We start from the raw sequence: 64,077 nt of genomic DNA, 5'->3' as shown, positions 1-64,077 counted from the left end.
CTAACCCTAACCCTAACCCTAACCCTAACCCTAACCCTAACCCTAACCCTAACCCTAACCCTAACCCTAACCCTAACCCTAACCCTACCCTAACCCTAACCCTAACCCTAACCCTAACCCTAACCCTAACCCTAACCCTAACCCTAACCTAACCCTAACCCTAACCCTAACCCTAACCCTAACCCTAACCCTAACCCTAACCCTAACCCTAACCCTAACCCTAACCCTAACCCTAACCCTAACCCTAACCCTAACCCCTAACCCTAACCCTAACCCTAACCCTAACCCTACCCTAACCCTAACCCTAACCCTAACCCTAACCCTAACCCTACCCTAACCCTAACCCTAACCCTAACCCTAACCCTAACCCTAACCCTAACCCTAACCCTAACCCTAACCCTAACCCTAACCCTAACCCTAACCCTAACCCTAACCCTAACCCTAACCCTAACCCTAACCCTAACCCTAACCCTAACCCTAACCCTAACCCTAACCCTAACCCTAACCCTAACCCTAACCCTAACCCTAACCCTAACCCTAACCCTAACCCTAACCCTAACCCTAACCCTAACCCTAACCCTAACCCTAACCCTAACCCTAACCCTAACCCTAACCCTAACCCTAACCCTAACCCTAACCCTAACCCTAACCCTAACCCTAACCCTAACCCTAACCCTAACCCTAACCCTAACCCTAACCCTAACCCTAACCCTAACCCTAACCCTAACCCTAACCCTAACCCTAACCCTAACCCTAACCCTAACCCTAACCCTAACCCTAACCCTAACCCTAACCCTAACCCTAACCCTAACCCTAACCCTAACCCTAACCCTAACCCTAACCCTAACCCTAACCCTAACCCTAACCCTAACCCTAACCCTAACCCTAACCCTAACCCTAACCCTAACCCTAACCCTAACCCTAACCCTAACCCTAACCCTAACCCTAACCCTAACCCTAACCCTAACCCTAACCCTAACCCTAACCCTAACCCTAACCCTAACCCTAACCCTAACCCTAACCCTAACCCTAACCCTAACCCTAACCCTAACCCTAACCCTAACCCTAACCCTAACCCTAACCCTAACCCTAACCCTAACCCTAACCCTAACCCTAACCCTAACCCTAACCCTAACCCTAACCCTAACCCTAACCCTAACCCTAACCCTAACCCTAACCCTAACCCTAACCCTAACCCTAACCCTAACCCTAACCCTAACCCTAACCCTAACCCTAACCCTAACCCTAACCCTAACCCTAACCCTAACCCTAACCCTAACCCTAACCCTAACCCTAACCCTAACCCTAACCCTAACCCTAACCCTAACCCTAACCCTAACCCTAACCCTAACCCTAACCCTAACCCTAACCCTAACCCTAACCCTAACCCTAACCCTAACCCTAACCCTAACCCTAACCCTAACCCTAACCCTAACCCTAACCCTAACCCTAACCCTAACCCTAACCCTAACCCTAACCCTAACCCTAACCCTAACCCTAACCCTAACCCTAACCCTAACCCTAACCCTAACCCTAACCCTAACCCTAACCCTAACCCTAACCCTAACCCTAACCCTAACCCTAACCCTAACCCTAACCCTAACCCTAACCCTAACCCTAACCCTAACCCTAACCCTAACCCTAACCCTAACCCTAACCCTAACCCTAACCCTAACCCTAACCCTAACCCTAACCCTAACCCTAACCCTAACCCTAACCCTAACCCTAACCCTAACCCTAACCCTAACCCTAACCCTAACCCTAACCCTAACCCTAACCCTAACCCTAACCCTAACCCTAACCCTAACCCTAACCCTAACCCTAACCCTAACCCTAACCCTAACCCTAACCCTAACCCTAACCCTAACCCTAACCCTAACCCTAACCCTAACCCTAACCCTAACCCTAACCCTAACCCTAACCCTAACCCTAACCCTAACCCTAACCCTAACCCTAACCCTAACCCTAACCCTAACCCTAACCCTAACCCTAACCCTAACCCTAACCCTAACCCTAACCCTAACCCTAACCCTAACCCTAACCCTAACCCTAACCCTAACCCTAACCCTAACCCTAACCCTAACCCTAACCCTAACCCTAACCCTAACCCTAACCCTAACCCTAACCCTAACCCTAACCCTAACCCTAACCCTAACCCTAACCCTAACCCTAACCCTAACCCTAACCCTAACCCTAACCCTAACCCTAACCCTAACCCTAACCCTAACCCTAACCCTAACCCTAACCCTAACCCTAACCCTAACCCTAACCCTAACCCTAACCCTAACCCTAACCCTAACCCTAACCCTAACCCTAACCCTAACCCTAACCCTAACCCTAACCCTAACCCTAACCCTAACCCTAACCCTAACCCTAACCCTAACCCTAACCCTAACCCTAACCCTAACCCTAACCCTAACCCTAACCCTAACCCTAACCCTAACCCTAACCCTAACCCTAACCCTAACCCTAACCCTAACCCTAACCCTAACCCTAACCCTAACCCTAACCCTAACCCTAACCCTAACCCTAACCCTAACCCTAACCCTAACCCTAACCCTAACCCTAACCCTAACCCTAACCCTAACCCTAACCCTAACCCTAACCCTAACCCTAACCCTAACCCTAACCCTAACCCTAACCCTAACCCTAACCCTAACCCTAACCCTAACCCTAACCCTAACCCTAACCCTAACCCTAACCCTAACCCTAACCCTAACCCTAACCCTAACCCTAACCCTAACCCTAACCCTAACCCTAACCCTAACCCTAACCCTAACCCTAACCCTAACCCTAACCCTAACCCTAACCCTAACCCTAACCCTAACCCTAACCCTAACCCTAACCCTAACCCTAACCCTAACCCTAACCCTAACCCTAACCCTAACCCTAACCCTAACCCTAACCCTAACCCTAACCCTAACCCTAACCCTAACCCTAACCCTAACCCTAACCCTAACCCTAACCCTAACCCTAACCCTAACCCTAACCCTAACCCTAACCCTAACCCTAACCCTAACCCTAACCCTAACCCTAACCCTAACCCTAACCCTAACCCTAACCCTAACCCTAACCCTAACCCTAACCCTAACCCTAACCCTAACCCTAACCCTAACCCTAACCCTAACCCTAACCCTAACCCTAACCCTAACCCTAACCCTAACCCTAACCCTAACCCTAACCCTAACCCTAACCCTAACCCTAACCCTAACCCTAACCCTAACCCTAACCCTAACCCTAACCCTAACCCTAACCCTAACCCTAACCCTAACCCTAACCCTAACCCTAACCCTAACCCTAACCCTAACCCTAACCCTAACCCTAACCCTAACCCTAACCCTAACCCTAACCCTAACCCTAACCCTAACCCTAACCCTAACCCTAACCCTAACCCTAACCCTAACCCTAACCCTAACCCTAACCCTAACCCTAACCCTAACCCTAACCCTAACCCTAACCCTAACCCTAACCCTAACCCTAACCCTAACCCTAACCCTAACCCTAACCCTAACCCTAACCCTAACCCTAACCCTAACCCTAACCCTAACCCTAACCCTAACCCTAACCCTAACCCTAACCCTAACCCTAACCCTAACCCTAACCCTAACCCTAACCCTAACCCTAACCCTAACCCTAACCCTAACCCTAACCCTAACCCTAACCCTAACCCTAACCCTAACCCTAACCCTAACCCTAACCCTAACCCTAACCCTAACCCTAACCCTAACCCTAACCCTAACCCTAACCCTAACCCTAACCCTAACCCTAACCCTAACCCTAACCCTAACCCTAACCCTAACCCTAACCCTAACCCTAACCCTAACCCTAACCCTAACCCTAACCCTAACCCTAACCCTAACCCTAACCCTAACCCTAACCCTAACCCTAACCCTAACCCTAACCCTAACCCTAACCCTAACCCTAACCCTAACCCTAACCCTAACCCTAACCCTAACCCTAACCCTAACCCTAACCCTAACCCTAACCCTAACCCTAACCCTAACCCTAACCCTAACCCTAACCCTAACCCTAACCCTAACCCTAACCCTAACCCTAACCCTAACCCTAACCCTAACCCTAACCCTAACCCTAACCCTAACCCTAACCCTAACCCTAACCCTAACCCTAACCCTAACCCTAACCCTAACCCTAACCCTAACCCTAACCCTAACCCTAACCCTAACCCTAACCCTAACCCTAACCCTAACCCTAACCCTAACCCTAACCCTAACCCTAACCCTAACCCTAACCCTAACCCTAACCCTAACCCTAACCCTAACCCTAACCCTAACCCTAACCCTAACCCTAACCCTAACCCTAACCCTAACCCTAACCCTAACCCTAACCCTAACCCTAACCCTAACCCTAACCCTAACCCTAACCCTAACCCTAACCCTAACCCTAACCCTAACCCTAACCCTAACCCTAACCCTAACCCTAACCCTAACCCTAACCCTAACCCTAACCCTAACCCTAACCCTAACCCTAACCCTAACCCTAACCCTAACCCTAACCCTAACCCTAACCCTAACCCTAACCCTAACCCTAACCCTAACCCTAACCCTAACCCTAACCCTAACCCTAACCCTAACCCTAACCCTAACCCTAACCCTAACCCTAACCCTAACCCTAACCCTAACCCTAACCCTAACCCTAACCCTAACCCTAACCCTAACCCTAACCCTAACCCTAACCCTAACCCTAACCCTAACCCTAACCCTAACCCTAACCCTAACCCTAACCCTAACCCTAACCCTAACCCTAACCCTAACCCTAACCCTAACCCTAACCCTAACCCTAACCCTAACCCTAACCCTAACCCTAACCCTAACCCTAACCCTAACCCTAACCCTAACCCTAACCCTAACCCTAACCCTAACCCTAACCCTAACCCTAACCCTAACCCTAACCCTAACCCTAACCCTAACCCTAACCCTAACCCTAACCCTAACCCTAACCCTAACCCTAACCCTAACCCTAACCCTAACCCTAACCCTAACCCTAACCCTAACCCTAACCCTAACCCTAACCCTAACCCTAACCCTAACCCTAACCCTAACCCTAACCCTAACCCTAACCCTAACCCTAACCCTAACCCTAACCCTAACCCTAACCCTAACCCTAACCCTAACCCTAACCCTAACCCTAACCCTAACCCTAACCCTAACCCTAACCCTAACCCTAACCCTAACCCTAACCCTAACCCTAACCCTAACCCTAACCCTAACCCTAACCCTAACCCTAACCCTAACCCTAACCCTAACCCTAACCCTAACCCTAACCCTAACCCTAACCCTAACCCTAACCCTAACCCTAACCCTAACCCTAACCCTAACCCTAACCCTAACCCTAACCCTAACCCTAACCCTAACCCTAACCCTAACCCTAACCCTAACCCTAACCCTAACCCTAACCCTAACCCTAACCCTAACCCTAACCCTAACCCTAACCCTAACCCTAACCCTAACCCTAACCCTAACCCTAACCCTAACCCTAACCCTAACCCTAACCCTAACCCTAACCCTAACCCTAACCCTAACCCTAACCCTAACCCTAACCCTAACCCTAACCCTAACCCTAACCCTAACCCTAACCCTAACCCTAACCCTAACCCTAACCCTAACCCTAACCCTAACCCTAACCCTAACCCTAACCCTAACCCTAACCCTAACCCTAACCCTAACCCTAACCCTAACCCTAACCCTAACCCTAACCCTAACCCTAACCCTAACCCTAACCCTAACCCTAACCCTAACCCTAACCCTAACCCTAACCCTAACCCTAACCCTAACCCTAACCCTAACCCTAACCCTAACCCTAACCCTAACCCTAACCCTAACCCTAACCCTAACCCTAACCCTAACCCTAACCCTAACCCTAACCCTAACCCTAACCCCAACCCTAACCCTAACCCTAACCCCTAACCCCTAACCCCTAACCCCTAAACCCTAAACCCTAAACCCTAAACCCTAAACCCTAAAATCCTAAACCCTAAACCCTAAAATCCTAAACCCTAAACCCTAAACCCTAAACCCGGCCCTGGCGGCCATAATGGCCGTAACAGCCCTAACCTGAACCTGAACCCTGAAACCCCACTGTAATAACCGCTAAACCCTAGTAACTGTTATGCTGAGGCCAGCACCCCAATGACGCCTAACTGTGATGACCCATGGCTGTTAACCCTGGAAGCTGAAATGGTGACTCGTAACTGCTCTGTGTTGTGTGCAATTATGGTTTTAAGGTATAATCCTGTATTGAGGTTTTAGGTTGTCTGTGTTGTAGTGATTGGTTGGTTGGGGTGTTGGTAATTTTGTGTGTTGTAATTAGTTTCTGGGGTCTGTGTCTTTGTGGTAGAGTGTGTTGTGGTTCCTGTGTTATGCTGGGTACTTCTGGTGTCTTGTGGAACAGATAATTGGGTCTGTGTGGTTATTTCTGGTTGTGTGTTCAGTGCCTATGTGTGTGTCTGGTAGAGTTCCGGTAGGGGGTGTTATTTGTCAGGGGTGTGTATTGGTGATTGTTGTGGTCTACGTCGTTGTTGCAGGTGGCTAGTGATTGTCTTGGGTGGAGGTTCATTTTAGGTTTTGTGTTGTGGTTTGGGTTCCTGAATGGTTTTTTTTGTGTAGTTTTTTTTCTTTCATTTGTTGTGTTTGTAGTGTGTGTTTTTGTGTTTGTATGTTTGTTTTTGTTTTTTTTGTTGTTGACTGTTGTGTCAGGTGTTTGTGTGTGTTTTAGGTCATGGTGGATTAGTTTTTTTATTTGGTATTACTGACAACAAGGAAAAAAAAAAACACTAAAAATAATAAGAGTGGTGCAGCAGTAGGGAATGGCTTTTGGCTCTGGGAGTAAATTTTTTTATTTTCAATTATAACATTTAAGTTTTTTATTTTACTCAAAGAGCCAAAAGCCATTCCCTACTGCTGCTTTTTTTCCTTTAATTACCTCCCATAGAGTTTAAGGGCTACACAGAGCCCTGTCATTAAATCCCACCCACTGGAAATTACACCCCGCCCACAAATAACACACAGGAGGCCTGAATAAAACAGTGAGACACGTGTTTTCATTTAATTTATTATTGTATGAGTAATGCTCCTTTATTATGCCTCTGGTTTTGAGAAACACCAGACATAAAGCGTGCTTTTCCACCCGTCGCATTGCTCTAGGACCGCTCCACCTGCAATGTAACAGAGGCGTGATGTGCACGACTCCTAACGGCCTTCGTTTCCGTTACTATGCCCCATTGAGGTTTTCCCGTTCTAAGGATACGGTAACAAAGTACCCTGACTCCCCACACCTAACCACCCTCACTGCATGTAAACAACATATGTGTTTCCACAACTTATGATACCTACTACCGCAACGTGTCTTTTGCTCCTCATGCAACTACGTTTACTCGACCGGCCTCGCTCCTCTCCCTCCGATACCGGCTTCGTCGTTACCCTTATGCGTCGAGTCATTCCTTACCTAGCTTCGCGGCAACACCTCTACGTGCTCGTACACATCTCTACATGCACACTTTGATCTCGTCCTTGCTCCGAGGCCGAGCGGTAGCACTTAGGCCCGTGCAGTTATTTGCTGTTACTGATACGATCACCGTACTGGACAACATCTCCTACGCTTAAACCCCTTTTTCCCCCAGATAAATCCATTTCTACCGTTCATTCGTCTACTGAGCGGTACCCGTCTCCTCTCGTTGCCGTAATTCACTTCCCCTGCAAGGATAACTTTACCTCCCTAGGTCTGATACTTCACATCCCTACTAATTGGGTCGCCTCTTACTCAATAGTCCTCTAATTATACTAGAACTGTAACGCCTTTAGGGTCCTAGCAAGCGCTTACCAACTGAGCCTCAGACCCTGTTTCCTTAGGCACAAAGCTCGCTCTCCTTATGTAGTCCGCTTACTGCTCTGCTAATATAACTTCTCCTCTACCAATCCACACTGGCTCCGTGATGCGTACTACCGATTGTCTGACAGCATGCCTCCTCGCATCTCTGCGGACCTTAGACTTCAACGCCCCTATGACAGACAAACCAGCATCCTTGTAACATACGCTAACCGCACCAAAGGTACTTCCCTACGCCCTAGGCGTACACAATGACCGTAAACTCGCATCGTTCTCAGGCTGCCCCGCCTAAACGATGGCCGCCTACTCCAACTCCCCGTACCCGAAACCCACCGTATGCGATTTCATCCACACCAAGCCAGACCTATCGTCTCGTACATCCCAACATCACCCCTTCAATGCCGTATACCCAGACAGCACACAAAACCCTATGCCTAGCGGGACAGCCGCCCAAACGTGCCTATTACACATTGCCTGACACACTGGCTGTAGAATGCCTATAAACGCTTCGGGAAACCAACACCGGCCATGGAAGACAAAACCCAGATTCAGAAATCCCCCATCTCTAAGCCTCTTCAAAGACTGCATCTCAGCCCAACAAGAACACCTCCAACAACACCCCACACCACCAAACATCAGACCTGTACTGACACACACATTCAACCCGGCAACCTCACAAAGGTTTCCAACGGACCGCTCATCCGCCCGCCGTGTCTATCGCTCCTTCCTCTCCGCCAAGGCGCTCCGCCACCTGTCACCCTGCTCCTCCGGCGCTCCCTGGGAACTCCGCTCCCAGGCGCCTCAAAAAATTGCCCTGCCTGCCAAAACCCCGTCCCAGAGCCTGACCTCCGCCCAAACGTTGGCGATGAACGTCGCCTCGCAGAGCGGCCGGGACCGGGGAAAAAAAACCCCAGCCGGGGGAGAAAAAAAAAAATCCCCCAGCTGGGGTTTTTTTATTCTAATTTTTTTTTTAATCCTGTGGAAAAAGCTTGCTGTTAGCTACCACCACCAAACCCAACCCTCAAAACACCGTGAACACCCCACGCCGCACAACGTTATCAAAGGAGGTAGATGCAAAGCACTGCAACATACCAGGGACGCACATAGTCCCATACCTACGTTCACCCACACAACCCACAGCCTCAAAAAAGGGCCCTGCCTGCAAAAACCCCATACCGCCAAGCCTCACGACCCTACCGAAGCACGCATTCAACCCGGCAACCTCAGAAAGGCTTCCAACGGACCGCTCATCCGCCCGCCGTGTCTATCGCTCCTTCCTCTCCACCAAGCCGGTCCACCACCTGTCACCCTGCTCCTCCGGCGCTCCCTGGGAACTCCGCTCCCAGGCGCCTCAAAAAATTGCCCTGCCTGCCAAAACCCCGTCCCAGAGCCTGACCTCCGCCCAAACGTTGGCGATGAACATCGCCTCGCAGAGCGGCCGGGACCGGGGAAAAAAAACCCCAGCTGGGGGAGAAAAAAAAAAATCCCCCAGCTGGGGTTTTTTTATTCTAATTTTTTTTTTAATCCTGTGGAAAAAGCTTGCTGTTAGCTACCACCACCAAACCCAACCCTCAAAACACCGTGAACACCCCACACTGCACAACATTATCAAAGACGGTTTATACAAAATATATGTCACTACCCGTGTCCCTGGTTTATTTCAAACTACATTCACCCATAGAACACAGGCAGCCAATATTGACTTCTGCATTCACTCAACCTCACTACGCAAGGATGCGTCAATGTACATCCGATGATACCACACCAGCTCTAATCGATCACACGCAGCAGTGATGTACACGGGCGGATACTTCCGCCACGCCGCAGTGGTAGATTAACTATGGACGTTCGCTCGACTACAACAGGCAAACAGGGTACAACAAGCACTACATATGTGCAACCGTACAAGACAGCGGAGGTAAGTGCCTAGGTACACACACTCAGCCACACGAGTCACACAGGACAGCTATACAGATACACAACGATAAAGAACTGCACGATAGAAACTACATAGATATGTTCCAACAAACAAGAGCTGGAGGAATGTGTGCAGGCGTATACATACACCGATACAACAGTACGTGCATTCAACCGTACAAGTGTCGGAGGAAATTTAGTACCGTGCAGGCACCCAAAGATGATGGTTACCAAAGGGAGGAACGTATATGCCTTCACCTAAAAAAAACCCCCCAACAATCCACACTCGATAGCGTTGTCACCACCACATCGCTCCACAAGGACATACCCCACAACATCCCCCACCTCACGTGCACCTGGCTTCTCCTCTCACCTGCTCCTTACCCGTGCTGGACTTGGACGGTCATCATCCTTTGCGGCCCCTAGAGATAAAAGCACATAGAGTTGCCATTGCAGTTCCTAAAAAAAATCACCAGCTGCGCACCCCTCTTCTCTGCAACCCAATTCACCTCAAACGCTCCTTTGCCACCTTGCCCTGACTCGACACCCCCGGGCAGGGCGGCTCCAAGCCAAGACACCACAACCACAGACGAACCCTACGCGGAACGCCAACAACAACACGCCTCAAAAAACAAGCCGAGTCACTCGGCGACACCGACGACGCACGTACAGAAAACCTCCATCCGGGAAGAGCACGCGCAGAACCCTAGCGTGCTCCTAGCGCCACGCCAGAAAACGACGACACCTTCGTGGGCGGGACAAGCGCTTCCTCTCAAAACTGATGAGATGGATGCGCAAGCAGCCCGCCTTCAAGACCTCAGCCCCTGAAGACGCAAGGAAGAAGTGCCAGTCCCTAAAAGCGACAGCTAGCTAACAGAGCCACTCACGCGGCCGGGAACGGCCCGGCACAAGACCACCGGCCAGAACCACCCAAGACGCCAAAACGATCCACGCCGGAAGCTTGCGACGCCAAAAGAGAAGCGCCCGATGGGCGCCGTGCCCACGACTAGGGCCTCGCCAGGCCCTAGTAACGCTGCCGAGGCACCCGCCTCGATCCTACGGAACAAAGAACGACCGAGACCCGAGGAAGGTCAAACGCACCCAACACCAAACACACAGACGCGCTACACAACGACACGCACAGCCTGGAACCGCCCTGCCCGGGGCACGCTGCCGTCATATTTCAGAGGAACGCGCTCCATTCCCCTTCTCAAAGGGGACCGCTTCCTAGACAACCCTCTCCCCTACGCTCTCTTTAAAACCCCTTCCTGCCACAGCCAACCGTGCCCCCCTCGCTCCCCCAACCCCTTCCCCAGCACCGTTGCCTCAACTTAGCTTTCGAGGGGCCCAGAGTCTCCCTCTTCCCTTCCTTCTGAAGGACAAGCACACGTCACTCCTCCAGTCACCAGCTGCCTCTTTGTCATCTGAAAAATAAAAACAATCACAAGCCCCACACAACAGCCCTGTCAGTCAGCATCCCATCACTCTACAAAGACCTAGGCCGCTGCATCCGTCTACCTCAGATGCGCCCACCTGCTCCGCTCACTTGCTCTGTGGCCCTGCCCGACTCACACTATTGTCCTCCCTTCTGGCCCCTAGGGATACCGGGAGATCATGTTACCACTGCACTTCCAAAGGAAGATCTCCCCAGCCCCACGCCCCTCCTCCCTACGACCCAGCTCACCTCAAACGCACATCCAGTCCCAAGGGCAGCCGCACACAATCTAAAAAACCAAACAGAAATGTTTCAACCCGCTTGCCACACAACACCTTGGTACGGAACCGCCGCCCTGACCGCAATCGCCTCACCTTCTCGGACCTCTCGTCGCCGTGCGTCCTCTCCCCTCTGATGGCCGATTGCGGCACCTGCAAAAATCCAAGCAGAAAGGCACCTGCTGAGAAGCTGCAGAACTGTCAAGCTACCCGCACCAATCCCCGTCTAAGACTCGCACCTTTTCCTCACCAGCTCACCTACCTGGACGCCATCAGATCCAACTGCCACGTTCAAGCTTGACCACCACCTGCAAGACCCAAACAGGGGTTATTCATGACTAACTGCAAAGCCCCAAAGAGACACATCGCTACTTCAGCGCACCTAACATTGCTCACCCCGTGCAGTTCCCCTCCGGTGCCCGGATCCCGCTTGGCCCACCACATGCACCCTCAAATATTATTGCCATGTTGCACTCACAGAGCCATCAGTCACCACTTCCTTCTACATACACCACGCACCAACTCACCTGCTTACAGCGCTATCCTCGGCCCTCCTCCGTCGCCCTGCACGACTCCTCCCTCAGCATCTGCAAAAATATCAAACAAGTCCCCTCAATGAACAGCAATAGCTTAGCCATTCCACAGGCCTTGTTCCCAGGTAGCAAGCCCATCGAGAGCCCAGCTAGGCCTGCTCTGCCATCTAAACACCGTAAACCAAGCATTACGCCCGACCCACATCCAAGCCGGAACGCCCCTGAGATGCTCTCTGCTCCGCTGAAGCAGGAGCTCCCTCTCCCAGACAGCTACCGTCATCCCCGGGAAGGCCACAATACACCGTGGGAATTCTTTTTCTCACCCACAGACAACGGCCGCTCGATCTAAAAGGGCCACACATCTTTTCCCCCAAAGAAGCAAGGCACTTTGACACATAAGCCATAGCCTCTCATCGCTCCTTTGCCACCTTGCCCTGACTCGACACCCCCGGGCAGGGCGGCTCCAAGCCAAGACACCACAACCACAGACAAACCCTACACAGAACGCCAACAACAACACGCCTCAAAAAACAAGCCGAGTCACTCGGCGAGACCGACGACGCACGTACAGAAAACCTCCATCCGGGAAGAGCACGCGCAGAACCCTAGCGTGCTCCTAGCGCCACGCCAGAAAACGACGACACCTTCGTGGGCGGGACAAGCGCTTCCTCTCAAAACTGAAGAGATGGATGCGCAAGCAAGCAGCCCGCCTTCAAGACCTCAGCCCCTGAAGACGCAAGGAAGAAGTGCCAGTCCCTAAAAGCGACAGCTAGCTAACAGAGCCGCTCATGCGGCCGGGAACGGCCCGGCACAAGACCACCGGCCAGAACCACCCGAGACGCCAAAACGATCCACGCCGGAAGCTTGCGACGCCAAAAGAGAAGCGCCCGATGGGCGCCGTGCCCACGACTAGGGCCTCGCCGGGCCCTAGTACCGCTGCCGAGGCACCCGCCTCGATCCTACGGAACAAAGGACAACCGAGACCCGAGGAAGGTCAAACGCACCCAACACCAAACACACAGACGCGCTACACAACGACACGCACAGCCTGGAACCGCCCTGCCCGGGGCACGCTGCCGTCATATTTAGAGGAACCCGCTCCATTCCCCTTCTCAAAGGGGACCGCTTCCTGGACAACCCTCTCCCCTACGCTCTCTTTAAAACCCCTTCCTGCCACAGCCAACCGTGCCCCCCTCGCTCCCCCAACCCCTTCCCCAGCACCATTGCCTCAACTTAGCTTTCAAGGGGCCCAGAGTCTCCCTCTTCCCTTCCTTCTGAAGGACAAGCACACGTCACTCCTCCAGTCACCAGCTGCCTCTTTGTCATCTGAAAAATAAAAACAATCACAAGCCCCACACAGCAGCCCTGTCAGTCAGCATCCCATCACTCTACAAAGACCTAGGCCGCTGCATCCATCTACCTCAGACACACCCACCTGCTCCGCTCACCCGGCTGATCCGTGCCCATTCCGGACGAGGACGAACGCCATCCCCTGCGGCCCCTAGAGATACCACAGGATACACAAAGTTACCGTCGCTCTGCCAAAAAAGGAAGAACGAACCACACCAGCCCCGCGCCCCTCCCCTCTGCGACCCAGCTCACCTCAAACGCGCATCCAGGCCCAAAGGCAGCCGCCGCACAACCTGCAGAACCAGAGACAAACGCTTCCATTGAGTGGCCGTACGACAGACACCTTGCTCTCAAACAGGAGCCTGGCCTTCAACCCCCTCACCTCTCGGACCTCTCGTCGGCACGCGGCGTCTCCCCTCCGAAGCCTGCGGGCGGCACCTGCAAGAACCCAAGCAAAAAAGGACCCGCTCAGGTGCTGCGGGACTCTCAGGACACCCGCACCAACCGCCCCCATCTCAGACACGCACCTTTCCCTCGACAGCTCACCTGCCTGGCCTCCAGCAGATACGGTCGCCACCTTGAGGCTCGCCCACCACCTGCAAGAGCCAAACGCACATTGCTCACAACCACCTGCAACGCGGCACCTCAGGACGAATCGCTACGCTTCAGCCCACCCGTCACCGCTCACCCTGTGCGATTCCCCTCCGGTGCCCAGATCCCGCTCGGCTCCTCGCATGCGCCCAAAGAAAAATTACCACAATGGGCTCGTAGAGCCAACAGCCACATCTTCCCTCTAGCTACACCACACACCAACTCACCTGCTGACAGCGCCGCCCTCCATCACCCTGCACGACTCCTCCCTCGGCACCTGCCAAACCGATGTCAAACAAGTCACCTGCATGCACGGCCACAGCTGAACCATGACACGGGTCTCGATCGCATGTAGGAACACCCCCTTGAGAGCCCAACTAGGGCGGCTCCTAAACATAAGCACAATACATCAAACATTAAGCCCAGCACACAGACAAGCCACAACACCCTTGACATGCTACCTGCTCAGCTCAGACTCCAGCTCCCTCTCCCAGACACCTACGGTTGTTCCCTGGGGGCCCAGCCCACAAAACCCAACAGGATTTACTTCCCTCACCCACCGACAACAGCCACTTGATCCAAGACGGCTGCAAAACTCCTCCCCGCTCAAAGCCTGGGCGCATCCCTAGATGCCAGCACCACCCACCTTGCCCTGACTCTCCATCCCCGGGCAGGGCGGCTCCAAGACACACACAGAACAACGCTACACAGAACGCTACAGGCAATGCACCCTGAAGGATGAGAGGCAGCTCTCGGAGAGAACGACGACACCCAGATGGGACCCCGACGGTGACGTCGGCAGGCCCTACGGCAACACCAGAGAACGCCAACAGCTTCGTGGCCCGGGACAAGAGCTTCCTCTCGCCACCGAGACGACAGACGCGCAACCAGCCCAGCTTCAAGACCTAACCGCCTACGGATGCAAGGAAGAAACGCCAGTCCCCAAAAAACTCACAGCCACAGAGCGGCGCCGCTCACGCAGCCGGGAACGACGCCGCCCAAGACGACCGTCCAAGACGCCAAAACGATCCACGCCTGAAGCTTGCGATGCCAAAAAAGAAGCGCCCGATGGGCGCCGAGCCCACGACTAGGGCCTCGCCGGGCCCTACCAACGCTGCCGAGGCACCTGCCCGGCTCCTAAAGAACAAAGAGAGCAACCGAGACCCGAGGAAGGTCGGAGACACCCAACACAAAACACACACACTGCACAATAACGCACACAGCCTGGAACCGCCCTGCCCGCCACACGTTCCCGTCACGTTGAAGAGGAACCTGCTCCTTTTCCCTGCTCCCAAAGGGGACCGCTTCCTGGACAGCCCGCTCCGCTGCGCCATCCTTAAAACCCCTCCCTCCCGCAACCCCTTCCTCAGCACCGTTGCCTCAACTTAGCTTTCAAGGGGCCCAGAGTCCCGGTCCACCCGTCCTTCAGAAGAACAAGCGCACAGGCAGCCCACTGCATCGGTCCTCCAAGTCCCAGGTGCCTTTTCATCATCTAAACAAAAACAACAAAAATACACACACCGCCCTGGCAGTCAGCATCCCATCACTCAACAAGGACCTCCCCCGCAACGTCCCCCACCTCACGTGCACCCGGCTGCTCCGTGCCCATTCCGGACGAGGACGAACGCCATCCCCTGCGGCCCCTAGAGATACCACAGGACACACAAAGTTACCGTCGCTCTGCCAAAAAAGGAAGAACGAACCACACCAGCCCCGCGCCCCTCCCCTCTGCGACCCAGCTCACCTCAAACGCGCATCCAGGCCCAAAGGCAGCCGGCGCACAACCTGCAGAACCAGAGACAAACGCTTCAATTGAGTGGCCGTACGACACCTTGCTCTCAAACAGCAGCCTGGCCTACAACCCCCTCACCTCTCGGACCTCTCGTCGGCACGCGGCGTCTCCCCTCCGAAGCCTGCGGGCGGCACCTGCAAGAACCCAAGCAAAAAAGGACCCGCTCAGGTGCTGCGGGACTCTCAGGACACCCGCACCAACCGCCCCCATCTCAGACACGCACCTTTCCCTCGACAGCTCACCTGCCTGGCCTCCAGCAGATACGGTCGCCACCTTGAGGCTCGCCCACCACCTGCAAGAGCCAAACGCACGTTGCTCACAACCACCTGCAACGCGGCACCTCAGGACGAATCGCTACGCTTCAGCCCACCCGTCACCGCTCACCCTGTGCGATTCCCCTCCGGTGCCCAGATCCCGCTCGGCTCCTCGCATGCGCCCAAAGAAAAATTACCACAATGGGCTCGTAGAGCCAACAGCCACATCTTCCCTCTAGCTACACCACACACCAACTCACCTGCTGACAGCGCCGCCCTCCATCACCCTGCACGACTCCTCCCTCGGCACCTGCCAAACCGATGTCAAACAAGTCACCTGCATGCACGGCCACAGCTGAACCACGACACGGGTCTCGATCGCATGTAGGAACACCCCCTTGAGAGCCCAACTAGGGCGGCTCCTAAACATAAGCACAATACATCAAACATTAAGCCCAGCACACAGACAAGCCACAACACCCTTGACATGCTACCTGCTCAGCTAAGACTCCAGCTCCCTCTCCCAGACACCTACGGTTGTTCCCTGGGGGCCCAGCCCACAAACCCCAACAGGATTTACTTCCCTCACCCACCGACAACAGCCACTTGATCCAAGACGGCTGCAAAACTCCTCCCCGCTCAAAGCCTGGGCGCATCCCTAGATGCCAGCACCACCCACCTTGCCCTGACTCTCCATCCCCGGGCAGGGCGGCTCCAAGACAAACACAGAACAACGCTACACAGAACGCTACAGGCAATGCACCCCGAAGGATGAGAGGCAGCTCTCGGAGAAAACGACGACACCCAGACGGAAACCCCCGTCCGGCAAGACCGCCTGCGGGACCCCGACGGTGACGTCGGCAGGCCCTACGGCAACACCAGAGAACGCCAACAGCTTCGTGGCCTGGGACAAGAGCTTCCTCTCGCCACCGAGACGACAGACGCGCAACCAGCCCAGCTTCAAGACCTAACCGCCTACGGATGCAAGGAAGAAACGCCACTCCCCAAAAAACTCACAGCCACAGAGCGGCGCCGCTCACGCAGCCGGGAACGACGCCGCCCAAGACGACCGTCCGAGACGCCAAAACGATCCACGCCTGAAGCTTGCGACGCCAAAAGAGAAGCGCCCGATGGGCGCCGAGCCCACGACTAGGGCCTCGCCGGGCCCTACCAACGCTGCCGAGGCACCTGCCCGGCTCCTAAAGAACAAAGAGAGCAACCGAGACCCGAGGAAGGTCGGAGACACCCCACACAAAACACACACACTGCACAATAACGCACACAGCCTGGAACCCCCCTGCCCGGCACACGTTCCCGTCACGTTGAAGAGGAACCTGCTCCTTTTCCCTGCTCCCAAAGGGGACCGCTTCCCAGACAGCCCGCTCCGCTGCGCCATCTTTAAAACCCCTCCCTCCCACAACCCCTTCCTCAGCACCGTTGCCTCAACTTAGCTTTCAAGGGGCCCAGAGTCCCGGTCCACCCATCCTTCAGAAGAACAAGCACACAGGCAGCCCACTGCATCGGTCCTCCAAGTCCCAGGTGCCTTTTCATCATCTAAACAAAAACAACAAAAATACACACACCGCCCCGTCAGTCAGCATCCCACCACTCAACAAGGACCTACCCCGCAACGTCCCCCACCTCACGTGCACCCGGCTGATCCGTGCCCATTCCGGACGAGGACGAACGCCATCCCCTGCGGCCCCTAGAGATACCACAGGACACACAAAGTTACCGTCGCTCTGCCAAAAAAGGAAGAACGAACCACACCAGCCCCGCGCCCCTCCCCTCTGCGACCCAGCTCACCTCAAACGCGCATCCAGGCCCAAAGGCAGCCGGCGCACAACCTGCAGAACCAGAGACAAACGCTTCAATTGGGTGGCCGTATGACACCTTGCTCTCAAACAGCAGCCTGGCCTTCAACCCCCTCACCTCTCGGACCTCTCGTCGGCACGCGGCGTCTCCCCTCCGAAGCCTGCGGGCGGCACCTGCAAGAACCCAAGCAAAAAAGGACCCGCTCAGGTGCTGCGGGACTCTCAGGACACCCGCACCAACCGCCCCCATCTCAGACACGCACCTTTCCCTCGACAGCTCACCTGCCTGGCCTCCAGCAGATACGGTCGCCACCTTGAGGCTCGCCCACCACCTGCAAGAGCCAAACGCGCGATGCTCACAACCACCTGCAACGCGGCACCTCAGGACGAATCGCTACGCTTCAGCCCACCCGTCACCGCTCACCCTGTGCGATTCCCCTCCGGTGCCCAGATCCCGCTCGGCTCCTCGCATGCGCCCAAAGAAAAATTACCACAATGGGCTCGTAGAGCCAACAGCCACACCTTCCCTCTAGCTACACCACACACCAACTCACCTGCTGACAGCGCCGCCCTCCATCACCCTGCACGACTCCTCCCTCGGCACCTGCCAAACCGATGTCAAACAAGTCACCTGCATGCACGGCCACAGCTGAACCATGACACGGGTCTCGATCGCATGTAGGAACACCCCCTTGAGAGCCCAACTAGGGCGGCTCCTAAACATAAGCACAATACATCAAACATTAAGCCCAGCACACAGACAAGCCACAACACCCTTGACATGCTACCTGCTCAGCTCAGACTCCAGCTCCCTCTCCCAGACACCTACGGTTGTTCCCTGGGGGCCCAGCCCACAAAACCCAACAGGATTTACTTCCCTCACCCACCGACAACAGCCACTTGATCCAAGACGGCTGCAAAACTCCTCCCCGCTCAAAGCCTGGGCGCATCCCTAGATGCCAGCACCACCCACCTTGCCCTGACTCTCCATCCCCGGGCAGGGCGGCTCCAAGACACACACAGAACAACGCTACACAGAACGCTACAGGCAATGCACCCTGAAGGATGAGAGGCAGCTCTCGGAGAGAACGACGACACCCAGATGGGACCCCGACGGTGACGTCGGCAGGCCCTACGGCAACACCAGAGAACGCCAACAGCTTCGTGGCCCGGGACAAGAGCTTCCTCTCGCCACCGAGACGACAGACGCGCAACCAGCCCAGCTTCAAGACCTAACCGCCTACGGATGCAAGGAAGAAACGCCAGTCCCCAAAAAACTCACAGCCACAGAGCGGCGCCGCTCACGCAGCCGGGAACGACGCCGCCCAAGACGACCGTCCAAGACGCCAAAACGATCCACGCCTGAAGCTTGCGACGCCAAAAAAGAAGCGCCCGATGGGCGCCGAGCCCACGACTAGGGCCTCGCCGGGCCCTACCAACGCTGCCGAGGCACCTGCCCGGCTCCTAAAGAACAAAGAGAGCAACCGAGACCCGAGGAAGGTCGGAGACACCCAACACAAAACACACACACTGCACAATAACGCACACAGCCTGGAACCGCCCTGCCCGCCACACGTTCCCGTCACGTTGAAGAGGAACCTGCTCCTTTTCCCTGCTCCCAAAGGGGACCGCTTCCTGGACAGCCCGCTCCGCTGCGCCATCCTTAAAACCCCTCCCTCCCGCAACCCCTTCCTCAGCACCGTTGCCTCAACTTAGCTTTCAAGGGGCCCAGAGTCCCGGTCCACCCGTCCTTCAGAAGAACAAGCGCACAGGCAGCCCACTGCATCGGTCCTCCAAGTCCCAGGTGCCTTTTCATCATCTAAACAAAAACAACAAAAATACACACACCGCCCTGGCAGTCAGCATCCCATCACTCAACAAGGACCTCCCCCGCAACGTCCCCCACCTCACGTGCACCCGGCTGCTCCGTGCCCATTCCGGACGAGGACGAACGCCATCCCCTGCGGCCCCTAGAGATACCACAGGACACACAAAGTTACCGTCGCTCTGCCAAAAAAGGAAGAACGAACCACACCAGCCCCGCGCCCCTCCCCTCTGCGACCCAGCTCACCTCAAATGCGCATCCAGGCCCAAAGGCAGCCGGCGCACAACCTGCAGAACCAGAGACAAACACTTCAATTGAGTGGCCGTACGACACCTTGCTCTCAAACAGCAGCCTGGCCTTCAACCCCCTCACCTCTCGGACCTCTCGTCGGCACGCGGCGTCTCCCCTCCGAAGCCTGCGGGCGGCACCTGCAAGAACCCAAGCAAAAAAGGACCCGCTCAGGTGCTGCGGGACTCTCAGGACACCCGCACCAACCGCCCCCATCTCAGACACGCACCTTTCCCTCGACAGCTCACCTGCCTGGCCTCCAGCAGATACGGTCGCCACCTTGAGGCTCGCCCACCACCTGCAAGAGCCAAACGCACATTGCTCACAACCACCTGCAACGCGGCACCTCAGGACGAATCGCTACGCTTCAGCCCACCCGTCACCGCTCACCCTGTGCGATTCCCCTCCGGTGCCCAGATCCCGCTCGGCTCCTCGCATGCGCCCAAAGAAAAATTACCACAATGGGCTCGTAGAGCCAACAGCCACATCTTCCCTCTAGCTACACCACACACCAACTCACCTGCTGACAGCGCCGCCCTCCATCACCCTGCACGACTCCTCCCTCGGCACCTGCCAAACCGATGTCAAACAAGTCACCTGCATGCACGGCCACAGCTGAACCACGACACGGGTCTCGATCGCATGTAGGAACACCCCCTTGAGAGCCCAACTAGGGCGGCTCCTAAACATAAGCACAATACATCAAACATTAAGCCCAGCACACAGACAAGCCACAACACCCTTGACATGCTACCTGCTCAGCTCAGACTCCAGCTCCCTCTCCCAGACACCTACGGTTGTTCCCTGGGGGCCCAGCCCACAAAACCCAACAGGATTTACTTCCCTCACCCACCGACAACAGCCACTTGATCCAAGACGGCTGCAAAACTCCTCCCCGCTCAAAGCCTGGGCGCATCCCTAGATGCCAGCACCACCCACCTTGCCCTGACTCTCCATCCCCGGGCAGGGCGGCTCCAAGACAAACACAGAACAACGCTACACAGAACGCTACAGGCAATGCACCCCGAAGGATGAGAGGCAGCTCTCGGAGAAAACGACGACACCCAGACGGAAACCCCCGTCCGGCAAGACCGCCTGCGGGACCCCGACGGTGACGTCGGCAGGCCCTACGGCAACACCAGAGAACGCCAAAAGCTTCGTGGCCTGGGACAAGAGCTTCCTCTCGCCACCGAGACGACAGACGCGCAACCAGCCCAGCTTCAAGACCTAACCGCCTACGGATGCAAGGAAGAAACGCCACTCCCCAAAAAACTCACAGCCACAGAGCGGCGCCGCTCCCGGCTGCGTGAACGACGCCGCCCAAGACGACCGTCCGAGACGCCAAAACGATCCACGCCTGAAGCTTGCGACGCCAAAAGAGAAGCGCCCGATGGGCGCCGAGCCCACGACTAGGGCCTCGCCGGGCCCTACCAACGCTGCCGAGGCACCTGCCCGGCTCCTAAAGAACAAAGAGAGCAACCGAGACCCGAGGAAGGTCGGAGACACCCCACACAAAACACACACACTGCACAATAACGCACACAGCCTGGAACCCCCCTGCCCGGCACACGTTCCCGTCACGTTGAAGAGGAACCTGCTCCTTTTCCCTGCTCCCAAAGGGGACCGCTTCCCAGACAGCCCGCTCCGCTGCGCCATCTTTAAAACCCCTCCCTCCCGCAACCCCTTCCTCAGCACCGTTGCCTCAACTTAGCTTTCAAGGGGCCCAGAGTCCCGGTCCACCCATCCTTCAGAAGAACAAGCGCACAGGCAGCCCACTGCATCGGTCCTCCAAGGGCCAGCTGCCTTTTCATCACCTAAACAAAAACAACAAAAATACACACCCCGCCCTGGCAGTCAGCATCCCATCACTCAACAAGGACCTGCCCCCGCAACGTCCCCCACCTCACGCGCACCCGGCTGATCCGTGCCCATTCCGGACGAGGACGAACGCCACCCCCTGCGGCCCCTAGAGATACCACAGGACACACAAAGTTACCGTCGCTCTGCCAAAAAAGGAAGAACGAACCACACCAGCCCCGCGCCCCTCCCCTCTGCGACCCTGCTCACCTCAAACGCGCATCCAGGCCCAAAGGCAGCCGGCGCACAACCTGCAGAACCAGAGACAAGCGCTTCCATTGAGTGGCCGTACGACACCTTGCTCTCAAACAGCAGCCTGGCCTTCAACCCCCTCACCTCTCGGACCTCTCGTCGGCACGCGGCGTCTCCCCTCCGAAGCCTGCGGGCGGCACCTGCAAGAACCCAAGCAAAAAAGGACCCGCTCAGGTGCTGCGGGACTCTCAGGACACCCGCACCAACCGCCCCCATCTCAGACACGCACCTTTCCCTCGACAGCTCACCTGCCTGGCCTCCAGCAGATACGGTCGCCACCTTGAGGCTCGCCCACCACCTGCAAGAGCCAAACGCACGTTGCTCACAACCACCTGCAACGCGACCCCTCGGGACGAATCGCTACGCTTCAGCCCACCCGTCACCGCTCACCGTAGCCTTCGCTGAGGTCTCATCACCACACTGTGTCTCTCCCGCAAAGCCTACATGGAACATGTGCAAAAGCTTAAGGAAGAAGATACATGCTACGATATTACCCAGAACAGCAACCTACCCACGCCGAATCCCGTTCTCACACATCTTTTCTTTGACAGCTTGCCTGCCCAGCCTCTGCAGTTCCAGCTGCCACTTTGAGGCTCACCCATCACCTGTAACACACAAGTAACACAGGTCACTTTTACCTTCGCTATCAACACAACACCTTAGAAAGAACCGCTACTTCAGCACACCAATCACCTCTCAATTTGATCCACTCCCCTCCCGTGTCCAGCTCACACTTGGCTCATTCCTTACTGCCTTCTAACCCCCCAAAACACACTGCAGACTCATTCAGCCGTCAGTCACATCTTCCTTCTATATACCACACACTGGCCTACCTTCTTACAGCATTTCCCCGGCTTTCCTCTGTCACCCTGAACAACTCCTCCTCTGCCTCTGGAAAAAAAAGGACATGGTGGAAGTCACCTGGATGCACAGCAATAGCTTAACCGATCCATAGGTCTTGCTCCCATGTAGGAATACCATGTAGAGCCCAACTACCACCTGCCATTAAAGGACATACGTTAACTCAAGCATTACACCCTATACACGTACAAACCTGAAGACCGTTAGGATGTACTCTCAGCTAGCAGTCTAGCTGCCAGCTACAGTCATCCCCTTAACATCTACAAAATACTACTAAAGTTACTGACCTTTCCCATTGCTTTTGGCTATTGGCTCTGCACAAGGCTACACAGGGTTTTACAGAAGTCTATGGATATTAACTATACACTTGTATCGCTCTTCTTTTCTTAAAGAAACAGCATATATAAATTCCCATACATAAATGCATACAGAACACTCACCCTAACCCCTACCACATCTTATCAATACCCTTAACAGTTAATGTCAACACCTTCTAAATTACACAAGAGAGTTAATGAAAATAATTTTAAGATTCAATAAAGTTGAAAATTCCAATAATAAAAAGAAACATACTCAAAACTAAAAAGAAAAAAATAACAGAACAACATACTATCAAGCCATCTTACCACACCTGAACCTCCAATGCAGTATTAGATAAGAAAAAATAGATAAGTTTAGACACAAATGATCTTTCAAATTTAAATGCCACCAACCCTTATTGAGTTCTAAAAGCCTTACCTCTCACAAGCATCTGCATTTCTTTAAATATCAAAACATACCTATCCAAAAATATTTCAACACCTCAAAACTTACAATTAAGTACAGGAACACCAAAGCACCCACACTGAAGAAACCCAGGAGGAAAATGAGCTCCCTCCCCAGAGGCTGTGGCTCATATACCCCGGGCCCTGCCCACCACCCTTCCCACAATCACCTGGGAAAGGGGAGGGGTGAACCACCACAGGGTATAAAGGCAGCTGAAGGAACAGCAGGGAGTTTTCTCAAGTGCTTTATGTTAACAGCATGGAAGAAGACAAAAAGAGTGGTTCTTACTGTAATTGTACTACTATTTGTTTTTCTTCACCTACGTGTATTGCATCAGCAATGTGACCAGGTAAGAAATTAAACATAATTTTCCTGGGATGTATACAGGGAAAAAGCATGTCTTTCTTACTAATTTATATAGAAGAGCAGCTCCTGGATTATAATAGCACTATTATGACCATTAGTTGTATGTTTTACTTTTCTGGTAAACAGAAGAGTTATACAATTATGGTTCATTTCTAGCAAAACCACACATACTATCTATATACTAGCAGAGCTATAGTCTAGCTATGACTGAATGGCAAAGTGAATTAAATCTCTGGTTCAAATGAAATTATTTTCTATAAATCACTGATAATTCAGAGTAATTTTGACACTCTGATTTCCTTAAGACACTGATAGCAGTCTCAAAGGACAAAAATTACAAAAGGGAAATACAGGAATGGTATCAAAAGTTATATGAAGTGTCCTAATGAGCATATAAGCAGCTAAATAAAGAATAAATGGGGAAGTGCAATAAAAACTCATTGAGACGTGTGTTGCTAAAAATAGATCCACGCTATTGATTCTCCAAGAATCTCAAGAGAAGGTCAGAGCCACCCGTAGACATTTTTGGGGTACCAGATACCAAAGAGAAACATACTATAAGACAGAAAACAAATTAATTACTGCGGAGTACAAAGATGGCTTTAGGAAAGGTTCTGGCAGAACAAGAGGCGTTGTCACAGGGATAGGAATAGTTTCTAATGGACCAGAGAAACTAAAGCAATGGTGAGAATGCAGGAAGCTCAAAAGGGAATTGACCAAACTAACAGATATTCTCGGGGGAGCTGGAACGGGGGGCGGCAAAGAATTGAGGAAAGAAAAAAGTGATCAGGGTAACAGATACTGACTCAGGAATAGAGCTGGAGGGTAAAGAGGGGTGAAAAGTGTCCTTCTGAGCTAGAACAGGGTCCTGGGCTATCTCTATGAGGGGATGTCTCGTGGGAACTCAGCAAACAGAGCAGAGGAGTCCTGAGGGAGCCCAAGACACCAAAGCAGCCTTGGAGCTGGAGCCTGAGGAGAGTCTAGGAAAGGACCGTGACTAGGATAGAAGATGTCCTGAGGAAGGCAGAGAGACAGAAAAGTATTTGGGGATGTGACAATTACATCCAGAGGGCATCTGAGCTCAGTAAACGCAATGTGAGAAAGCCAGGGAACAAATAGAGGCACAAACGGGAAGAAGAAAGGACAGAATGACTGCTGTGCGCAGCATATACAGACTCGGGAAATCTTCAGATGGTGAGAGAGGGGTGCGAGTGCCGCGGCAAAGCTAAAAGCGTGCAGAATGCGACCTCAAAGGGACCGATAGGCGTGGCGGCACCCTGAGGGGTCCCGGATGAGGTGCAGAGACAAAAGAATGCTCTGGGAAATGAGGATACGGTCTGGAGGGATGTGACCAAATTACAGATCTCCTCAGGAGCCGGGGACCGGCTGGAGGTACCGTAGTCAGCAGACGGTATGCTAAGAGTGCTCCGAGGCACAAGCAAACCCAACGACTGGGTTCACAGATAACAAGGGAAGACCAAAGTCCGCTACTGAGCTAAAACAGGGTTGTGGGACGCAAAGGGGCTCTCTGGACGCACGGCGACTGGGAGCGGAGGGGTCACGAAAGGCTCGCGAGATAAGAGATTGAAAAGGAGAGTAAATGCTACCAAAATGCTGTGGAGCACAGGGAAGGTCTCGGGAGGCATCCTAGATGGCATAGAAAAGAAAAAGATTGCTCTTTTTTGGGAACAGATGTCTTGGAGAGGTGCGATTGTGACAGCAATGTGCTGCTGGGGAACGTCTAAGACGGTGAGGTAAAAGGCCTATGAGGTAGAAGAAGACATTTTAAAAGCTGCGACACTAACAAAAGACAAGAAATTATTCAAGTGTTAATACAGCCAATGGATAACATTAGGCAGAGGAGTTCAAAACTGATAGTAAAGAAATAGGGAAAAACATAAAACACCAAAGGCCAAGTGACTGGGAGATGTAGGGGAAAAAAAAAAATCAAGTGCGGGATGTTAGAAAAACAAAGAGAAAAATGAAAAGACAGACAGGAAACTGAAACGGGAGCGGAAAGAAAGTTAAAATGCAGCAGAACTAATGAAAGACAAGAAATAATTCTGAGAAACAGCAAAGGGAATAAAAGTAGACAGAACATTTAGGAAGCAAGAGATTAGGAAAAGGAAGGGCAAAAATAGATAGGGACAGCCATCTAAAAGAGACAGCAAATTTTAAAAGCTGTGACGCTAAGGGAAGAGAAGAAATAATTTTAAAAAGACAGCAAAGGGAGAAAAAATTGGCATAGAAAAGGTTTAAAAAGCAAGGGGGATTATGGACATAAAGATAAAATTTAAAACATAGGGACAGCAAACGGATGAAGCAGACTGGTGAAGTGATGGTATTAAGGGAAGACATATACTTGAAAGAAAACAGCAAAATAAGCACAGGAAACGGGCTAAAGGAAGAAATCTAAAAAGTGACAGGGATTAGGGAAACCTAGAGCAAACTATTAATAATAGGGATGGAAAATAGAAAAATATTATAAAAGCAAAGGTACTGCTACTAAGGACAAGAAATAACTAAAACATAAAGACACCAGATAAAATTGTACAAAATTTTAGAGGAAAATACGATTCAAGAAATGAGGGAAAAAATTAAAAATAGCAACGGTCAAGTAAAATGGAAATGTAGAAAGTAAGTGGAAAAAAGCAAGGTCATTAGTGAAATAGAAGAAATAACTTTTTTTAAACTTCCAAAGGAATGAGAGTTAACTTATAAATAACATTTAAAAAGGAAGGACTTATAGGAAAACACAAGAAAAAATTAAAATTAAAACAGAGACGGTAACCTAGAAGGGAGGTAGAAAGGAAATGGAAAAAGCGAGGGCACTAAAGAGAGATGAGAAATAATTTTGCAAAGACAGCAAAGAGAACTGAGGTTGCTGTAGAAAGAAAGCCTAGCCAGCAGTGCGTATTAGGAAATAAAGACAATCTTATGCAATAAGGACAGTGACCCAAAACAGACGTGAAAAGGAAATGTAAAAAGCGAGAGCGCTATGAAAAAGAAAAACAATTGAGAAGTAACACCGGCAAACGAGACAAAAGTAGGAAAGTTTAAAAGCCAAGGGATTAAGAGACAATAACAACTAAAAAATAGTAATAGAAATAAAAGACAGACATAAAATTTTAAAAGCGATGGTGCTAAGGAAAGAGCTGAAAATGAACAAATGACCACAGTAAAGGTGATAATAGTACACAAAAAGAACAAAAAGGGTGGTTAGGGTACCACTGGAAAAAAATTAAAAGGGATTGAATAAGGAGTTCAGCTATCTCAAAGGGGGAAAAGCATTCTTCCTTGGGAATTTGCAGGGCTCGGGGAGGCGGCTTTAAGGGAGACTTGGAGGGGAAGGGATATAGCCAGGCTCACTAAAGAAGAGCCTATGGGTGGTGTGCTGAGCTCGAGGGTGAAATCAATATCCCACCTTGAGCAGGTCTACCCCGATGCACGCAGCATAGATGCCGTAAGGCAGGAGATAGAAGCTGTTGTGCAGCGGGATAGCTTTGATTTTCTTGCCGTCGCAGACATCCCAGAATCACAGAATGTTCTGGGTCAGAAGGGACCCACGAGGATTAGAGTCCAACTCCTTTCCCTGCACAGGACAACCCCAAATTCACCCCATGCCTCCAGTGGTGTTGCCCTAGTGCTACTTGATTATTGTCAGGCTTGGCGCTGTGCCTGCTTCCCTGGGGAGCCTGTTCCGTGGCCCTCTGAGTGAAAAACCTTTTCCTAATACCCACCCTAAACCTCCCCTGGCCCATCCTCCTGCCGTTCCCTCAGGTCCTATTGTTGGTCACCGGAGAAAAATGATCGGCACCTGCGCCTCCTCCACCCCTTGTGAGGAAGCTGCAGAGGGAGATGAGGTCTCCCTGTCTCTAGGCTTAATAAACCAAGTGAACTTTAGCTGCTCCTAGTACGGTTTCTCACCAGATGCGGTGGGATGCCTCGTACAATTCGAGTGCTGCGATGGATGGCTCTAATCTCTTGGGAAGGGTTAGGCAAGGAAGGAGATGTGGTGGGGTGGTGCTGTACATTAGGTAGTGTTTTGGTTGTAGAGAGCTCAATGATTGGGAGGATGAGGTTGATGGCTTATGGGTAAGGATGAGGGGAAAGGCCAATGAGGCAGGTATCCAGCTGGGGGTCTGCTGTAGACCACCTGACTGCAATGAAGAAGTAGCTGAAGAATTCTACAGGCAGCTGGCAGAACTCTCCCAGTTGCTACCCCTTATTTTCACAGGGCACTTGAACTTACCAGATGTCTGCTGGAAAGAAAACGCAGCCGAGGACACTGTCTAGGAGGTTCATGGAGCACGTGGAAGGTAACTTCCTGATGCAGCTGGTAAATGAGCCTACTGGGGAGGTGCCTCGACTGACCTGCTCTTTAGAAACAGAGGGACTGGTGGGAGATGTGGGGGTTGGAAGCCATTTTGGGCCTAGCGACTGCACCCTGATGGAATTCCTGATGCCTGGCAAAATAAGGAAGGGGGGGCTGGCAAAATCTATACCGTGGACTTGTGGAGGGCAGGCTTTGGAGTCTTCGGGACGCTGGTTGAAAGGGTTCCTTGGGAGGAAGTCCTGAAGGGCTAAGGGGTCCTGGAAGGCTGGACGTTGAAGAAGGAAATCTGGAAGGTACAGAACCAGGTTGTCCCCGTGTGTAGTAAGACAAACGGGCAGGAAGATGACAGGCCTGGCTGAACAGAGAGCTTTTGCGGTGGCTCGGGGTGGGGGGGAAAGGAGAGTTTACTGCTTTTGAAGACTGGGTAGGCAAGTCAGGAACAGAACACAGAGCTTGTTATGCCAATCGGAGAGCAAACCAGGAAGGCAAAAGCCCAGCTAGAACTCAACTGGCCACTGTTATTAGAGATGACAAAACATGCTTTTACATATATGCTAACAGAAAGAGAGCCAAAGAGAATCTCCAGCCTCTACTGGGGGCCGGGGTGGGGAATGCTGCCACTGAGGAATAGACTGAGGTACTTGATTCCTTCTTGGCCTCAGTCTCTAGTAGACTGGCTGTTTATCACCAGGGTAGCAATGGTTCACCTTCAGTGTGCTCACCAGGCATGTACAGGATGAGCAGGGGATCAGGCCCAGACACTGCAGGTTCTGCCTGACCAACCCAGTCTCCTTCTATGACCAGGTGACCCACCCAGTGGATGAGGGAAGGGCCGTGGATGTCATCTACCTGTACTTCAGTAAAGCCTTTGACACTGTCTCCCACAGCATTCTCCTGGAGAAGCTGGTGGTTCCTAGCTTGGACAGGTGTACTCCTTGAGTACAAAACTAGCTGGATGGCTGAGCCCCAAGAGTAGTGGTGACAGAGGTTAAGCCAAATTTGTGGCTGGTCATGAGCGCTGTTCCCCAGGGGTCAGCTTTAGGACTAGTCTTGTTCCATGTCTATATCAATGACCTGAATGAGGGGACAGGGTGCCTTCAGTAAGTTTGCAGATGATACCAAGTTGGGCGGGAGTGTTCATCTGCTTGAGGGTAGGAAGGCTCTGCAGAGGGATCTGGACAGGCTGGACCCATGGCCCTAGGTCAGCTCTATGAGAATTAACAAGGCTGAGTGCCGGGTCCCATGCTCGGGTCACAACGACCCCATGCAATGCTACAGGCTTGGGGAAGAGCAGCTGGAAAACTGTGCGGCAGAGAAGGACCCGGGGGTGCTGGTTGACAGCCGGCTGAACGTGAGGCGGTGGTCTGCCTGGGTTGGCAGGGAGGCCGATGGGGTCCTGCCTTGTATCAGAACTGTTGTCAGCCTAAGGCATAGTATATCAGTTCAGTCAAAGGAGGGTTCTAAGTAAATGGATCAGCTTGAAACACAACATATCCTTTACAGCTTAAGTGAGTAGAACACTTAAACACTATTAACAGCTATTTATACTAAAAATCTGATCAAAATGGTACCACACTAAACATTCTTGCTGGTGTTAGAAAAAGCCTCATCCCTTCCTTACGGCACTGCTGCAGGGAGATAACCCTATGAGACTGCAGGGCAATGCTATAGCGTAACAAGAATCTATGCTTACCGATTCACCACCACAGCTACAGCTCTTTCACTGCTGCTGCTGCACATCATGCTTACGCAATGAAGCCCAAAGTGTCAAACCTAAAGGAATAAAATCAGGGGAACACAGCTGCCCTTCTGAAGGCAGGCTGCCCGGGGTGAGGGGGGCAGCCGTGCGTCGGGGCACAGGGCAGCCAGGCAGACCAGATGCCAGCGGCTGCCCTGCAAAGGAGTTGTGCGCTGCTGAGCCTTGGGCTTCGTTGGCTTGGCAGCGCCTCGCCTCTGCACTGCCAGGACCCTGCTCTGCTCATCCTGCACAAGCACAAGGCTTCAGCGAGCACGCAACAGGAGAGCAGGGTAAGTGAGGGCATGTCACCAAGAAAAAACCCACACAGGAGAAAACCTCATGCAGGAGGCCCATTTCAGTGGAAGGGAGGGCACAGACACACGCAGAGGGAGGGCGGGGGAGGAGACAGACACTGCCGGACAGGGGCATGTCTGGGCAGACACGCCATGGGGAACGTGCATGGGGATGACTGACACCAGGGGGGTCCCCCCAGGATAATCCACAACAGGCAACTCACCTGGGATAACCTGCAGATGATGATGCACTCCAGATAACTGATGCACTGCAGGAAACCCCTTCCAGGCAAGCCCCAGAAATGCCCTTCCAAATGCAGGTGTTTCACACCTAGTAATCTCCAAATTAGGATTTTCATGGTGTTTTTTTCTTTATAGGGTTGGGTTGGTCAATTATTGCTTTGGGGTGTTGGGTTTTTTTGTTATCTTTGGGTTGTGTTGTTTTCCATTTTGCTGGGTTTCTTGGGGATTTGTGGGTTGGGTCCTTTTTTTTTTTCCCCATAATATAAAACTTGGGGTTGTTCTTCAAAAATACTGTATAAAGTGTGGGGGGGTGTGTTTTGAACCACAAAAATTGGTGATTTTCAGTTTGTTCTGTGGGTTTCTTCATTTGGAGTTCTTTGTAGGTTTTTTTTGTGGTGTGTGTTTTGTCACTCCCCAGCCCACCTACCTGATGTGTGGAAAGCGGACTCCACAATCCGTAAGATTGTGAAGTAGGTATGTTTGTTCAGCACGGGGGGTAGTCCCACCAAAGTCATGCATGCCTGTGTGATAGTTTGTCTTCCATTTCTATAGTAAAGCATTACAGATACATACAATTTCCCAATACGCCTAGAGATATGCATGACCTTTCCCCACGTCGTATTAAAATTAGCCAAAAAAGTAGTTTCCATAAATCTTTCCCAACTGAGCTTGCACAGTGCCTCCTCGTGGTGGTGATCGGGGGTAGTAAAGATGAAGGCTGCTGGCTCCTCTTCATCACCGCTAGTAACCTTTTGGTTTTGCGCAGACTCAGTTATCTCTTGACACTTGTCCAAACTACTGTTTTACCTGGTTCTTTAGACAATTTTCTATCCTTGTCAGGAATTTGTCCTTTGCATGTGGATTCCAGGCCTCCTTGCTAATTATTTTACACAGCGGCTAGATAAGCGTTCCGCAACAATTAACTTTCAGCTGGATAAGCATTCAGAGATAGAACAGTTAACTTCTGGTTTTGCATCTTAAGAGCCCCTTCCCCCTTTCATACCCCCCAGCCATTTTCTTGCTTTCCAGCTGCACAAATCCACCTGGAGTTGACTCTTCCAGTTTTCTTTCCCCCAAAACTGTTTGGGTTTTTGTTTAGTGTTTTTCTCTTTGCTTTGGTTCCACCACCCCCCACCACTGCAGACCCAGACTCGAAAGGTTTGGGGTTCTTTTGTACCCTGGCAGCAGCTCCCATTCCGCATATGCGGCCCCATAGCGGAAAATCCCCATTTGGGGGAATCAGGCCCACACTGGGATAGGAAAAGGAGAAGGCAAGAGGGGCAGCATTTGAAAGCGCATTTGTATCTTCAATTGATGGGGGGAGTTGAGGGGGGTTGTCAAATTTATAAATCCTGTGTATAAATAGGGTTTCTTTGCATTTTAAAAACCTTAAATAGCATAGACATTTACACTTATGTGTCTACTTACACATCCATATGCTTATGGAATACATATATTTTACACATATCTATTTAGATATGTTTAGACTTGGCTATATTTACACTTACACAGAATAGCTATTTACACATACCTGTTTAGGCTTACATATCAATACATATATAGAACACCTATTTAGACTAGCTATCTGCTTACTTATACTTTTCTGACACTTTCATCTTTTTCAACTTCTCTATTTAGACATCTACTTACAATGACATGTATTTAGACTATGTAACACACAGTAAGTGTAGATGCTCACTCTAGTCAGACTTCCTTCTATTTTTAATTCCTTCATAAATCCTTTTTCTTCATTTTAAACTCCTTTATTTTTTATTTTAAATATATGTAGACAGGCGAGTTACTTTTGTATTTTAAAATCCTGTATCTCAATGTAGAATTCTTTCTATCCTAAAATCCATTTATACATCTATAAAGTAATAATACTTTTCAATATATATAAAATAAGAGGTTTTCTCTAATTCAGTGCCTCACACCCACGTTGGCTTAAAATATTTTTCTTAATAGACCCCTGAATTTTCAGGCATTTTTGGGCTACAACCCCCCTTTTTGAGGGGGGGAACCCCTAGATGACCCACACAGACACGGACCTGCTCCTCTGATGCATTATCAGCTCCCCCAGTGACACTGGGGTGCCCTGCATGACATCATCACCCCCCCAGGACTCCCCCTATTTTATTATAGTAAGGTTGGACTAGGTGATCCCTGAGGTCCCTTCCAACCTGAGATTCTGTGATCCACCCCCAAGAAGGGCACTAAACAAGGGAATCTGCTCCAACCTGCAGCTCATTAAGAGTGTCATTTACAAAGGTACACACACCCACCCCCCAAAAAAAGGGGAGCTCTGCTAAATCTAAAAGGTGGGGCAGCCCCCCCAGCCCCTGTCCGCAGGCTGGCGGCCGCCCCACGGCAAAGCAGGAGCGTGCCAGAGGACGGTGTCACGTCTCTCTCGGGCTCTGCTCGGACATGTTCCCGCGCTGGGACGTGCTCCCCGGGGCGACAAACAGCCCCGGTCCCTGGGGGCCCCGACTCTCCCCACCAGGCAGCCCTCGCGGCCGCACCTGCGGGGCACCCGCTGGAGACAGAGCCGGGAGCCCCCAGGCAGAGGGATGGCCCCTTACCTTCACCACGCTTAACGACCGGCAGGCAAACCCGGGCCGGGGGGCATCTCTTGAGCATCACGAGACACTGAGAAGACATCTGAAAAACAGAAATCCCAAACTATATTTCAGCACGTTAATAAAATAGCACAGAAGAAAATGGAGTAGCTCAGTCAGCACAAGGGATAGGAAGGAAATTGAGCCGCAGCAAGATTCTGGGCAAACGGGTCATGTCAAAACACAACACCTCCTTTAAAAGCTAGAGGGACTGGAACACTTGAAAACGGTATTAAGACTAAGCGATACCGTTTTGAACAGATTCTTCGCGTAACACTGAACGCTCTGGCTCGTGCTGGAAAACGTCTCATCCCTTCCTTACGGCACCGCTGCGGGGAGATAACCCCGTGAGGCTGCGGGGCAAAGTTGTACCGGAACCGGAACCTCCGCTTACAGATCCGCCGCAGCAGCTACAGCCCTCGCCCTGCCGCCGCACGTCTTGCTGCCTGGCTCCATGAAGCCTGAAGCGAAGCGTCAAACTTGAAAGAGTAACATAAAAAATTAAGAATAAATCTCAGTAATGCACTTTGTGCTGAGAAGGCGGGCGTGTGTTTACGCACATCCAATATGAACGTCTACGCTATAAAAGCTTTTCATTTAACTCACACAGCCTTTCACGCGCACCATTCCATTATCTATCTCCAAAATACACAGCAGCAACGTGACTGGGGGGTTTTGGCATGTTATGGAGTCGGGAGGGACGTCCGCCCAGCTGCCCCGCCCAAGAGATGCTGCTGAACTGCCAGGGAAACGCACATCGAAAGCGAGACTGAAATAAAATACTTAAGAGCGCTCCCTCAAAATACCGGCAGGAAAAAAACGCCCCCACCCCAACATTCAGTCACCCCTCATTAAATATTTACAACAAATACCTACCTGCTTAATTACACCTAATAAATCGTACGCTACATCTGCTCGGCAGTTACAGCTGAAACAGTGCAAGTCACATTGTTCATCAGACACTGTTAGCTTTTTTTAAACTTTCATTTATGACAGAAGAATCGGTGAGTGAAGAGATCCCCAATACAGTTTTACTTTTTTGCAGAAAAAAATAATACCACAACAAAAAACCACGCAAATCAAATCCCCAGTGTTGCAATACATGGGGCTACCAAGAAGGACCGGCAGATATGCTAATGCGTTTGGCTGTACCGAAGCATGCAGGGGAACCGTATTTTTATGGGATCTCGACTGTTACAACTGAGAACCCAAGCACTACCAATGCCATCAACATTTGGAGTATGTGCTGTGCTTGGATCTCCGCAAGGACCATTGATTTTTTTATCTTAGAAAAAAAAGCAATACTTCGCAAGTCTTGTGCTGGTGAGTTCTACTGACAAAGACATTGTCTCTAAGATGCACTCTGATGGCAAGTTCATAGAATGCAACCTCACTGAATAAGAAATATCTCAATTTTTCAAGATCTCTTCCTAACAAAAGTCACACTGTGGGGCTTTCAGATGGGTCAGATTATGAATCCTTTCACAACAAGAACCACACCAGCTAACTAGGATATTCTCGCAGTGGCCAGGTGCCTCTTCATCACGTGAAAAAAAAAAACAACAAAAAAAAACCCCAAAACACACCAGGGCCAGCAATAAGTATCACACGGGTCAAGACAGATCTCTTCCAGAGCACCCCCCTCATCAAAACGAACATGCCCATCGGCTCACCTGCTCTGCACAGATTCCAGCATCACCCCCCGCTTCCGTCATCGCTTGGGGCACCAAATGTATCAACACACAGTAAACTACCGTTACGCTCGTGAGAAATCACCGCCCCGTGACTTCCTCGTTACTACCCAGCTCGCTTCTAATGCTCATACGCCGTTCCAAAGACGGCCCACGTGTTACCTACAGAACTGAAGAGCTCGACGACGGACCACAGCATTCTCTGGTCTCAGATGCTGGCCGCTGCCCCACCTTCTCAGACCTCTCATAGGCACGCGGCAGCACCGCTCCGAGCCTGCCAGCGGCACCTGCAAAAAGCCAAGCGAAAAGGCACCTCCCGAGATGCTGCCCGATGCCACAGCCTGCCCGCACCGATCCCCGTCTCGCACCCCTTTCCCTCGACAGCCTCCCTCCCAGCCTACGCCACTTCCAGGTGCCGTGTCCAGCTCGCCCGCCGTCCGTAACACCCGAACAACGCGCGTTGCTTATAACTTCCCCAGCAACACAACACCTCAGAAAAGAGCTGCTACTTCAGCCCACCAATCACCACTCGCCTTGCTCGACTTGCCTCCTTTGCTCATTGCTACGCTACTTCAAACCCCAAACAAAAGACAAACGCAAGGAGCAACGGAGTCATAGAGCCATCGGTCACATCTTCCCTCTATATACACCACGCACCACCTCACCCGCTTACATCGGTCCCCTCAGTTCCCCTCCGTCGCCCTGCACGACTCGTCCCTCGGCATCTCCAAAACCAATACCAAACAAGGTGCCTGGTTGCACAGCAGTACCTTAACGGTTCCTGAACACCGACTATAACCTGCCATTAAAACAAACATATGACATCAAACATGAAGCCCTACGCACGTACAAGCTTGAACACCCTGCAGAGGTAATCTGCTCAGCTGAACTCTAGCTGCCTCTCCCTGATAGCTACGATCACGGCCTCCGAGCCCACAAAACGTCACGGTGATTACGGTCCTCGCCCGCTGAGGAGGGCCACTCAATCCGAGATGACGGTACAACCTTTCCCCCAACAGCCTTGGCACAGCAACAGATGAACCCTAAGCTCTCATCGCTGTGCCACCTACCCGACTCTACAGGGCCAGCAAGGCGGTCCGAGACAAACTCAAACGCACACACCAACGCTATGAGAAACGCTACAAACTGCGCGCCTCCGAGACGAGAGAACGCTCTCGGCAAACAGAGGGACAACTGGACGGAAGAGCTCGTCCAGCAACAAGACCTGCGGAACCCTGGCAGTGACGCAAGGAGGCCCTAACGCGATCCAAAAAGATTAGAAGAGCGTCAGGGCCCATGACAAGAAGTTCCTCTCAAAACTGAGACGAAGGGTGCACAAGAAGCCTGGCTACAAGACCTAAGAACATAAGGATGCAGGGAAGAAATTACACTCCTTGAAAATGGACAGCGACAGAGCAGAGCTGTTCACGCATCTGGGAACGATGTCGCAGACAACAACTGCCCAGAAACTCCTCAAACAACAGAGCGATCCACACTTTAAACTGTAACACGCAAAAAAAGAAGCACCCAAAGGGCGCCAGCCCCACAATTAGAACCTTGCCAGCCCCTCGGGATAGTGCTGTGCTCCTGAGAGTAAAGAGAACATCGTGACCCGAGAAAGGTCTAAGACGCCGAACACACACCACACAAACTACACAACACACGCAGCCCGGAACAGCCCTGCCCAGCACAAACTAGCACCATGCTGAAGAGGAACTCGCTCCCCTTACCTGCCCAAAGGGGACTGCTTCCTGGACAGCCCTCGCCCCTAGGCTACCTTTAAAACCCCTTCCTGCCGTGGCCAACCTTGTCCCCACCCTACCCCGACCCTTTCCCCAGCACCCCTGCCTCAACTTAGCTTTCAGAGGGCCAGGAAGCTCAATCCATCCTCAAGAAGGAAGAGCACAGTCAGACCACTGGATTTGTCCTGCAGTCCGAGGTGCCTCCTCATCATCCAAAAAAAAAACCCCACACACAACCAAAAAAAAGGCTGGAGAGTGCTGTCAATCAGCATCACACCACAGACACTTCCCACAGCATTCCCCTCCTTACTCTACAGCAAGTCCAGAAAAGGCCACCACTGCTTTTAGAGGGCCGGGACACTCAATCCATCCTCAACAAGAAAAACACCAGCAGCCCACTAGATCAATCCTGCAGTTGCCAGGTGCCTCTTCACTCTCAGAAAAAAAAAAAAACCAAACTCCCAACCCACAGACAACAAACCGTGCTGTCAGTCAGCAACACATCAGTCAACACGGACCTTTCCCATATCATCCCCACCTCACATGTAGCCCGGGGTTCTGCTCAGCTGCTCTGTGCCCCTTCCAGACTGAGACAGTCGTCATCACTTGCAGCCCCTAGAGATACCGTAAGACACAAAATCACCGCTCTCCTTGCAAGAAGTCACCAGCCCCATGCTCCTCCTCACTGCAACCCAACTCACCTGAAATGCTCCTCAAATACCCTTCACTTGCATCTTCCCTTTAATCCTGCACAGGGACCTGCTGCCTTAGTGTGCTCTACTCAGCTCTGCTCTATCACACTGCACAGGTCAGACCAAAGGGAGGGCCACAGGAGGAGGAGGAGGACGACAACGAGCAGGTGCACAAGGGCAGGCAGAGGAAGAGGAGGAGGGGCCCGAGGAGGAAGATAGAGGGCCCAAGAGCAGGCCCGAGGGCGGGCTGAGGAGGAGGGGGAGGGGCCAGAGGGTGGGCCGATGAGGACAAGGAGGAGCCCAAGGGTGGGCACATGAGGACGAGAAGCAAGAAAAGGAGGAAGATAGCAGGGCCCAGGGCGAGCACAGGACAGTAGGAGGAGAGAACAGCAGCATCCAGCTGAACGGGGCGGGGGGCGTGTGTGCGTGTAGTGAGAAGGCACGAGGCAGGGAACAGGACGGCCAGAGAAGGACAGGGAGCCTGACGGAGGTGGAGATACAAGCAGCAGAGAGAGGGGAAGAGAGGCAGCAGAGAGAGGGGAAGAGAGGCAGCAGAGAGAGGGGAAGAGAGGCAGCAGAGAGAGGGGAAGAGAGGCAGCAGAGAGAGGGGAAGAGAGGCAGCAGAGAGAGGGGAAGAGCAGGACACAGACCAACAAAGAAGGAAGAGGAGCAGGCTGGAGACGCACAAAGAACCTGGGGCAGGCAGCACGACAGCGAGGGAGGAAAGAAGAATAGGGGCAGGAAGCTGGACCGAGCGCGATGGAGACAGACAAGACAAGCGACAAGAACAGGGCAGAGAGGGAAGAATGAAGCCACGGGGACAGGGAGCCGAGACAGCCAACAACGGAGGGAAGGGGCCGGGGAGGGAACACCACAAAACAAACCATGGGGCTACGTGGTACAGAGCATGAGAAGGCAGAGAATTAAGAATTAGGGACAGGGAGCCAGAAAAACAACAACAAAAAAACACCCAAAACAAAGGGCGATGGGGAGCAAAAGGAATCGCAATGCGTACAGAAAGGAGAGAGAAACAATTCTAAAACAGGGTCATGGGGAAGCCAGAGACAGCAAGATGGAGAAAGGACAAAAGCTACAGGCTACAGGGCAGAGAGGGAAGAATTAATGAATAGACACAGAGAGCTGGGCAGAAAGAGATGGAGAAAGGCTGAAGATCACACGGCCAACAGGGAAGAGAGAAGAGAGGGAGGAATTTTCAAAACAGGGGCAAGAAGCCAGAGAGAGGGAGAGAGGCGCAACAATAAAATGGGGACAGGCCACAGGGCGGCGAGGAGGGAATCGATGAATAAGAACAGGAGACCAAAGAGAACACAATGTAGAATGGAGAAAAGGAACAGCGGCCTACAGGGAAGGAGGAATTAAAGATCAGGCACTGGGAGGCAGACAGAGACACATGAAGAAACAAGTAGGAAAAAAAAAAAAAACAAACAACGGCAATGGGCTACAAAGACAGACAGAGAGGGAAGAAATAAAACATAGCAGCAAGGAGCTGGACAGAGAGAGATGAGGACAAACAAACAGCACGGGTCTACGTGACAGAGAACGTGGAATTAGAACACAGAGAGGGGGAGCCGGACAGAGAGAGAGGCCGAGAGAAAAATCTAGACGGGCTACGGCGGGCAGAGGCAGGAATTAAAACCTAGGGACAGGGAGCTGGACAGAGAGAGACGGAGATCACAGGGAACAGCGGCGGGTGCAGGAAGAACAGGAATTCGAGAATAGGGAAAGGGAGCTGGACAGAGAAGAACTCAGGCAGGCAAGAACAGTAGCAGGGTACAGAGCAGAGCAGACGAACTAAAAAGCGCGGCGGGAGCGTTGAGGCAGACAGAGAGAGATTAAGAAAAAAGTCACGGGCTACGTGGCAAAGCAGGAGGAACTCAGAAACGGGGATGGCAACCAAGGGAGAGTGAGCTGGTGAAGGATAACGGGTATTCAAAGTGAGGGACGGGGAGCTGGGAAAAGCGAGGCAGAGAAAAACAGGATCACAGAGAGAATCACACAAAGCCAAAAAAGAAGAAACTGAACAACAGGAACAGGTGTAACCAAAGCGATGAAGTCAACCAACCAGAGACGGTGTTCCATTACGGGAACACGGAGCGTACGAATCAGCGCATCTGTCGATCTGCATTTTAGTCCCTAGGCGATCGTTAATGTCAGCAGAACAACAGACAACGTGCTTCTGTCAGAAAAGGATGACAAAACGCGGTTTCGTGTAGCGCACTGAGAAAACTAGCCAAGACTGCCAAGATTAAGAGCCAAGAAGGTAAAAGGCAATTCTGGCAGGGGGAGATCGCGACCACCGACTCACGGACCACCACCGAGCCTGCGCAGTGATTTACATACGGAACGAGCCAGTTTGTACCGATCAGTAGACAGGACGATAATGAATATGTATGAATACGTAAAATTTTGATCTACAAATTCTACGGGAAAGGTGTGTGAGGTACGCACGCCAGGAGGAGCGATCCCCCGTGCATCCGGCGCCGTGAATAAAGAACGCCTGCTCTTTAATACTAAATCGGCGTTGAGGAGTTGTTTCCGATTTTACCGCGTTTTTCGGTAACACACGGAGTCAGACCAAGAGGGCCAGAGAAAGACAAAATACCGACAGGCTACAGGACAGAGCAGGAGGAATAAAAAAATAAAAACGGAGCCAGAGCCAGGCAGAGAGAGGCGGAGAAAAAACAAGTAGCCACAGGCTACAGGACAGAGAGAGGGAGGACCAAAAAGACGGGGAGGCAGGGAGCCACTCAGAGCAAGATGGAGAAAGAAGGGGCGGGGGGGCGCCAAAAAAAAAAAAAAAACCATTTTGCAGCAGGTAAGGAAAGAGAGGGGGCCAGGGGAGAGACAGGGAGGGCCCAGGATGCACAAGAGAGGCAACGGGGCCCCAGTGGCCCAGGACTCACCGCGACTCTCGCTCTCAGCGCTGCTGGCACAATTTAGCCGTTCAGATGCTTCTTTCCCCTCCTCTCCGCCCTGCCTCTTCTGCAGCTCCAGTCTCTAGGCCGTCCTGCACCTAAAGAGGATACACGGGTGTCTTACCGCTCTTACGAGATGAGGCTTCCTAGGCACGTGGCCTAGCTCGCTCGTGCACTACACGCCCGTACCCAACTCCCGGTTACGCGTACAGACCCTGCGGTGCACGTTGGTGGCCTGGCCCGCTGCGGGCTACGAAGGGGGATCCTCCCTCCCTCACCTGCAGGGACAGGCTCTCTCTTGCCTGCGGCAGGAAGGCAGCTGGCAGCCAGAGCGCCTTCAGTTTCTTCTGCTTTACCTTTCGTTGGCGTCTCCAGCTTCAGCCGAGGCAGCTCCTGTCCACAGCCGGGAAGGGCTCTGTGTGTCCCTTTTCGCCCCCGCGCTGCGAGGATGGCAACGCCGGGCAGAGAGAAGCCACGCAAGCCTGAGACGGCCGCAGTCAACGGCATCCCCGGGGGAAGGACAGACAACCACGTCCTCAGCACGGTCTCTGCGAGAGGGAAAGAAGAAACAGCGACCGTCATTACCGTCGATCGACCCTGGCCAAAGCCCCTCCTTGCGCAGGGGCTTCTGGACACACCGCCCCTTCCCCGCGCTACTGCTAAGGGCCCCTGCGCCGAGGGGGAATCCAGTGCGCTCGAGGGCCGGCTCGCTGCCTTCACGACAGGGCCTGGGGGCGGCCAAGGGCTACGCAGCACGCTTCAGGGGAGGTGCCGGGGCTGCGGGCAGGCGCACGGGGCAAGGGGGGGGCCAGGGGAGGCTGAGCGGGAGCTCCGGTGAGCCGGGGAGGCGGCGGCCATCGTCTGCGCCCTGGGCAGGGGGAAAAGGTCCTCCTCCTTTCCCTCTTCCCTTCTGTCAGCTCCCGGGGAACTCACCGCTTCTCGGGGAGCGGCCGCACCTGGAAGCCCCCAGAAATCAACACGAATCCAACCCCAAAAATACACCGCGCCTACCGTACGCGGCACGGCCGCCCGGCACCCGAGCGCCGGAACACCGCGCCTCCCGCCGCGCCCCGGCGAGCCACGTGACAGGGCCGGCAGCCACTGCGCCAGGACTACAGCTCCCGCCATGCTCTGCGCCACAACACGGCCGCCCGGCAGCCCCCCGCCACAAGGACTACAGCTCCCGCCATGCTCTGCGCCACAACACGGCCGCCCGGCAGCCCCCCGCCGCAAGGACTACAGCTCCCGGCATGCTCTGCGCCACAACACGGCCGCCCGGCAGCCCCCCGCCGCAAGGACTACAGCTCCCGGCATGCTCTGCGCCACAACACGGCCGCCCGGCAGCCCCCCGCCACAAGGACTACAGCTCCCGACATGCTCTGCGCCACAACACGGCCGCCCGGCAGCCCCCCGCCACAAGGACTACAGCTCCCGGCACGCTCTGCGCCACAACACGGCCGCCCGCCCAGCCGCCACAAGGACTACAGCTCCCGCCATGCTCTGCGCCACAACACGGCCGCCCGGCAGCCCCCCGCCACAAGGACTACAGCTCCCGCCATGCTCTGCGCCACAACATGGCCGCCCGGCCAGCCGGCAGACACACCACCACAGCTCCCGGCCCGCCGCGAGCCCGCCCTCCCCGCTCTCTCACCCTGCGGGGCACCGTCCCTCCCGCCGATGCACCCGGAAGCCCCACCGAGCCCTCAGCACAGCCTCGCTCTCCCCACCGCCCGCTCCGACCCGGCGCTGCCCCGCCGCAGCCCTCCTCGGGGCTTGACCCGGCACGCAGCGGCCCCCCACCCAGCCCCCGCTCACCTCCTCCCTCGCTACACTCGCAGCCCGCTGACGCTCGGCCACAGCTCCGCTCCGCTCCGCCCTCGGCTCACACTGGCCCCCCGGAGCAGGGCACCACCCCTTTTCCAGGGAGGAGCCGGCACCGCCAGCCCCACTGCCCGCACCTGGGGCTCCTCCAGCCAGACCCCGCCCACAGCTGAGGCGCAGCAGCAACGGGGGGCCCCCTCCCCTCACCCCCACAGTGCACCACCTCCTCCCCTGGGCTCCGTCACAGCCCCTTGCCCCACGCCAAGGGAGCGCAAACGCAGCCCTCAGGCCAAAGGAGAGGGCAGGTGTTGGTGCAGGCGCGCACGTAACAAGTCCCAGGAGCGATTCGTGGCTCAGGGTCCCCAACGCTCCCCCTGCCCCAAGGCCACCTCGGCCGCCGTTGCCGCAGCCGCACGGAGCTGGTGGTGGCTGGGATAGTGCTCATTTTCTCCACAGTAGCTAGGAAGGGATACGTTTTGGATTTATGCTCAAAACACCGTTAATAATGTAGAGATGTTTTGGTTCTTGCTGAGCACTGCTTCCACAGTCAGGGCCTCTTCTGGTTCTCTCAGTGCCCCACCAGCAAGTAGGCTGGGACAGCTGGGAAAGCTTTCCCAGCTAACTGACCAAAGGGATATTCCATACCATTTGACATCATGCTCAGCACACGCAGCTGGGGGAAGAAGGGGGAGTCCTTGGGGGGGGGGGGGGGCTACGGCATTTCTCTCCCTAAGTAACCATGACACATGACAGAGCCCTGCTTTCCCAGAGGTGGCTCAACACCTGCCCGCCGAAAAGGAGGAGTGAATTAATTCCTTGCTTTGCTTCCACGCACAGCTTTTGCTTTACCTATTAAACAGTCTTGATCTCAACCCATGATTTTTCTCACTTTTACCCTTCCAGCTCTCTCCCCCAGCCCACTGAGGGTGGAGCGAGCAAGCAGCTCCCTGGTGCAGAGTTGCCAGCTGGGGCTAAACCACGGCACGTGCTTGTCCGCGTTTGGCAGGGAAGGGACCGTCCGTCGCCTGGCTACTGGAGCGACGGGCTGCTGGGCAGAGGGGGAGGCCACCAAAGGTGAGGAGCAGGGCACAGGACAGTAGGAAGAGAGAAGAGAAGAGCGGCAGCCGGCTGGACGGGGGCGGGGGGGCGTGTGTGCGTGTAGTGAGAAGGCACGAGGCAGGGAACAGGACGGCCAGAGAAGGACAGGGAGCCTGACGGAGGTGGAGATACAAGCAGCAGAGAGAGGGGAAGAGAGGCAGCAGAGAGAGGGGAAGAGAGGCAGCAGAGAGAGGGGAAGAGAGGCAGCAGAGAGAGGGGAAGAGCAGGACACAGACCAACAAAGAAGGAAGAGGAGCAGGCTGGAGACGCACAAAGAACCTGGGGCAGGCAGCACGACAGCGAGGGAGGAAAGAAGAATAGGGGCAGGAAGCTGGACCGAGCGCGATGGAGACAGACAAGACAAGCGACAAGAACAGGGCAGAGAGGGAAGAATGAAGCCACGGGGACAGGGAGCCGAGACAGCCAACAACGGAGGGAAGGGGCCGGGGAGGGAACACCACAAAACAAACCATGGGGCTACGTGGTACAGAGCATGAGAAGGCAGAGAATTAAGAATTAGGGACAGGGAGCCAGAAAAACAACAACAAAAAAACACCCAAAACAAAGGGCGATGGGGAGCAAAAGGAATCGCAATGCGTAGAGAAAGGAGAGAGAAACAATTCTAAAACAGGGTCATGGGGAAGCCAGAGACAGCAAGATGGAGAAAGGACAAAAGCTACAGGCTACAGGGCAGAGAGGGAAGAATTAATGAATAGACACAGAGAGCTGGGCAGAAAGAGATGGAGAAAGGCTGAAGATCACACGGCCAACAGGGAAGAGAGAAGAGAGGGAGGAATTTTCAAAACAGGGGCAAGAAGCCAGAGAGAGGGAGAGAGGCGCAACAATAAAATGGGGACAGGCCACAGGGCGGCGAGGAGGGAATCGATGAATAAGAACAGGAGACCAAAGAGAACACAATGTAGAATGGAGAAAAGGAACAGCAGCCTACAGGGAAGGAGGAATTAAAGATCAGGCACTGGGAGGCAGACAGAGACACATGAAGAAACAAGTAGGAAAAAAAAAAAAACAAACAACGGCAATGGGCTACAAAGACAGACAGAGAGGGAAGAAATAAAACATAGCAGCAAGGAGCTGGACAGAGAGAGATGAGGACAAACAAACAGCACGGGTCTACGTGACAGAGAACGTGGAATTAGAACACAGAGAGGGGGAGCCGGACAGAGAGAGAGGCCGAGAGAAAAATCTAGACGGGCTACGGCGGGCAGAGGCAGGAATTAAAACCTAGGGACAGGGAGCTGGACAGAGAGAGACGGAGATCACAGGGAACAGCGGCGGGTGCAGGAAGAACAGGAATTCGAGAATAGGGAAAGGGAGCTGGACAGAGAAGAACTCAGGCAGGCAAGAACAGTAGCAGGGTACAGAGCAGAGCAGACGAACTAAAAAGCGCGGCGGGAGCGTTGAGGCAGACAGAGAGAGATTAAGAAAAAAGTCACGGGCTACGTGGCAAAGCAGGAGGAACTCAGAAACGGGGATGGCAACCAAGGGAGAGTGAGCTGGTGAAGGATAACGGGTATTCAAAGTGAGGGACGGGGAGCTGGGAAAAGCGAGGCAGAGAAAAACAGAATCACAGAGAGAATCACACAAAGCCAAAAAAGAAGAAACTGAACAACAGGAACAGGTGTAACCAAAGCGATGAAGTCAACCAACCAGAGACGGTGTTCCATTACGGGAACACGGAGCGTACGAATCAGCGCATCTGTCGATCTGCATTTTAGTCCCTAGGCGATCGTTAATGTCAGCAGAACAACAGACAACGTGCTTCTGTCAGAAAAGGATGACAAAACGCGGTTTCGTGTAGCGCACTGAGAAAACTAGCCAAGACTGCCAAGATTAAGAGCCAAGAAGGTAAAAGGCAATTCTGGCAGGGGGAGATCGCGACCACCGACTCACGGACCACCACCGAGCCTGCGCAGTGATTTACATACGGAACGAGCCAGTTTGTACCGATCAGTAGACAGGACGATAATGAATATGTATGAATACGTAAAATTTTGATCTACAAATTCTACGGGAAAGGTGTGTGAGGTACGCACGCCAGGAGGAGCGATCCCCCGTGCATCCGGCGCCGTGAATAAAGAACGCCTGCTCTTTAATACTAAATCGGCGTTGAGGAGTTGTTTCCGATTTTACCGCGTTTTTCGGTAACACACGGAGTCAGACCAAGAGGGCCAGAGAAAGACAAAATACCGACAGGCTACAGGACAGAGCAGGAGGAATAAAAAAATAAAAACGGAGCCAGAGCCAGGCAGAGAGAGGCGGAGAAAAAACAAGTAGCCACAGGCTACAGGACAGAGAGAGGGAGGACCAAAAAGACGGGGAGGCAGGGAGCCACTCAGAGCAAGATGGAGAAAGAAGGGGCGGGGGGGCGCCAAAAAAAAAAAAAAAACCATTTTGCAGCAGGTAAGGAAAGAGAGGGGGCCAGGGGAGAGACAGGGAGGGCCCAGGATGCACAAGAGAGGCAACGGGGCCCCAGTGGCCCAGGACTCACCGCGACTCTCGCTCTCAGCGCTGCTGGCACAATTTAGCCGTTCAGATGCTTCTTTCCCCTCCTCTCCGCCCTGCCTCTTCTGCAGCTCCAGACTCTAGGCCGTCCTGCACCTAAAGAGGATACACGGGTGTCTTACCGCTCTTACGAGATGAGGCTTCCTAGGCACGTGGCCTAGCTCGCTCGTGCACTACACGCCCGTACCCAACTCCCGGTTACGCGTACAGACCCTGCGGTGCACGTTGGTGGCCTGGCCCGCTGCGGGCTACGAAGGGGGATCCTCCCTCCCTCACCTGCAGGGACAGGCTCTCTCTTGCCTGCGGCAGGAAGGCAGCTGGCAGCCAGAGCGCCTTCAGTTTCTTCTGCTTTACCTTTCGTTGGCGTCTCCAGCTTCAGCCGAGGCAGCTCCTGTCCACAGCCGGGAAGGGCTCTGTGTGTCCCTTTTCGCCCCCGCGCTGCGAGGATGGCAACGCCGGGCAGAGAGAAGCCACGCAAGCCTGAGACGGCCGCAGTCAACGGCATCCCCGGGGGAAGGACAGACAACCACGTCCTCAGCACGGTCTCTGCGAGAGGGAAAGAAGAAACAGCGACCGTCATTACCGTCGATCGACCCTGGCCAAAGCCCCTCCTTGCGCAGGGGCTTCTGGACACACCGCCCCTTCCCCGCGCTACTGCTAAGGGCCCCTGCGCCGAGGGGGAATCCAGTGCGCTCGAGGGCCGGCTCGCTGCCTTCACGACAGGGCCTGGGGGCGGCCAAGGGCTACGCAGCACGCTTCAGGGGAGGTGCCGGGGCTGCGGGCAGGCGCACGGGGCAAGGGGGGGGCCAGGGGAGGCTGAGCGGGAGCTCCGGTGAGCCGGGGAGGCGGCGGCCATCGTCTGCGCCCTGGGCAGGGGGAAAAGGTCCTCCTCCTTTCCCTCTTCCCTTCTGTCAGCTCCCGGGGAACTCACCGCTTCTCGGGGAGCGGCCGCACCTGGAAGCCCCCAGAAATCAACACGAATCCAACCCCAAAAATACACCGCGCCTACCGTACGCGGCACGGCCGCCCGGCACCCGAGCGCCGGAACACCGCGCCTCCCGCCGCGCCCCGGCGAGCCACGTGACAGGGCCGGCAGCCACTGCGCCAGGACTACAGCTCCCGCCATGCTCTGCGCCACAACACGGCCGCCCGGCAGCCCCCCGCCACAACGACTACAGCTCCCGGCACGCTCTGCGCCACAACACGGCCGCCCGCCCAGCCGCCACACGCACCACCACAGCTCCCGGCCCGCCGCGAGCCCGCCCTCCCCGCTCTCTCACCCTGCGGGGCACCGACCCTCCCGCCGATGCACCCGGAAGCCCCACCGAGCCCTCAGCACAGCCTCGCTCTCCCCACCGCCCGCTCCGACCCGCCGCTGCCCCGCCGCAGCCCTCCTCGGGGCTTGACCCGGCACGCAGCGGCCCACCACCCACCCCCGCTCACCTCCTCCCTCGCTACACTCGCAGCCCGCTGACGCTCGGCCACAGCTCCGCTCCGCTCCGCCCTCGGCTCACACTGGCCCCCCGGAGCAGGGCACCACCCCTTTTCCAGGGAGGAGCCGGCACCGCCAGCCCCACTGCCCGCACCTGGGGCTCCTCCAGCCAGACCCCGCCCACAGCTGAGGCGCAGCAGCAACGGGGGGCCCCCTCCCCTCACCCCCACAGTGCACCACCTCCTCCCCTGGGCTCCGTCACAGCCCCTTGCCCCACGCCAAGGGAGCGCAAACGCAGCCCTCAGGCCAAAGGAGAGGGCAGGTGTTGGTGCAGGCGCGCACGTAACAAGTCCCAGGAGCGATTCGTGGCTCAGGGTCCCCAACGCTCCCCCTGCCCCAAGGCCACCTCGGCCGCCGTTGCCGCAGCCGCACGGAGCTGGTGGTGGCTGGGATAGTGCTCATTTTCTCCACAGTAGCTAGGAAGGGATACGTTTTGGATTTATGCTCAAAACACCGTTAATAATGTAGAGATGTTTTGGTTCTTGCTGAGCACTGCTTCCACAGTCAGGGCCTCTTCTGGTTCTCTCAGTGCCCCACCAGCAAGTAGGCTGGGACAGCTGGGAAAGCTTTCCCAGCTAACTGACCAAAGGGATATTCCATACCATTTGACATCATGCTCAGCACACGCAGCTGGGGGAAGAAGGGGGAGTCCTTGGGGGGGGGGGGGGGCTACGGCATTTCTCTCCCTAAGTAACCATGACACATGACAGAGCCCTGCTTTCCCAGAGGTGGCTCAACACCTGCCCGCCGAAAAGGAGGAGTGAATTAATTCCTTGCTTTGCTTCCACGCACAGCTTTTGCTTTACCTATTAAACAGTCTTGATCTCAACCCATGATTTTTCTCACTTTTACCCTTCCAGCTCTCTCCCCCAGCCCACTGAGGGTGGAGCGAGCAAGCAGCTCCCTGGTGCAGAGTTGCCAGCTGGGGCTAAACCACGGCACGTGCTTGTCCGCGTTTGGCAGGGAAGGGACCGTCCGTCGCCTGGCTACTGGAGCGACGGGCTGCTGGGCAGAGGGGGAGGCCACCAAAGGTGAGGAGCAGGGCACAGGACAGTAGGAAGAGAGAAGAGAAGAGCGGCAGCCGGCTGGACGGGGGCGGGGGGGCGTGTGTGCGTGTAGTGAGAAGGCACGAGGCAGGGAACAGGACGGCCAGAGAAGGACAGGGAGCCTGACGGAGGTGGAGATACAAGCAGCAGAGAGAGGGGAAGAGAGGCAGCAGAGAGAGGGGAAGAGAGGCAGCAGAGAGAGGGGAAGAGAGGCAGCAGAGAGAGGGGAAGAGAGGCAGCAGAGAGAGGGGAAGAGAGGCAGCAGAGAGAGGGGAAGAGAGGCAGCAGAGAGAGGGGAAGAGAGGCAGCAGAGAGAGGGGAAGAGAGGCAGCAGAGAGAGGGGAAGAGAGGCAGCAGAGAGAGGGGAAGAGCAGGACACAGACCAACAAAGAAGGAAGAGGAGCAGGCTGGAGACGCACAAAGAACCTGGGGCAGGCAGCACGACAGCGAGGGAGGAAAGAAGAATAGGGGCAGGAAGCTGGACCGAGCGCGATGGAGACAGACAAGACAAGCGACAAGAACAGGGCAGAGAGGGAAGAATGAAGCCACGGGGACAGGGAGCCGAGACAGCCAACAACGGAGGGAAGGGGCCGGGGAGGGAACACCACAAAACAAACCATGGGGCTACGTGGTACAGAGCATGAGAAGGCAGAGAATTAAGAATTAGGGACAGGGAGCCAGAAAAACAACAACAAAAAAACACCCAAAACAAAGGGAGATGGGGAGCAAAAGGAATCGCAATGCGTACAGAAAGGAGAGAGAAACAATTCTAAAACAGGGTCATGGGGAAGCCAGAGACAGCAAGATGGAGAAAGGACAAAAGCTACAGGCTACAGGGCAGAGAGGGAAGAATTAATGAATAGACACAGAGAGCTGGGCAGAAAGAGATGGAGAAAGGCTGAAGATCACACGGCCAACAGGGAAGAGAGAAGAGAGGGAGGAATTTTCAAAACAGGGGCAAGAAGCCAGAGAGAGGGAGAGAGGCGCAACAATAAAATGGGGACAAGCCACAGGGCGGCGAGGAGGGAATCGATGAATAAGAACAGGAGACCAAAGAGAACACAATGTAGAATGGAGAAAAGGAACAGCAGCCTACAGGGAAGGAGGAATTAAAGATCAGGCACTGGGAGGCAGACAGAGACACATGAAGAAACAAGTAGGAAAAAAAAAAAAACAAACCACACAACGGCAATGGGCTACAAAGACAGACAGAGAGGGAAGAAATAAAACATAGCAGCAAGGAGCTGGACAGAGAGAGATGAGGACAAACAAACAGCACGGGTCTACGTGACAGAGAACGTGGAATTAGAACACAGAGAGGGGGAGCCGGACAGAGAGAGAGGCCGAGAGAAAAATCTAGACGGGCTACGGCGGGCAGAGGCAGGAATTAAAACCTAGGGACAGGGAGCTGGACAGAGAGAGACGGAGATCACAGGGAACAGCGGCGGGTGCAGGAAGAACAGGAATTCGAGAATAGGGAAAGGGAGCTGGACAGAGAAGAACTCAGGCAGGCAAGAACAGTAGCAGGGTACAGAGCAGAGCAGACGAACTAAAAAGCGCGGCGGGAGCGTTGAGGCAGACAGAGAGAGATTAAGAAAAAAGTCACGGGCTACGTGGCAAAGCAGGAGGAACTCAGAAACGGGGATGGCAACCAAGGGAGAGTGAGCTGGTGAAGGATAACGGGTATTCAAAGTGAGGGACGGGGAGCTGGGAAAAGCGAGGCAGAGAAAAACAGAATCACAGAGAGAATCACACAAAGCCAAAAAAGAAGAAACTGAACAACAGGAACAGGTGTAACCAAAGCGATGAAGTCAACCAACCAGAGACGGTGTTCCATTACGGGAACACGGAGCGTACGAATCAGCGCATCTGTCGATCTGCATTTTAGTCCCTAGGCGATCGTTAATGTCAGCAGAACAACAGACAACGTGCTTCTGTCAGAAAAGGATGACAAAACGCGGTTTCGTGTAGCGCACTGAGAAAACTAGCCAAGACTGCCAAGATTAAGAGCCAAGAAGGTAAAAGGCAATTCTGGCAGGGGGAGATCGCGACCACCGACTCACGGACCACCACCGAGCCTGCGCAGTGATTTACATACGGAACGAGCCAGTTTGTACCGATCAGTAGACAGGACGATAATGAATATGTATGAATACGTAAAATTTTGATCTACAAATTCTACGGGAAAGGTGTGTGAGGTACGCACGCCAGGAGGAGCAATCCCCCGTGCATCCGGCGCCGTGAATAAAGAACGCCTGCTCTTTAATACTAAATCGGCGTTGAGGAGTTGTTTCCGATTTTACCGCGTTTTTCGGTAACACACGGAGTCAGACCAAGAGGGCCAGAGAAAGACAAAATACCGACAGGCTACAGGACAGAGCAGGAGGAATAAAAAAATAAAAACGGAGCCAGAGCCAGGCAGAGAGAGGCGGAGAAAAAACAAGTAGCCACAGGCTACAGGACAGAGAGAGGGAGGACCAAAAAGACGGGGAGGCAGGGAGCCACTCAGAGCAAGATGGAGAAAGAAGGGGCGGGGGGGCGCCAAAAAAAAAAAAAAAACCATTTTGCAGCAGGTAAGGAAAGAGAGGGGGCCAGGGGAGAGACAGGGAGGGCCCAGGATGCACAAGAGAGGCAACGGGGCCCCAGTGGCCCAGGACTCACCGCGACTCTCGCTCTCAGCGCTGCTGGCACAATTTAGCCGTTCAGATGCTTCTTTCCCCTCCTCTCCGCCCTGCCTCTTCTGCAGCTCCAGACTCTAGGCCGTCCTGCACCTAAAGAGGATACACGGGTGTCTTACCGCTCTTACGAGATGAGGCTTCCTAGGCACGTGGCCTAGCTCGCTCGTGCACTACACGCCCGTACCCAACTCCCGGTTACGCGTACAGACCCTGCGGTGCACGTTGGTGGCCTGGCCCGCTGCGGGCTACGAAGGGGGATCCTCCCTCCCTCACCTGCAGGGACAGGCTCTCTCTTGCCTGCGGCAGGAAGGCAGCTGGCAGCCAGAGCGCCTTCAGTTTCTTCTGCTTTACCTTTCGTTGGCGTCTCCAGCTTCAGCCGAGGCAGCTCCTGTCCACAGCCGGGAAGGGCTCTGTGTGTCCCTTTTCGCCCCCGCGCTGCGAGGATGGCAACGCCGGGCAGAGAGAAGCCACGCAAGCCTGAGACGGCCGCAGTCAACGGCATCCCCGGGGGAAGGACAGACAACCACGTCCTCAGCACGGTCTCTGCGAGAGGGAAAGAAGAAACAGCGACCGTCATTACCGTCGATCGACCCTGGCCAAAGCCCCTCCTTGCGCAGGGGCTTCTGGACACACCGCCCCTTCCCCGCGCTACTGCTAAGGGCCCCTGCGCCGAGGGGGAATCCAGTGCGCTCGAGGGCCGGCTCGCTGCCTTCACGACAGGGCCTGGGGGCGGCCAAGGGCTACGCAGCACGCTTCAGGGGAGGTGCCGGGGCTGCGGGCAGGCGCACGGGGCAAGGGGGGGGCCAGGGGAGGCTGAGCGGGAGCTCCGGTGAGCCGGGGAGGCGGCGGCCATCGTCTGCGCCCTGGGCAGGGGGAAAAGGTCCTCCTCCTTTCCCTCTTCCCTTCTGTCAGCTCCCGGGGAACTCACCGCTTCTCGGGGAGCGGCCGCACCTGGAAGCCCCCAGAAATCAACACGAATCCAACCCCAAAAATACACCGCGCCTACCGTACGCGGCACGGCCGCCCGGCACCCGAGCGCCGGAACACCGCGCCTCCCGCCACGCCCCGGCGAGCCACGTGACAGGGCCGGCAGCCACTGCGCCAGGACTACAGCTCCCGCCATGCTCTGCGCCACAACACGGCCGCCCGGCAGCCCCCCGCCACAAGGACTACAGCTCCCGCCATGCTCTGCGCCACAACACGGCCGCCCGGCAGCCCCCCGCCACAAGGACTACAGCTCCCGGCACGCTCTGCGCCACAACACGGCCGCCCGGCAGCCCCCCGCCGCAAGGACTACAGCTCCCGCCATGCTCTGCGCCACAACACGGCCGCCCGGCAGCCCCCCGCCACAACGACTACAGCTCCCGGCACGCTCTGCGCCACAACACGGCCGCCCGCCCAGCCGCCACACGCACCACCACAGCTCCCGGCCCGCCGCGAGCCCGCCCTCCTCGGGGCTCTCTCACCCTGCGGGGCACCGTCCCTCCCGCCGATGCACCCGGAAGCCCCACCGAGCCCTCAGCACAGCCTCGCTCTCCCCACCGCCCGCTCCGACCCGCCGCTGCCCCGCCGCAGCCCTCCTCGGGGCTTGACCCGGCACGCAGCGGCCCACCACCCACCCCCGCTCACCTCCTCCCTCGCTACACTCGCAGCCCGCTGACGCTCGGCCACAGCTCCGCTCCGCTCCGCCCTCGGCTCACACTGGCCCCCCGGAGCAGGGCACCACCCCTTTTCCAGGGAGGAGCCGGCACCGCCAGCCCCACTGCCCGCACCTGGGGCTCCTCCAGCCAGACCCCGCCCACAGCTGAGGCGCAGCAGCAACGGGGGGCCCCCTCCCCTCACCCCCACAGTGCACCACCTCCTCCCCTGGGCTCCGTCACAGCCCCTTGCCCCACGCCAAGGGAGCGCAAACGCAGCCCTCAGGCCAAAGGAGAGGGCAGGTGTTGGTGCAGGCGCGCACGTAACAAGTCCCAGGAGCGATTCGTGGCTCAGGGTCCCCAACGCTCCCCCTGCCCCAAGGCCACCTCGGCCGCCGTTGCCGCAGCCGCACGGAGCTGGTGGTGGCTGGGATAGTGCTCATTTTCTCCACAGTAGCTAGGAAGGGATACGTTTTGGATTTATGCTCAAAACACCGTTAATAATGTAGAGATGTTTTGGTTCTTGCTGAGCACTGCTTCCACAGTCAGGGCCTCTTCTGGTTCTCTCAGTGCCCCACCAGCAAGTAGGCTGGGACAGCTGGGAAAGCTTTCCCAGCTAACTGACCAAAGGGATATTCCATACCATTTGACATCATGCTCAGCACACGCAGCTGGGGGAAGAAGGGGGAGTCCTTGGGGGGGGGGGGGGGCTACGGCATTTCTCTCCCTAAGTAACCATGACACATGACAGAGCCCTGCTTTCCCAGAGGTGGCTCAACACCTGCCCGCCGAAAAGGAGGAGTGAATTAATTCCTTGCTTTGCTTCCACGCACAGCTTTTGCTTTACCTATTAAACAGTCTTGATCTCAACCCATGATTTTTCTCACTTTTACCCTTCCAGCTCTCTCCCCCAGCCCACTGAGGGTGGAGCGAGCAAGCAGCTCCCTGGTGCAGAGTTGCCAGCTGGGGCTAAACCACGGCACGTGCTTGTCCGCGTTTGGCAGGGAAGGGACCGTCCGTCGCCTGGCTACTGGAGCGACGGGCTGCTGGGCAGAGGGGGAGGCCACCAAAGGTGAGGAGCAGGGCACAGGACAGTAGGAAGAGAGAAGAGAAGAGCGGCAGCCGGCTGGACGGGGGCGGGGGGGCGTGTGTGCGTGTAGTGAGAAGGCACGAGGCAGGGAACAGGACGGCCAGAGAAGGACAGGGAGCCTGACGGAGGTGGAGATACAAGCAGCAGAGAGAGGGGAAGAGAGGCAGCAGAGAGAGGGGAAGAGAGGCAGCAGAGAGAGGGGAAGAGAGGCAGCAGAGAGAGGGGAAGAGAGGCAGCAGAGAGAGGGGAAGAGAGGCAGCAGAGAGAGGGGAAGAGAGGCAGCAGAGAGAGGGGAAGAGAGGCAGCAGAGAGAGGGGAAGAGAGGCAGCAGAGAGAGGGGAAGAGCAGGACACAGACCAACAAAGAAGGAAGAGGAGCAGGCTGGAGACGCACAAAGAACCTGGGGCAGGCAGCACGACAGCGAGGGAGGAAAGAAGAATAGGGGCAGGAAGCTGGACCGAGCGCGATGGAGACAGACAAGACAAGCGACAAGAACAGGGCAGAGAGGGAAGAATGAAGCCACGGGGACAGGGAGCCGAGACAGCCAACAACGGAGGGAAGGGGCCGGGGAGGGAACACCACAAAACAAACCATGGGGCTACGTGGTACAGAGCATGAGAAGGCAGAGAATTAAGAATTAGGGACAGGGAGCCAGAAAAACAACAACAAAAAAACACCCAAAACAAAGGGAGATGGGGAGCAAAAGGAATCGCAATGCGTACAGAAAGGAGAGAGAAACAATTCTAAAACAGGGTCATGGGGAAGCCAGAGACAGCAAGATGGAGAAAGGACAAAAGCTACAGGCTACAGGGCAGAGAGGGAAGAATTAATGAATAGACACAGAGAGCTGGGCAGAAAGAGATGGAGAAAGGCTGAAGATCACACGGCCAACAGGGAAGAGAGAAGAGAGGGAGGAATTTTCAAAACAGGGGCAAGAAGCCAGAGAGAGGGAGAGAGGCGCAACAATAAAATGGGGACAAGCCACAGGGCGGCGAGGAGGGAATCGATGAATAAGAACAGGAGACCAAAGAGAACACAATGTAGAATGGAGAAAAGGAACAGCAGCCTACAGGGAAGGAGGAATTAAAGATCAGGCACTGGGAGGCAGACAGAGACACATGAAGAAACAAGTAGGAAAAAAAAAAAAACAAACCACACAACGGCAATGGGCTACAAAGACAGACAGAGAGGGAAGAAATAAAACATAGCAGCAAGGAGCTGGACAGAGAGAGATGAGGACAAACAAACAGCACGGGTCTACGTGACAGAGAACGTGGAATTAGAACACAGAGAGGGGGAGCCGGACAGAGAGAGAGGCCGAGAGAAAAATCTAGACGGGCTACGGCGGGCAGAGGCAGGAATTAAAACCTAGGGACAGGGAGCTGGACAGAGAGAGACGGAGATCACAGGGAACAGCGGCGGGTGCAGGAAGAACAGGAATTCGAGAATAGGGAAAGGGAGCTGGACAGAGAAGAACTCAGGCAGGCAAGAACAGTAGCAGGGTACAGAGCAGAGCAGACGAACTAAAAAGCGCGGCGGGAGCGTTGAGGCAGACAGAGAGAGATTAAGAAAAAAGTCACGGGCTACGTGGCAAAGCAGGAGGAACTCAGAAACGGGGATGGCAACCAAGGGAGAGTGAGCTGGTGAAGGATAACGGGTATTCAAAGTGAGGGACGGGGAGCTGGGAAAAGCGAGGCAGAGAAAAACAGAATCACAGAGAGAATCACACAAAGCCAAAAAAGAAGAAACTGAACAACAGGAACAGGTGTAACCAAAGCGATGAAGTCAACCAACCAGAGACGGTGTTCCATTACGGGAACACGGAGCGTACGAATCAGCGCATCTGTCGATCTGCATTTTAGTCCCTAGGCGATCGTTAATGTCAGCAGAACAACAGACAACGTGCTTCTGTCAGAAAAGGATGACAAAACGCGGTTTCGTGTAGCGCACTGAGAAAACTAGCCAAGACTGCCAAGATTAAGAGCCAAGAAGGTAAAAGGCAATTCTGGCAGGGGGAGATCGCGACCACCGACTCACGGACCACCACCGAGCCTGCGCAGTGATTTACATACGGAACGAGCCAGTTTGTACCGATCAGTAGACAGGACGATAATGAATATGTATGAATACGTAAAATTTTGATCTACAAATTCTACGGGAAAGGTGTGTGAGGTACGCACGCCAGGAGGAGCAATCCCCCGTGCATCCGGCGCCGTGAATAAAGAACGCCTGCTCTTTAATACTAAATCGGCGTTGAGGAGTTGTTTCCGATTTTACCGCGTTTTTCGGTAACACACGGAGTCAGACCAAGAGGGCCAGAGAAAGACAAAATACCGACAGGCTACAGGACAGAGCAGGAGGAATAAAAAAATAAAAACGGAGCCAGAGCCAGGCAGAGAGAGGCGGAGAAAAAACAAGTAGCCACAGGCTACAGGACAGAGAGAGGGAGGACCAAAAAGACGGGGAGGCAGGGAGCCACTCAGAGCAAGATGGAGAAAGAAGGGGCGGGGGGGCGCCAAAAAAAAAAAAAAAACCATTTTGCAGCAGGTAAGGAAAGAGAGGGGGCCAGGGGAGAGACAGGGAGGGCCCAGGATGCACAAGAGAGGCAACGGGGCCCCAGTGGCCCAGGACTCACCGCGACTCTCGCTCTCAGCGCTGCTGGCACAATTTAGCCGTTCAGATGCTTCTTTCCCCTCCTCTCCGCCCTGCCTCTTCTGCAGCTCCAGACTCTAGGCCGTCCTGCACCTAAAGAGGATACACGGGTGTCTTACCGCTCTTACGAGATGAGGCTTCCTAGGCACGTGGCCTAGCTCGCTCGTGCACTACACGCCCGTACCCAACTCCCGGTTACGCGTACAGACCCTGCGGTGCACGTTGGTGGCCTGGCCCGCTGCGGGCTACGAAGGGGGATCCTCCCTCCCTCACCTGCAGGGACAGGCTCTCTCTTGCCTGCGGCAGGAAGGCAGCTGGCAGCCAGAGCGCCTTCAGTTTCTTCTGCTTTACCTTTCGTTGGCGTCTCCAGCTTCAGCCGAGGCAGCTCCTGTCCACAGCCGGGAAGGGCTCTGTGTGTCCCTTTTCGCCCCCGCGCTGCGAGGATGGCAACGCCGGGCAGAGAGAAGCCACGCAAGCCTGAGACGGCCGCAGTCAACGGCATCCCCGGGGGAAGGACAGACAACCACGTCCTCAGCACGGTCTCTGCGAGAGGGAAAGAAGAAACAGCGACCGTCATTACCGTCGATCGACCCTGGCCAAAGCCCCTCCTTGCGCAGGGGCTTCTGGACACACCGCCCCTTCCCCGCGCTACTGCTAAGGGCCCCTGCGCCGAGGGGGAATCCAGTGCGCTCGAGGGCCGGCTCGCTGCCTTCACGACAGGGCCTGGGGGCGGCCAAGGGCTACGCAGCACGCTTCAGGGGAGGTGCCGGGGCTGCGGGCAGGCGCACGGGGCAAGGGGGGGGCCAGGGGAGGCTGAGCGGGAGCTCCGGTGAGCCGGGGAGGCGGCGGCCATCGTCTGCGCCCTGGGCAGGGGGAAAAGGTCCTCCTCCTTTCCCTCTTCCCTTCTGTCAGCTCCCGGGGAACTCACCGCTTCTCGGGGAGCGGCCGCACCTGGAAGCCCCCAGAAATCAACACGAATCCAACCCCAAAAATACACCGCGCCTACCGTACGCGGCACGGCCGCCCGGCACCCGAGCGCCGGAACACCGCGCCTCCCGCCACGCCCCGGCGAGCCACGTGACAGGGCCGGCAGCCACTGCGCCAGGACTACAGCTCCCGCCATGCTCTGCGCCACAACACGGCCGCCCGGCAGCCCCCCGCCACAAGGACTACAGCTCCCGCCATGCTCTGCGCCACAACACGGCCGCCCGGCAGCCCCCCGCCACAAGGACTACAGCTCCCGGCACGCTCTGCGCCACAACACGGCCGCCCGGCAGCCCCCCGCCGCAAGGACTACAGCTCCCGCCATGCTCTGCGCCACAACACGGCCGCCCGGCAGCCCCCCGCCACAACGACTACAGCTCCCGGCACGCTCTGCGCCACAACACGGCCGCCCGCCCAGCCGCCACACGCACCACCACAGCTCCCGGCCCGCCGCGAGCCCGCCCTCCTCGGGGCTCTCTCACCCTGCGGGGCACCGTCCCTCCCGCCGATGCACCCGGAAGCCCCACCGAGCCCTCAGCACAGCCTCGCTCTCCCCACCGCCCGCTCCGACCCGCCGCTGCCCCGCCGCAGCCCTCCTCGGGGCTTGACCCGGCACGCAGCGGCCCACCACCCACCCCCGCTCACCTCCTCCCTCGCTACACTCGCAGCCCGCTGACGCTCGGCCACAGCTCCGCTCCGCTCCGCCCTCGGCTCACACTGGCCCCCCGGAGCAGGGCACCACCCCTTTTCCAGGGAGGAGCCGGCACCGCCAGCCCCACTGCCCGCACCTGGGGCTCCTCCAGCCAGACCCCGCCCACAGCTGAGGCGCAGCAGCAACGGGGGGCCCCCTCCCCTCACCCCCACAGTGCACCACCTCCTCCCCTGGGCTCCGTCACAGCCCCTTGCCCCACGCCAAGGGAGCGCAAACGCAGCCCTCAGGCCAAAGGAGAGGGCAGGTGTTGGTGCAGGCGCGCACGTAACAAGTCCCAGGAGCGATTCGTGGCTCAGGGTCCCCAACGCTCCCCCTGCCCCAAGGCCACCTCGGCCGCCGTTGCCGCAGCCGCACGGAGCTGGTGGTGGCTGGGATAGTGCTCATTTTCTCCACAGTAGCTAGGAAGGGATACGTTTTGGATTTATGCTCAAAACACCGTTAATAATGTAGAGATGTTTTGGTTCTTGCTGAGCACTGCTTCCACAGTCAGGGCCTCTTCTGGTTCTCTCAGTGCCCCACCAGCAAGTAGGCTGGGACAGCTGGGAAAGCTTTCCCAGCTAACTGACCAAAGGGATATTCCATACCATTTGACATCATGCTCAGCACACGCAGCTGGGGGAAGAAGGGGGAGTCCTTGGGGGGGGGGGGGGGCTACGGCATTTCTCTCCCTAAGTAACCATGACACATGACAGAGCCCTGCTTTCCCAGAGGTGGCTCAACACCTGCCCGCCGAAAAGGAGGAGTGAATTAATTCCTTGCTTTGCTTCCACGCACAGCTTTTGCTTTACCTATTAAACAGTCTTGATCTCAACCCATGATTTTTCTCACTTTTACCCTTCCAGCTCTCTCCCCCAGCCCACTGAGGGTGGAGCGAGCAAGCAGCTCCCTGGTGCAGAGTTGCCAGCTGGGGCTAAACCACGGCACGTGCTTGTCCGCGTTTGGCAGGGAAGGGACCGTCCGTCGCCTGGCTACTGGAGCGACGGGCTGCTGGGCAGAGGGGGAGGCCACCAAAGGTGAGGAGCAGGGCACAGGACAGTAGGAAGAGAGAAGAGAAGAGCGGCAGCCGGCTGGACGGGGGCGGGGGGGCGTGTGTGCGTGTAGTGAGAAGGCACGAGGCAGGGAACAGGACGGCCAGAGAAGGACAGGGAGCCTGACGGAGGTGGAGATACAAGCAGCAGAGAGAGGGGAAGAGAGGCAGCAGAGAGAGGGGAAGAGAGGCAGCAGAGAGAGGGGAAGAGAGGCAGCAGAGAGAGGGGAAGAGCAGGACACAGACCAACAAAGAAGGAAGAGGAGCAGGCTGGAGACGCACAAAGAACCTGGGGCAGGCAGCACGACAGCGAGGGAGGAAAGAAGAATAGGGGCAGGAAGCTGGACCGAGCGCGATGGAGACAGACAAGACAAGCGACAAGAACAGGGCAGAGAGGGAAGAATGAAGCCACGGGGACAGGGAGCCGAGACAGCCAACAACGGAGGGAAGGGGCCGGGGAGGGAACACCACAAAACAAACCATGGGGCTACGTGGTACAGAGCATGAGAAGGCAGAGAATTAAGAATTAGGGACAGGGAGCCAGAAAAACAACAACAAAAAAACACCCAAAACAAAGGGCGATGGGGAGCAAAAGGAATCGCAATGCGTAGAGAAAGGAGAGAGAAACAATTCTAAAACAGGGTCATGGGGAAGCCAGAGACAGCAAGATGGAGAAAGGACAAAAGCTACAGGCTACAGGGCAGAGAGGGAAGAATTAATGAATAGACACAGAGAGCTGGGCAGAAAGAGATGGAGAAAGGCTGAAGATCACACGGCCAACAGGGAAGAGAGAAGAGAGGGAGGAATTTTCAAAACAGGGGCAAGAAGCCAGAGAGAGGGAGAGAGGCGCAACAATAAAATGGGGACAAGCCACAGGGCGGCGAGGAGGGAATCGATGAATAAGAACAGGAGACCAAAGAGAACACAATGTAGAATGGAGAAAAGGAACAGCAGCCTACAGGGAAGGAGGAATTAAAGATCAGGCACTGGGAGGCAGACAGAGACACATGAAGAAACAAGTAGGAAAAAAAAAAAAACAAACCACACAACGGCAATGGGCTACAAAGACAGACAGAGAGGGAAGAAATAAAACATAGCAGCAAGGAGCTGGACAGAGAGAGATGAGGACAAACAAACAGCACGGGTCTACGTGACAGAGAACGTGGAATTAGAACACAGAGAGGGGGAGCCGGACAGAGAGAGAGGCCGAGAGAAAAATCTAGACGGGCTACGGCGGGCAGAGGCAGGAATTAAAACCTAGGGACAGGGAGCTGGACAGAGAGAGACGGAGATCACAGGGAACAGCGGCGGGTGCAGGAAGAACAGGAATTCGAGAATAGGGAAAGGGAGCTGGACAGAGAAGAACTCAGGCAGGCAAGAACAGTAGCAGGGTACAGAGCAGAGCAGACGAACTAAAAAGCGCGGCGGGAGCGTTGAGGCAGACAGAGAGAGATTAAGAAAAAAGTCACGGGCTACGTGGCAAAGCAGGAGGAACTCAGAAACGGGGATGGCAACCAAGGGAGAGTGAGCTGGTGAAGGATAACGGGTATTCAAAGTGAGGGACGGGGAGCTGGGAAAAGCGAGGCAGAGAAAAACAGAATCACAGAGAGAATCACACAAAGCCAAAAAAGAAGAAACTGAACAACAGGAACAGGTGTAACCAAAGCGATGAAGTCAACCAACCAGAGACGGTGTTCCATTACGGGAACACGGAGCGTACGAATCAGCGCATCTGTCGATCTGCATTTTAGTCCCTAGGCGATCGTTAATGTCAGCAGAACAACAGACAACGTGCTTCTGTCAGAAAAGGATGACAAAACGCGGTTTCGTGTAGCGCACTGAGAAAACTAGCCAAGACTGCCAAGATTAAGAGCCAAGAAGGTAAAAGGCAATTCTGGCAGGGGGAGATCGCGACCACCGACTCACGGACCACCACCGAGCCTGCGCAGTGATTTACATACGGAACGAGCCAGTTTGTACCGATCAGTAGACAGGACGATAATGAATATGTATGAATACGTAAAATTTTGATCTACAAATTCTACGGGAAAGGTGTGTGAGGTACGCACGCCAGGAGGAGCAATCCCCCGTGCATCCGGCGCCGTGAATAAAGAACGCCTGCTCTTTAATACTAAATCGGCGTTGAGGAGTTGTTTCCGATTTTACCGCGTTTTTCGGTAACACACGGAGTCAGACCAAGAGGGCCAGAGAAAGACAAAATACCGACAGGCTACAGGACAGAGCAGGAGGAATAAAAAAATAAAAACGGAGCCAGAGCCAGGCAGAGAGAGGCGGAGAAAAAACAAGTAGCCACAGGCTACAGGACAGAGAGAGGGAGGACCAAAAAGACGGGGAGGCAGGGAGCCACTCAGAGCAAGATGGAGAAAGAAGGGGCGGGGGGGCGCCAAAAAAAAAAAAAAAACCATTTTGCAGCAGGTAAGGAAAGAGAGGGGGCCAGGGGAGAGACAGGGAGGGCCCAGGATGCACAAGAGAGGCAACGGGGCCCCAGTGGCCCAGGACTCACCGCGACTCTCGCTCTCAGCGCTGCTGGCACAATTTAGCCGTTCAGATGCTTCTTTCCCCTCCTCTCCGCCCTGCCTCTTCTGCAGCTCCAGACTCTAGGCCGTCCTGCACCTAAAGAGGATACACGGGTGTCTTACCGCTCTTACGAGATGAGGCTTCCTAGGCACGTGGCCTAGCTCGCTCGTGCACTACACGCCCGTACCCAACTCCCGGTTACGCGTACAGACCCTGCGGTGCACGTTGGTGGCCTGGCCCGCTGCGGGCTACGAAGGGGGATCCTCCCTCCCTCACCTGCAGGGACAGGCTCTCTCTTGCCTGCGGCAGGAAGGCAGCTGGCAGCCAGAGCGCCTTCAGTTTCTTCTGCTTTACCTTTCGTTGGCGTCTCCAGCTTCAGCCGAGGCAGCTCCTGTCCACAGCCGGGAAGGGCTCTGTGTGTCCCTTTTCGCCCCCGCGCTGCGAGGATGGCAACGCCGGGCAGAGAGAAGCCACGCAAGCCTGAGACGGCCGCAGTCAACGGCATCCCCGGGGGAAGGACAGACAACCACGTCCTCAGCACGGTCTCTGCGAGAGGGAAAGAAGAAACAGCGACCGTCATTACCGTCGATCGACCCTGGCCAAAGCCCCTCCTTGCGCAGGGGCTTCTGGACACACCGCCCCTTCCCCGCGCTACTGCTAAGGGCCCCTGCGCCGAGGGGGAATCCAGTGCGCTCGAGGGCCGGCTCGCTGCCTTCACGACAGGGCCTGGGGGCGGCCAAGGGCTACGCAGCACGCTTCAGGGGAGGTGCCGGGGCTGCGGGCAGGCGCACGGGGCAAGGGGGGGGCCAGGGGAGGCTGAGCGGGAGCTCCGGTGAGCCGGGGAGGCGGCGGCCATCGTCTGCGCCCTGGGCAGGGGGAAAAGGTCCTCCTCCTTTCCCTCTTCCCTTCTGTCAGCTCCCGGGGAACTCACCGCTTCTCGGGGAGCGGCCGCACCTGGAAGCCCCCAGAAATCAACACGAATCCAACCCCAAAAATACACCGCGCCTACCGTACGCGGCACGGCCGCCCGGCACCCGAGCGCCGGAACACCGCGCCTCCCGCCGCGCCCCGGCGAGCCACGTGACAGGGCCGGCAGCCACTGCGCCAGGACTACAGCTCCCGCCATGCTCTGCGCCACAACACGGCCGCCCGGCAGCCCCCCGCCGCAAGGACTACAGCTCCCGCCATGCTCTGCGCCACAACACGGCCGCCCGGCAGCCCCCCGCCACAAGGACTACAGCTCCCGCCATGCTCTGCGCCACAACACGGCCGCCCGGCAGCCCCCCGCCACAAGGACTACAGCTCCCGGCACGCTCTGCGCCACAACACGGCCGCCCGGCAGCCCCCCGCCACAAGGACTACAGCTCCCGGCATGCTCTGCGCCACAACACGGCCGCCCGGCAGCCCCCCGCCACAAGGACTACAGCTCCCGGCACGCTCTGCGCCACAACACGGCCGCCCGGCAGCCCCCCGCCACAAGGACTACAGCTCCCGCCATGCTCTGCGCCACAACACGGCCGCCCGGCAGCCCCCCGCCACAGGGACTACAGCTCCCGCCATGCTCTGCGCCACAACACGGCCGCCCGGCAGCCCCCCGCCACAAGGACTACAGCTCCCGCCATGCTCTGCGCCACAACACGGCCGCCCGGCAGCCCCCCGCCACAGGGACTACAGCTCCCGCCATGCTCTGCGCCACAACACGGCCGCACGGCCAGCCGGCAGACACACCACCACAGCTCCCCGCACGCCGCGAGCCCGCCCTCCTCGGGGCTCTCGGACCCTGCGGGGCACCGACCCTCCCGCCGATGCACCCGGAAGCCCCACCGAGCCCTCAGCACAGCCTCGCTCTCCCCACCGCCCGCTCCGACCCGCCGCTGCCCCGCCGCAGCCCTCCTCGGGGCTTGACCCGGCACGCAGCGGCCCCCCACCCAGCCCCCGCTCACCTCCTCCCTCGCTACACTCGCAGCCCGCTGACGCTCGGCCACAGCTCCGCTCCGCTCCGCCCTCGGCTCACACTGGCCCCCCGGAGCAGGGCACCACCCCTTTTCCAGGGAGGAGCCGGCACCGGCAGCCCCACTGCCCGCACCTGGGGCTCCTCCAGCCAGACCCCGCCCACAGCTGAGGCGCAGCAGCAACGGGGGGCCCCCTCCCCTCACCCCCACAGTGCACCACCTCCTCCCCTGGGCTCCGTCACAGCCCCTTGCCCCACGCCAAGGGAGCGCAAACGCAGCCCTCAGGCCAAAGGAGAGGGCAGGTGTTGGTGCAGGCGCGCACGTAACAAGTCCCAGGAGCGATTCGTGGCTCAGGGTCCCCAACGCTCCCCCTGCCCCAAGGCCACCTCGGCCGCCGTTGCCGCAGCCGCACGGAGCTGGTGGTGGCTGGGATAGTGCTCATTTTCTCCACAGTAGCTAGGAAGGGATACGTTTTGGATTTATGCTCAAAACACCGTTAATAATGTAGAGATGTTTTGGTT

The 64,077-nt window shown here is 55.3% G+C and overlaps 3 long non-coding RNA genes across 4 annotated transcripts; all 3 read right to left on the bottom strand.

Annotated features, from left to right (window-relative positions):
• Positions 1–11,996: 11,996 nt before the first annotated feature.
• Positions 11,997–15,876, bottom strand: LOC135313311 (uncharacterized). Of its 2 annotated transcripts, XR_010372927.1 has the most exons (5): positions 15,817–15,876; positions 15,691–15,731; positions 15,526–15,589; positions 13,239–13,331; positions 11,997–12,059 (listed from the first exon to the last, which is right to left on the bottom strand). It is a non-coding gene; the product is annotated as an uncharacterized LOC135313311 (long non-coding RNA). The 2 variants fall into 2 exon arrangements; XR_010372926.1 differs by lacking the exon at positions 11,997–12,059 and having other exon boundaries at positions 13,225–13,331.
• Positions 15,877–19,701: 3,825 nt separating this feature from the next.
• On the bottom strand, positions 19,702–20,063 carry LOC135313310 (uncharacterized). The gene is made up of 3 exons (XR_010372925.1): positions 20,004–20,063; positions 19,878–19,918; positions 19,702–19,776 (listed from the first exon to the last, which is right to left on the bottom strand). It is a non-coding gene; the product is annotated as an uncharacterized LOC135313310 (long non-coding RNA).
• A 2,540-nt stretch (positions 20,064–22,603) lies between these two features.
• Positions 22,604–33,481, bottom strand: LOC135313309 (uncharacterized). The gene is made up of 3 exons (XR_010372924.1): positions 33,210–33,481; positions 22,862–22,919; positions 22,604–22,633 (listed from the first exon to the last, which is right to left on the bottom strand). It is a non-coding gene; the product is annotated as an uncharacterized LOC135313309 (long non-coding RNA).
• Positions 33,482–64,077: the final 30,596 nt, after the last annotated feature.

The sequence above is a fragment of the Phalacrocorax carbo genome, chromosome 4 (assembly GCF_963921805.1).
Source record: "Phalacrocorax carbo chromosome 4, bPhaCar2.1, whole genome shotgun sequence".
In the NCBI taxonomy this organism is placed as follows: domain Eukaryota; kingdom Metazoa; phylum Chordata; class Aves; order Suliformes; family Phalacrocoracidae; genus Phalacrocorax; species Phalacrocorax carbo.
Note: the sequence above shows the minus strand (reverse complement) of the source record. Positions and strands in the feature narration are given on the sequence as shown.